The sequence below is a fragment of the Triplophysa rosa genome, linkage group LG21 (genome assembly GCF_024868665.1).
Source record: "Triplophysa rosa linkage group LG21, Trosa_1v2, whole genome shotgun sequence".
Lineage (NCBI taxonomy): Eukaryota > Metazoa > Chordata > Actinopteri > Cypriniformes > Nemacheilidae > Triplophysa > Triplophysa rosa.
In genome coordinates this window covers 3,105,751-3,167,976 of record NC_079910.1, presented here as the reverse complement: position 1 = coordinate 3,167,976, position 62,226 = coordinate 3,105,751, and the positions used below count along the sequence as shown (strand labels likewise).

The 62,226-nt window shown below is 38.1% G+C and overlaps 2 protein-coding genes across 2 annotated transcripts; both read right to left on the bottom strand.

The window, feature by feature from the left end:
- Positions 1-5,461: 5,461 nt before the first annotated feature.
- Positions 5,462-44,841, bottom strand: LOC130572010 (probable phospholipid-transporting ATPase IIA). Its single transcript, XM_057363408.1, has 28 exons — positions 44,718-44,841; positions 43,278-43,422; positions 42,319-42,432; positions 42,128-42,236; positions 39,197-39,255; positions 37,890-37,941; positions 36,512-36,606; positions 35,496-35,576; positions 35,315-35,390; positions 35,131-35,207; positions 34,875-35,035; positions 34,596-34,738; positions 32,025-32,137; positions 27,373-27,582; positions 25,194-25,355; positions 23,570-23,662; positions 23,388-23,471; positions 19,613-19,783; positions 18,856-18,954; positions 17,615-17,704; positions 17,067-17,211; positions 15,352-15,416; positions 14,541-14,696; positions 13,016-13,080; positions 11,629-11,737; positions 11,478-11,535; positions 7,793-7,996; positions 5,462-5,979 (listed from the first exon to the last, which is right to left on the bottom strand). The coding sequence occupies exons 1-28, from the start codon at positions 44,783-44,785 to the stop codon at positions 5,843-5,845; spliced, it is 3,141 nt and encodes a 1,046-aa protein (XP_057219391.1). The 5' UTR covers positions 44,786-44,841; the 3' UTR covers positions 5,462-5,842.
- A 1,662-nt stretch (positions 44,842-46,503) lies between these two features.
- Positions 46,504-53,911, bottom strand: sall4 (spalt-like transcription factor 4). The gene is made up of 4 exons (XM_057363407.1): positions 53,712-53,911; positions 49,062-51,503; positions 48,676-48,980; positions 46,504-48,595 (listed from the first exon to the last, which is right to left on the bottom strand). The coding sequence occupies exons 1-4, from the start codon at positions 53,776-53,778 to the stop codon at positions 48,173-48,175; spliced, it is 3,237 nt and encodes a 1,078-aa protein (XP_057219390.1). The 5' UTR covers positions 53,779-53,911; the 3' UTR covers positions 46,504-48,172.
- Between the last annotated feature and the right edge of the window lie 8,315 nt (positions 53,912-62,226).

Sequence of the window (62,226 nt, the reverse complement as noted above, 5' to 3'; positions counted from 1 at the left end):
GGTAGTGGAAGATTACTGCAGACAGACAGCGATCTGGAAGCCTTGTATGTTTTAGGGGACCAAGACAGCGTCGTCTAACAGATGTACATTCCTTCACTGTTACAGCACTCTTATGCAACTCAATCATGAATGAGTAAATGAATACGCCACGAGCTGGAGAAAAAGGAAACTCCTCGTTCCAGGCGACAGAATTTGCAGTTCCATTCGAGCAAAAGGAACGCGCTTTTTCCAATCTTCACGCAGCGCTTTCCATCTCCTGAGTTTGGCCGTCTGGGTTAGAGCATTAAAACATTTTAGTTTTCCAACTGCAACATTTGTGTTTGAGCTGGACCTTTGATATGGAAATGGAATCATGTATCATGTCCCGCGGAGAACGTTTGGGGAAAGGGAAAACCTTTGGGTTATGAGTTTGATCACATTCTCTGCTGGTTTAGTCATATTTCCCATCTTGCCCGGTCAACTCACGCATGACGGCTGATGCTGCACGTTCACGACTGTGATGTAACGTGTGTCTCCGACATCAGCTACAGCTTCTGTGTTAGATCTGAGCAAAAATGTGGAAAATGTGTACTTGAAAAATAACATGAAACCGTATTTGCAACATCTTTAACTTCTTTAACATGATGTATTTTTCATTTTTTCCTTTTGATTGAGAAAGATAGGCCAAGTGCTACATTTTAATAAAACAACTGCAAAGACAAACATTGGCACATTTTTTGGCACATACTAAAATCAGAAATGCATCACATAATAAATAGCGACAATTCGGGTTGTGTTACCGTAAAAAATGCAATCAAATCTGATGGTAAATGTTTTCACAGGACAAAATGCATTATGTAAAGAAAGTGACTATGGACGGCCTAATGGTTTGTTAAGAAGTTCATACGTCACTTGGAAAAAATGAGAAAGTGATTTTTAGACGCACTTAAAATAGCATCAAGCTCACACAAAAGGAATCCGTATAGAATTCCTAAAGTTTCCAGTTGGAGCAGCGAAACCTAAACCGGTCAACATCACCCGTTCTGGATTAACCCACAACAACTCAACTGTCAGATTTGGGATTTGTCTCCTTGGAAACCAAGAGGAGTGTTTTAATGAGATGTGAGTGATGACTTCTCCAAACAACATCCGACACAAAAAGAACCACCAGCACCGTGTCTGCTCTTATGTTACAGTATAATCCAAACTAATAATGGTTATAATAAAAACAGACATAATATCAACAGAAGATGTGTTGACCTAAATTGGGTTGAACTGTGTAAGATACCTACAATGTCCTTATGACAAATGCATGTCAAGTAATGCAGTAAGTATTTATTACACGGCTTCCTGGAATACTTCATTCTGATTGGTCAATCTGAGATAAACTATAGATTTGCCTGCAAACAATGTGGCACGTATCTGCCGGCCAAGGTTGCCGGCATGGCCCTTGCCCTCTGAAGACTTAGTTTAGGTGATGCTAAAAGAAGCAGCTGGCCCTTTCGCCCCACGGACCAGGAAAGACCACCGGGGTCCCGCCCCTTTCCTGGACCAATTATTCCAGTAAGGTTTAATGGTGCTATATTGGTTTCCATCTGCCAGATAACATACCACTAACAGAACCCAAAACGTTATCAGTAGAGACCCACAGAGACCATTCTTGTCACTTTAAACCCAATATAATTCCCATTATAACCATTGAATCTATAAAAAGTTCTGCCACATGCCACAATTTATATAGGCCTATATATAAACTACAGATGTTTACCTGTGCTCAAAATACATGAGTCATTCATGGTTGTACCCCGAGGTGTGACTCTTGATCACAATAAGAAGAGAAAATCTTTGTCAGCAGCAGAGGTGAAGCTTTAAAAGGCAAAGCAAAACATTCCAGACTGTTGTGTGTGTATATAAATAGCTTTCTGCTGGGGTGTGAGAGCAGCTCAACACCAGTGATTTATCATCATCGAAGTCACTGTTAATGTACACAATACAGACAAAGACAAGCCTGGATCTGCATCTACGGTTCGATGGTTTTACATGACATAGCGCACACTACCAAGGTTATTTTAGTTTACTAAAATTAAAACTTTGAAAACGTCTCTGTTCATTGAAATCAAATCAAATATTGACCTAAAAATTATGGGGAAAAACTTAACAAGGAAAAATTGAAATGTTGCCTCAAAAATAAATTGAAATAAATTTAAAGCACTAAAATTATAATATAAACAAAAACTGAAATAAAACTAAAATAGAAATTAATTAATATTATATAGCAACATAAAAATAAATTATAAAATGATAAAAGCATATACCAAAATTGCTAAAACTTTAACTAAAATTAACATAAAAACTAAAGATCTAAAAATGTATAAGTCAGAGGGGTCTATGTATCTATATCTGTGGTTATGGTTATGTGTATGGTGTAAAGACTTGTAAAAAAAAATCCGTAAAAAACCCCCCAAAATTTTCTGTCAGATGGAGCGACATAAATGTACGTAACATTTCTTCCCCTGTAAAATTACAGGATGAAAGGATATATAATAAATAGTTTTCCCCGTTTTTCTTGTAAATTTTTTGACCGTAATTCAAAATAAACAGTAAAAAATTAGATCTTGTAAAAAAACTCAATTTTTTCTTGTAAATTTGTTAATTTTAGTTTTTTTGACTGTATTTCATAAATACATAAAGATGTATGAAAACAGTAAAATTACATTTTTATACATTAAAAAATAACAGAAAATTCTGTAAAATTACAGGTTTTTTACAGTGTAGATTTATATGTATATATGTGTTGATTTAATAATGCCTGGCTATGTATATATCCACCGATACGGATTATTCAGAGTGATACCTGCCTATGCCGATTATAGGATTGGATTAATATTTCACAACTTTCTGAATGTTGTTGAGTCATACTAATATTGAACATCAAACTGGTGATGTTTCTTAACATTTCCTATATACAGAGCACCAATTCATTTCATTTTCCTGTCGTCTTTTGATTGACAGGATATATCGGCCCTGATCAGAGGCTATGTTTAAACTACCGGCGAATATCTGATGGTGTAAAAATTGCTTTTATCACCCGATACACTGATTATTGTCCGATATATCGGCACATCTCTATTAGATAAATATTATTATAAGTTATGAATGTGAAAACCTTTTTCCTCAATGACAGATCACATCGAATCTCCGTCCATTATTTAAAATTCTACTAAATAAACGTGACCTTGCTTATGTCTTCCTTTTATTCTTATAGCAGCTTTTCCTCTGGGATTGATCTGACCCGATACGCAGGACTCAATGCTGCACGAGTCGGATAAAAAAGAAAATCTGTCCTAATGTTACGTGCACATGGACACGCCAGCGAGTTCTGGAGTGCCACAGAATTCACCACATCAGAAGAAGAGGGCCGTACGTATTTATACGGGCTATATATATCCCCAAAGAGCTACATTATAGATGTAGGAGAACTTGGGCTGAAGCAGAAAAAGAAGCTGAAGCTGGGATACAAACACACACACGGGTAGAAAACAGAAGGAACTCGATTGTGAGTTTTTCCACTGTGCAATAGAAAGCAATGGTCTGATTTTGTGGTTCTGATTCAGATTAACATCTGAGCCAAAGGCACAAAGAAAGGAAAAAACTTTTGTTCGTGAATCATCTTCTGTCTGTGAATCTGTAATAAAAAGCCACATGGGGCATTTAAACACACATATGGATGTGATAGCTCATTTTCCAGTCTATAGTCACATCATTTATTTAAAGTGGAAACATCTATTGGAATGTCATCGGGCACTATGTGTATGTGCTTTAAAAAAAGTGTTGATTATCTTTCCATGATTCAAAAGTGCATTATATTTTGATACTCCCTACTGATGAAACATCATTACTTTGGATTACATTACCATACTATTATACTAGCATACTTTTCAAACCTAGTAGTATGCACGAATTCTGTATCCAGATGATCGACTACAATCGCCAAAACCAAGAGACAGCACAGGATACTGTATCCCATAATGCACGGAGCTTGACCTGACCCATGTCTATGTGATGAATGGACAAACCATAAAGAAAATCAAACATCATTTTTCTTCACTTCATATTAAACTGCATAAAACGTCTTCACACAATCCATTTTACAACGAACAGATTATTCGTTCATGAAAGAAGATTTTTATTTTAACACCTTTTGTCCCGAGACACACGTCCCTTGTTTGTTCTGTAGAGTGCAAACTTCAACACAAATAAGAAAAACATAATAAATAAAAGCCATTTTTGTTATTTACAATTCAGTAGGTTACAATACGAATTATTAAATGAATGAGTCCTGACATTTTAGATAACCATAAAAAACAGTCAAAGAAAAGTCCTTGAGTTTAAATCCACATCACAATCTGTACAAATTCTGTTCCATGCAAAGAGTTGAATACGACAGGATTCACAAGAAACAAAACCAGCCCGTCCAACAAAATCAAGAGAATATGGCACGATTATAACAAACACAGACACACAGTGAGTAATGCTGAGTGCAGGTCACTTTTTTAAATGTTAAGATGCACAGTGGCTTCACGTCACCTGAAGGAAACAAAACCAAGATGCATCATGGGATTTGGCCCTTTACACCACTGTGTCATTGAGAGTAGGTGTAATGGTCAGGGTTCGACGGGGGAGGTCGGGGTAAAAAGTGACCATGTCTAGCATCAGCGGTCACCACGAGAGTGGACAAACAATCCTGTACAAACATACAGACAGGGAAATGCAAAAATAACATTGTTTTTATGGCACTGTATCATTCATGCTCTTTAGACGACCTGCTGTGACTCAGACTTTTGAGGATAAAAACAACTTCCAGTTAACCTTGTTTCCAGGTTGAACATGCACAAACTAACACACAGGTACGATGAATGTTTCACACTATAATATTAGTGTTTTGAGGGTTGTACAACAGATTCGTTTCTGTTTTACCTGATCAAATCCTTTCAAGTCATTTAAATAATATGAACATTCGACTGTTTTGGAAAAGCAATATAAATATACTAAAAGATCTTTAAATAAGTAAAAGATTTAATTCCAGCGTTCATTTTTTTCTCTTTAAATGAAAGCTCTCTAAAAAATGCTTTTTTTTTGAGCATTTACTCATCCTCATGTCATTCTTAAGTGACTTTCTTTCGGTAGAACACAGAAAAAGATATTTTGAAGAATGTTGGTAACCAAACCACGTTGACCGCTTCTGACTTCACTGTATGAACACAAAACCGCTCAGACATTTCTCAAAATATCTTCTTTTGTGTTCCACAGAAGAAAGAGTCACATACAGGTTTTAAATAACACGATGGTGAATAAATTATGACTGAATTTCTATTTTGGCTGAACTATCCCTTTAATTGTGCAAATTTCTCCTTTTCGTGAGAATATAAATACAAAGCAATCCACCGAACTTGAAATCGAGATGCGTAACAATAATATATTGTTAATAATTAAAGAAAAACCTTCCAGGTGACCCGAGCACATTCGATGTCCCTTTGTGTCATAAATGAATCCCAAAGCAAACCAGTATGTTTAGTCTTCCAGGGAGAGTCATTCAAAGAGTCGAATCGGATGATTCAGACTAAATGGCTCTCAGACGTCTGGTGACTACGAGTGTCCACAGACATTCGGAAGACACCTGCTAATGCTATTAAACTGACACTTTAACCAAAGAAACAAAACCAGTCCAGTATGATCTAATAAAACTCACACTTTTAGTAGCAGAGAGTTTAGTTTAAATGGGTTAGAAGCTCTGAATCAAACCAGAAGTTCCAGTCTTGTGTTAGTTGTGAGGTTGGAGATGCGAGGGGGGCTCTGGTGGTCTTTAAGAGGTAAGTTTGGAGTAGCTCGGAGGGGAGAACCTTCGCCGCAGGTATTTGAGGATGTAGAGAGGCAGACAGCTGATCAAAGTGATGGCCGTCACCTTCCAGACGAATGACAGGGTAGTGATGAAATACACATCTGAGAGAGAGAGAGAGAGAGCGAGAGCGAGAGCGAGAGAGAGAGAGAGATGTAATTACTCAGATGTTGTTCTTTGTTCGAAGTTGTATTTCATTTTATAACCAACTTAGTTAATAATATTGACTTTTAAATGAACTTAAATAAACTTTAAACTTGACAAATCTGAGACATTGTTGAGATCTCTTCTGAAACATTTGTGAGATTTCTGACTCTCTTTCTCGGGAGAAATATTTGAGACGCAGATGTCACAGATGTAAGCAGACGTTTCCATTTGCTCTCCATTTAATCTCATTGATGTCTAGGAAAAGTACTGTATATGAGATAACAAATTCAATAAAACCAGCAAAACAATAAAAAACACCAATTTGTGAATATGTCACTCCAGTCTCTCCTTTCTCGTCCGTCTCAAGTCAGACGTCTAGACAATTACACAAGCTCATGCAAAAGTCTTCAAAACGCTTCCCATCAAACTCCCTTCTTCAGATTCCCGCTGAATAAGCCTTCGCATCTTTATTTAAACTTTGGTTCCCAGAAACGCAAAGAACAACACCAAAACCTAGTTTGAGAACCACGACCACAGTCAGCACGGGAGAAGCAAACGGAGATCAAACGCTGAAATATGAGCGGGCCACACGAAGTCGTGCCATGGCTGGAAAGCAGCGTCACGCAGCGAGAAACGGTCAGACTTTCTTTATTTAATGTGGTAATGTGCCACACACCAGCAGATCTGGCGCTGCATGTCCGAATGCCTCATCGGCACAACTGAAAGAACACTTGTTCATGTGCTGTGAACGTGAGCCCGGGACCGACACAAGCCATCGACACCATCATGGATCCATCATCTTCTCTGCCAGCGGTACCCATCAAGATTCAAGGGTGGGCAAAAAGAAATCGGTTCTGGCTTTCTACAAAATGTTTTAAAAGACATGCATAAACCCGTGTGAAATCTCTATGTCTCTTGCTATTTCTTCATTGGAATCCGAGAGGCAGTGTGATAAACACAGAGACCTTGGCTCGCTGACAGCATCGGTCCTGCAGGAAATGAGAACAGGCTTGTGGTATTTCCCTCTGTAGCGTTCTGAGGTGCTGCGGGCCGCTCGCTACATGAACACCTCTGTAATGCTGACTCAGGGAGGACGCTTGGTCAACTTGATCAGCTCAAATATAGCTCACCCTACGGACTACAGGAATGACTTGCGTGGAATTTGGCCGCATGCTTCACCTGGTCGCATCTGAAATTCTGACGTAAAACGAGTTACATGACAATAGGACGTAATGACGATAATAGGATATTAGACAGCGGTAAAACCTTGAACCCTTAGATAAAGAAGGTCATAGTGCTATAAATCCGAAAAAAAAAGATGACGGTCATTATGCACTCACAATACGATAGAAAAAGAAACATGCTTACTATAGAGAAACCATGCTAACCACAAATTAATCATTGTTTTAATACAGTAACCATCATTTCTTACCATGGTATTTGTAGTAAAAGTGTGGTTATATAAATAGTAATCAATCTGGCAATAAAAACACGGTGACTACACTTTTACTATAATAAAACCATAAAACCATGGTTCGTTCTCGTAAGGGATGGACCTTCAAAATGAGTGTCAGCAAAATCTAAAACTGTTAAATAATTATTGTACATAAATATTCATACCGTAATATAAACTACATGGAATAAATGTGCGATAGTAAAATCTACATTGTAATTTAAGGTGCTGTAACTTAATTTTTTACTCTTATATATTCACAAGAATCAAAGCACAAATCTAGATTTTTTGACATGTTTTTTTTGACATGTACTCACCGATGAACTCGTGTAAGAAGACCAGAGAAGCGATGTAGCAGGCCAGACTGAGGAGCTCGGCCACTATCATCAGCCAGTGCCAGGTCTGCACGGTCAACGCCACCATCAGGAGCTCGGTCAGGATCAGAGAGGTGAAGGAGATCGCCACGATGTGCACAAACTCTGACTCGAACAGCAGCAGAGCGCCGTACATGATGATGCTTCCTAAAAAACAACAACACTGCGATGATTCTATCAGCGCTGAGACCCGCTACACATTCTCTAAATAAAACCTGCGACTTTGGTGTTAAAGAGATTCGCTAACAAGTTTGCATAATGTAAAAAATATATATAAAATGGTGTCAGACAGATAGCATCAAATTTCAATGGGATTTTAAGTTGATGTGTCGCCATATTTTGATTTAGCTCTTATGGGTTTGTTTTGGTTTAAATTTGGCTAAATATACAAAAAAATTATAGTTTTCTTACAGAAACCAATCGTTTTGTTTTTTAACAAGACTTGTATTAACTTACTGGCCGTTTGTGCTTTTTGGAACATACTGTACAGTACATATAGCCCTAAAGTGATGGACATTTTTTTATTTGATAAAGAATTTGACTAATAAAATTAAAAATTTAGTGCTGTAAAATCCAAAAGAAATGTTTGTGTTTATACAATATACAGTATGTGTGTAGCGTGTATATTTATACATAAATATATACAGTGAGGGAAATAAGTATTTGATCCCCTGCTGATTTTGTAAGTTTGCCTACTTACAAACAAATGAAGGGTCTATAATTTTTATGGTGGGTTTATTTTAACTGATAGACACAGAATATAAAAAAATCAGGGGAAAAAAATGTTATATAAAGGTTATAAATTGATTTGCATTTCAGTCAGTGAAATAAGTATTTGATCCCCTACCAACTAGCAAGAATTCTGGCTCCACAGATTGGTTATGTGCCTATATGGACCACAGATTAGTCCTGTCACTTTAAGAAAGTACTCCTAAATCAGCTTGTTATGTATATAAAAGATGCCTGCCAACAGAATCTGTATCTTCCAGTTCAACCTCTCCAACACCATGGTCCAGACCAAATAGGTTTTAAAGGATGTCAGCGACAAGATTGGAGACCTGCACAAACCTTGAATAGGCTACAGACAGAAGCTTGGTGAGAAGGAGACAACTGTTGGTGTGATTATTTGGAAATAGAAGATATACAAAATAACTATCAAATGCCCTTGTTCTGGAGCTCCCTGCAATATTTCCCCAATGGGGTAAAGATGATCATGAGAAATGTTAAAGATCAGCCCAGAACTACACGGAAGAAGCCTGTTAATGATTTCAAGACAGTTGGGAACACAGTTAGCAAGCAAAACATTGGTAACACATTGGTAACACGCTATGCCACAGTAGACTGAAATCCTGAAGCACCCGCAAGGTCCTCCTGCCCAAGAAGGCCCGCCTGGCTCGTCTTAAGTTTGACAATGAACATAAAAATGATTCAGAAAAGGCTTTGGCGAAAGTGCTGGCACTGCTGTGAGACCAAAATGGACTCCTGTGTTTGGAGGGAGAGAAATGCTGACTATGAGCCCAAGAACATCATGTCTACAGAGAAGCACAGTGTTGGAAACATTCTGCTTTAGGGCTTTTTCTCTGCTACAGGTATACAGGATGACTTCACCGCATTGAGGGGCTGAGGGACGGGCCCATGTACCGTAAAATCTTGGACGAGAACCTCCTCCCCTTAACTAGGTCACTGAAGATGGGTCATGGATGAGCCTTTAACATGACAAAGACGCAAAACATATTGCCAAGACAACCAAATAGTGGCTTAAGGAGAAGCACATTAAATGTCCTAGCCAGTCTCTAGACCCTAGTCCTATAGAACCTCTGTGAAGGAGGCTAAAACTCCAATTTGCTGAGCGACAGCCAAGAAACCTTAAAGATTGACAGAGGAGTGGACTAAATGTATCCGGACACATGTGCAAACCTGGTGACCAACTATCAGAAATGTCTGACCTCTGTGCTTGCCAACAAGGGTTTCTCCACAAAGTACAAAGTTATGTTTTGCTTGGGGATCAAATACTTATTTCACTGACTGAAATGCAAATCAATTTATAACCTTTATATAACATTTTTTTCCCCTGATTTTTTTAAATATTCTGTGTCTATCAGTTAAAATAAACCCACCATAAAAATTATAGACCCTTCATTTGTTTGTAAGTAGGCAAACTTACAAAATCAGCAGGGGATCAAATACTTATTTCCCTCACTGTAAATGCGTAAACGTATACATGCAAATATATATACAGTGGGTAAAATAAGTAATGAACACATCAACATTTTTCTCAGTGAATGTATTTCTGAACGTTCTGTTGACATGACATTTTCAGCACATGTCAGTAACAACCCAAGCAATCCATACATATAAAAGAAAACAAAACAAATCACTTCAAAATTTTTTTGTGTGAAAAAATGTTTTGTGTAATAAAATGGAATGACAGTATTGAACACGCTTACTGATTTTTTTTAATACTTCATACAAAAGCCTTTATTGGTAATGACAGCTTCAAGACGCCCAATGACAAGGGGCGGGATTGCTTTCTAATTACTGATGGTGTCTTGGCTTTCCATGCCTTTTCGCACCCCCCTTTCTTCATGTGTTCAATACTTTATCCCCGTGTCATTCCATTTTATTACACATTACTTTTCTTTGTATGTATGCATCACATTACTTGGGTTGTTCCCGACACGTGGTGAAAATTTCATGTCAACAGAACGTTTAGAAATATATTTACGGAGAAAAATGGTGACGTGTTCAATCCTTATTTTACCCACTGTAAATATATTCAATTGATAATTAAAAATGTACATCAATCGTGATGAATCCATTTAAAAGCACTAGAAATGATATACATCTTAGGCATGAGGACGAACACATTTTGAATTGATATTTTTAGCTGAATTATCTCTTGAACAAGCAAATATGGGCAGTGACACAAGGTAGAAAAGCCTTTCCGTGGATTCATCTCGTTTTAAAAGCATCTTCCTGTCCTGAAGTGTTTGTTGACCTTCGCACTTCAACACAAACACTGCAACCTTTGAAAAACCTCATTAGTTCATAAACGACAGTTGAAATGATTTGACCTTGAAAAAAGACCGAATGAAAACACGCTTGAGACGGGAACCGCTCGCCAAACAAAAGGACATAACAGATCTGGAATAACCTGCGCTTAAGGTGAAAGCCGTTCGTGGACAGAGATTGATGTACGTGACGTTTCTTTCAAAAACAAGCCGAAGGCAGAAAACACCGCGGAAAGTCTAAAGCAAACAGAATCACCTTACAAACGAAAGGAATGCCCACGTGTGACGCTACAAGATTTACACACAAAGAGCTCGGGGTGGAGCGCTCCGGCTCCCCAGTTTCGTCTCAAGAAGTCGTGGAAAAAGCACCGTGGCTTATTCGACTTGCAGCCACAGACACAAATAAACCATTCAGTCCGGGCGAGGACAAGCGTGTGCGTGGGTTTTGTTTGGATCCTGTGAGATCGTCTCTTGATTTGGACCTTTCCTGTTTTCTAAACAGAGTTACGCTCGGGTCAGAAGAAGAAATAAATGATCTACCCCATTTACATCACAATTACCTCTCGAGCAAAGGTCAAAAACTGTCATACAGTGAAATCACCAGACTCTTTGCTTACCTTGGTAGATACTGATCAACACCCATATCAAAAAGGTTTTGAACGAAAGAGGCCGACCCTAAAAATAGAACAATTATTATTATTATTATGCACAAAGAAAAACGAGTAAACAAACAGTCTGTAAATATGAATCTGGCAGGTTGACGGCTACCTTCAGAAGATCCTTATACAGTTCAGGATATAACATGGCCACCTCAGACTTGACATCTTTATCCAAAACCAGAGAGAACACTGGAAACATCGTGTAGATAGTGGAGTACCTGCGGTCAAAGTCGGCCATTTTTATGTAAATAGCAAAGAAAAAATATAGAAAACTGTCCTGGAAATCTATATTTGGAACCACAAAAAAGTCGAAAGAAAAGCATAGAATATGAAGTAAAGAATATACATTACTATAGAAATAGAATGATAAAATAGTGTCTAATGTAAAGTATCTTTTGGTTTACTTAAAGTGTAACTTTGTTGAATTTTAACCAGATTTGTATCGTTACATAAATGAACAATGTTCTCTTTTTCTGTGTTATGTGGACCAAGAAATGCAAATTTATTTGACAGCAAGTTGTCGAAAGTCCAGATAACATGGAGAAAGAGAAAACACTGTTCATTTGTGTATATTATATAAGCAGGTTAAAATCAGCAAAGTTACATCTTATAGCACTTCAGATACTTATCTTAACATGAATTTAAAGGGACAGTTCACCCAAAAACATTTACTCAACCTCAGGTTGTTCCAAATCTGTATACATTGTTCGGTTGAACACAAAGGAAGATATTCGGAAGAATGTCCGAAACTAAACAGATCTCATCCTCCATTGACTCCCATGGTATTTATATTCCCTAATATAGAAGTAAATGGGGGATGAGATCTATTCGGTTACTGACATTCTTTCAAATATCTTCCTTTGTGTTTAGCAGAACAAAGACATTTATACAGGTTTGGAACAATCTGAGTAAGTGATGACAGAATTTTCATTTTTGGGTGAACTGTCCCTTTAAGACAAATGACGTCCAACTGGCATTACCCGTGAAATCCTACCCAACATCCCAAATTATACATCATTATTATAAGCACACTGTTGGGAAGAGAGACTGATTTATTTATGTTCTTGCCAAGTAACTGATTTTTTTTAACTTTTCACCAAAAAAGTTATGAATTACAACTTTGAGTATATAATTCAGCTGGTTTGCTAAAGTCAATCCTCCACAATCAACCACCACACACATTTTATTTCCCAAACAATGACTAGAAGGGAAAACTTTGAGTGAATTTCAGCCTTTCCTCTGACTGTCCTGAACCTTCTTGCAACGTCTTTCATCATTTTTGCTGAACTGAGACTCAAGTGAGTTCGGCTTAACCCTTTTCTCATTTCAGCCATCACAAAGAATCTTTTGATATAGGTCGGCTTCAGCGGTCCGATTCAAGCTCGGCCGCTGTGACTTTCGGATGGAGGAAATCTCTAAGCGAAAATGTCAGAACGGACTGAAACACATAGTTGAAATACCAACGAGATTTCACAGAGAGCAAATGAGTCACTCACCCGATAATGAGGAAACCTTGATAAAGTGGAACAGATGCAAAGTAGAAGACTGAGGAGAATACGGCCTGTGGGACGCAAAACGTGAGATCATCAACCCACAAACTCACACGTGTCATATTTACAGATTTAAAGTCATAATATTTTGCAAAGGTGTATAATACAAATATCTATATATCACTGCGGAAAAAATGAAGAGACCATTCCACGTTTTCATTTAATCAGCATTTCTAGATGTACCGTGCTCAGTCCAGTGTCTGTCGAATTTTAACCAAATCAAACCTCAGGAGTGACAAAGTCATCCAACAGCAATGTGAAAGACTGACACGTGACAAGACACATGAAAACTGTGATAAAAATCCAGGTTATTGCATGAACAAAATCATCTTTAATGATGTGGTTTTCCTGGCGTTAGGGGTCAGCCGCATGATGTCATCAAATGCACCTCTTTCTCTGCACAAGTTAGTTTTGCAACGGGTTTATCGCGAAAGTAGTAGCAAAAGTCAAGGCGGGAAGATTTGAAACTGCAGTGACAGATTTGAGAGGGTGTAGATGCCTATTTGTGGTTGCAATTCAAATCTGAATCTAGGAAAACGTGTAAATATGTGCTATGCATTTGTATCTGCCAATGTATTTTTGTATCAAAATGTATCAAAACATTGACAGCACTTCTTGTTAAACGGTTTACTTTTGTAAGAAAACGCGAAAATAAGTAGTACAGTATGTCTAGCAGTTGTGAAGATGTGTGACAGTTTTATCTTAATATTAATAAATATTAAAAGTTCTTTACCGTCTACTATGTTTTATTGTTCCAGTATAGCAATGATCATATTTACAATAATTATATATAAAATATTGAATTTAATAGGCGTGTCTCACATTGTCCCACAGCAACATTAAAATCGTGTAGATTAGTGTACAATGTTTTATTCAAATAATTTATTCTATTTAGTTTCCATTTCATTAATTTTAACATATTTAATACTGGGGCATCCAAATGATTTGACATATTACAATTTTTTTAAAAAGGTAACAACAGTTACATTCCCTAGTAATTAGTTACTTTTATAATGATGTAACTCAGTTACTCACTATTTGTGAGAAGTAACTAGTGACTATAACCAATTACTTTTTATTTTTCTGATGTTTAAACTCTATCAACAAGGGTTTAGGAAAATATAAACAAATGGTTCAGTATATTGGTATATATTTATGTCACATCCATAACGCTGGAATTGCCCTAATGTGGTCCAAGTTAAAAAAAAAGAAAGAAATGATGGCACATGCCCTAAAAAACCTTTTTTTGGTACTTTGTCAGTGTTCTAACACCACATCAACATGTGATATTATTCCAAAGCACTTTAAATTAACATATGATAGCGTTTATTATTACTCAAAGCATAATACAAACTTTAATGGGTGTTATGGGAATGTGATGGAGCTCAGCAAAGCACAAGCTGTTCTTTTTGAAAACGCTGAACCCTGCTCATTTGCTACTCGACCTATAAAAACTCACACACACACACACCTGCATGGTGCTGATGCAGAGACTGCGATGGATGACGAACTGGCTCAAGGCCGCCGAGCGCTTGTAGCTGTTACGTCCGTGAACCATGAGCAGTCGGCCCAAGTGCTTGAACTGAGTGATGGAGAAATCTGCAGCCAGAGACGCCTGCTTCCCTTCCTGAAAACACAGACACAAACAAACACATTCACATCTTACAGACCACGAAAAAAAGAACACCGTTTCTAAATGAAGACGGGCTCTCCATATCCACATTAGTCATGAGTGACTCAATATCCATTAACCATTTCATAACGTCTCATTTCATTGACCTAGAAAGAGCGCTTGGGACACCACAACTAGGTCAATCTTGCTTTTGTAGTATTAAAGACTCGACATTATAAAACTGCTAAACATTTGACATCCAAGCTAACTGGTAGGGAGATTTCCTGAATATAGATCCTGTAACGTCTCTGTTATATAGAAGTATGTGGCAGCAAGTCAAAACTGAAATGCGGTTTTATTTCTGCAATGTGGCGTATTTCCTGCAGAAACAGGAAATTCAATGAGAAAAATGCCGGGCTGGATTTTATGGATTGTGTAGGGATACTCCCATCCTGAAATATCTTTGGAATAACAACTGCACAACATGACTGCTATTACCTGACTGTACGTCAATGCCGTTTTAATAGAAATGTGAGAATCTTCAGAATGTATGTAAGTGAGACGGTTTGACGCAGCGAGCGCAGATGGACAGAACGCTCCGGAAGCAGGCGACAGAGTATATGATAGTGTATGTGACAGGACTGGTGCTCGGGGAGGTGGTAGCTCTTACTTTGCCCTCCACTCCCACGCCACAGTCCGCTTCCTGGATCATGCTGACATCATTTCCTCCATCCCCTGAGAGAGAGAAAACGGTGAGAGATAAGAACCTGACAGCTGGTGCCATGACCCGGATGCAGACCTCATGTCAGTGTCAATACAACAGATCGAGAAGTTTATTGTCAACTTCTCTTCATTAAAATCTTAAATCTTATATATTAGGGAAACAGAATTTTTGTCACACACATCGGCCATGATTAGCATCTTTTGCATTCAATTATCAGCAACAACCTGAGTTGGTTGAAAAGAATTGAATTAGATAAAATCAGGATTGTTTTACAGTTCAGAGTTAAAACTTAACATGTTTTTTTAAACAACAAATACACACTGATCTTTTATGAACATTATAATATTTATTCAGATTCCACTTAAAGAAGTAGTTCACTTCAAAATAACCCCCCCTTTGACTTTCCATAGTAATTTTGATTCCTACTATGGAAAGTCAATGGGGGCTTATTTTAAAGTGAACTACTCCTTTAAAATACCCAAAAGTGAATATATCCAAAGCAACTTTATATATATATATATATATATATATGCATGTAATATATACAATAACTGGTCAAAGGTTTTTGGACACTTACTGACTTGTGTTTTTCCATATTTTGGAATAATAATAAACTCATTAAAATTATGAAATAAAACAAAGGGAACTATGGGAATTATGTTAAAATAAATAATGCTAAAACAAAAATAAAACGTGTTATATTTTATAATCTTCAGTATCGTCACCTTTTGACTAGAATTTGCAGAAATGTTTTCTTGTCAATTTATCAAGTTGAGGTCTCACCCTGAGATGCTTTTTAAACCAAATTAAAGGAGTTCCCATCTATTCTGTGCTCTTATTGGCTGCTCTTTCTTCATTATTCAGTCAAAGTCATCCATTACAAAAACGTATTTTATTAAATAAAATGTTTGGTTTGCAAAATTATATTTTTGTCTACTAAAACTAATTTCAGACATTTAAGCATACACTTTCAGATCAAACGTTTGTTAAAATAATGAGAAACATTTTACTCAAGTGTCCAAACTTTTTTGACCGGTGGTGTACTTTAGGAATATATAACATGCAATGAGTAAATGTGTCTATAGTGTGACAGCAAAAATTTAGAAAAAAACTAGAGATCTATCTTCATTGTTTTTTATTATAAACAAATATTAATAATATAAAACAATATATTATTTATAGATTGTTTTCTATTAAAAAATAAAGTTAAATTAGTAATTGAAGTAGAAAAAAAATTAAATAAACATTATTATCCCTATTATCATATATAAAACAAACAAGATTATAGTTGATACACGATTTATACTGTAAGATATATATATACACGGTTTTTTAACTTCCGGTCTGTTTGGTTATAATATTTATTTTATATTATTACATCATATAAATTGTTATTATAACAATTTGTTTTTTATATTTAATCTATACAATAAAATATTAATATCAATAAATAATAGTATATTAATAGCATTAAAACTACTCAACAGTTATTGATTCTTTGCAGAGTTCTACCAGAAGTTAAGTTTGGTCCACATAACGTTCGTTTATGTTTTTGCCACTGAAACAGTCGACACAGATATAATAAAAATCTAAATAAATCAAGAATGACTTCTATGAATAAATGAGTTTTAAACCGGTGTAAGAGGATGTTGGACACTCACCCACGGCACAGGTGAGTTTGCCGGTGCGTTCTTGTAGCAGACGGACGATCTGAGCTTTCTGTGTGGGAGCGCAGCGACAACACACGACCGCCGGACACTGACACGCCAACTCCATAAACTCATACTCATAATACTTCAGACACACCTGTCGAACAACAACCCAGCAATACTTAAGTCCACAGTGATGTAAACAAAAAAACAACCTGAGAAATTCGACTGTATAGCTGGTCAATGAATGTGTTATGAACATTTTTATGAACTTTTAGGAGGGGGCGGAATTAATCAAATAACCTTAATGAGATTCAATTATACCTGATCTTCAATTTCATTTCATTCCAAGCATAAATGTATCAGTATGTGTGTTTCCCTTCGACTTGAACCCACAACCTTTATGCTGCTAACACAACCCTCTACCAATAGTAGTAAACGCAACGTGACATAACCAAGACCTCGAGGCAGTTTAATGTTCTTTTATTCGGAGAGTATTAGATTCAGGTTTTCATATTTGCTTCTGCTCGCTTGTGGGGTCTATCAGATCAGTGCGTTACCTCCAAAGAGTCTCCTGATATCACCAGCGCACAGTCGTGTTTCCTCCTGAAAGCGTTGAGCTCAAGGTGAGCTTCACTTCGGGTGGTTACCTGCAAGCCAGAGAAGACGTGACGGTCACGACAGTTTTCTCACACTGTATAGACACGAGATACTGATCTCAGATAGCACAGCTGGACCACAGGAGTGCACATCAACTTTAACCGTCAGTTGTGTTCTAGACCGCACAACATCCAGTTCACTATCTGCTCAACTGTCGAGAACGAGAGGCTGATAAAGAGTTTCACACAGGAAATTCACTATTAGCTTTTGTTGTTCGTCCTACAGACTGTTTCATAGGAAGTCATTTGCCTAAAATGAGAATTATGTCATAATCATTCATGTCACACGGATGTCACAATATCAGATTTTTAAGACACGGTTGACCTTAAGAATATTCGATAGCAACATTATTGCGAGAAATATTTCCATAAAAAATCAATAAAAAATGCTAGTTTGCGTTTGCAACCTTGTCACATCCGATCTTTTGCCAAATATTTACTCTTCAAGTACAGAGTGCAAGATATACAAATGACACACGATCAATAACTGTAACATAATTGTCATTTTTCGTCAAACTATTTTTCCAAACATAATCTGGCCGACTAACATCCATTCCAAACCCGCCGCCAGCAGAGGATGTTCTCTGATCGGCGGACATTTGCACCACAACAATTCATCTGTCAATTTTAAACACAACGGAGTCTCAATCTGGATGCCAGTCGCAGGAGGAAGTCAATGCAGATGCCGACTGAACCCACCGGGAATGAAGCCACTGGTTTCATGTTGTGCCAGCCATTGTCTTCTGTTTCCAGGAACTCCTGCTACAGAGAAGATTCAACCTTCCTCCGAGCGGCCTATCTTTCAGTGGCAGCGTGTCACAGGGGAACTCCACAAGAGTTTCTAGAGTCCCGTTTACAGATACGAAGGCTTTCGGAAGCCACTTTCCTCCGTTTGGTTCATGAAAAGGTACAACTAAACTCAATGAGCTTCAGCGAAACCATCAGTTTTAAGGGATTAGATTCACTGAGACTAAATATGGATTTAGGCAATAAGGTACCAGAGTCTGTGATGTGAACAAAATCGTGATTTAAGTAAATAGTTTTGCAATGAAAACTAGATTAGTCAATGGAGTTAATGTGGAATTCAGAAAAAAATGAAATAATACAAATATAAGGAAAGACCTCTTAAAATAAGTACTTACAGGTCTAAACAAGTGGACGTCCTGATTTCGGGTCACCAGGTGGGCATTCTTAGCTGTGCAGGTCGCGGTCTCCAGTTTATCCCCAGTCAGCATCCAAACCTGGATGAGGAACACATGCAATTAAATTACACTGGACATCATACATGAACAGCTAAAGTCACATTTATTAGCAAAAGTGGTGATAACCACTTGCTAAAAGTGAATTCTTATAACCCTGGGTTAAAGGTTTGAAACTTGGGTTAACCAAAGGTCAAAAGCACAGTCTGAAAAGAAAAGCGCAGTTTTAAAGAAGACAATGCGAGGGTTAACCCAGGGTTAAAACCACAGAAGTAAAAAATAACCAAGGGTTAAAACTGCAGAATTAGAAAAATAATCCAGGGTTAAACCCGCAGGATTAAAAAATAACCAAGGGTTGCAACTTTAGAATTAGAAAAATAACCCAGGGTTAAAACCGCAGAATTAAAAAATAACCCAGGGATAAAACAGCAGAATTAAACAAATGACCCAGGGATAAAAACCGCAGAATTTAAAAACAACCCAGGGTTAAAACCGCAAATTAAAAAAACAACCCAGGGTTAAACTGCAGATTGAAAAATTACCCAGGGTTACAATGAATGTCCCAGGATTAAAAGATAACCCAGGTTTAAAAAACAAGCCAGGATTTAAAAAAAGATGACCCTAGATTAAAAGCACATAAAATAACCCAGGGTTAGGAGCAGTATGAAAAGCTCTATGTGTATATTGTGTAGACTCTGACTTTGATCCCAGCATTTCTCAGTATCTCCAGTGTGGGTCTGACATCGGCCTGCAGTTGGTCCTCTACTCCAGTAAGACACAGCAGCTCCATCTCCATCTCTAAACTCTCAATCACCGTGGCAACCTTCAGTGAGCGATCGTGCACGCTCAGCTTTGCCTGCACGTAGCGAGCCTGTGACATACAGGAACAGTTTAAGAAACAAGACAAAAAATAAATCATGCAATAATAAAGCGGAGGTAACATGCTATTTCATGCACTCTGATTTCTTTACACTGTTAAACGTGCTGGCTTCTTAAACTTGACATGGTCAACTTGTTAAAAAACGAGTTGAACGTATGACGTAGTATTCATGTGCTCGATTCACTTCGTGCAGGTTTCGGAAAGGTTTTTTTTCGAACATGGATTCCCGTTTCGTAACTAGGGTTCTTAGTCCCTTATCGGATAATTGATCCGGAAACGCACGCCCACGCGTCATCCACCGAGCGAAAGAGCACGCCCACGCATCAACCAGCCAGCGCGAGAAAGAGCACATCCATCAATGCCGCTTGACTCGGCTGATGGAAGTTTAGCTGTGTTTGTTTGCTCACTGCATTTCGGTGATGAATGTTATATAAACGGTGGATTTAACGCTGGATTTGGAGATCGTTTGAAACTGATAGATGGCGTGGTCCCAGCGCTAAAAGATGCCGGACATGAACCGTACGCGGTAAGTCAAACTAAGTCATATGTCTGTGTTTTGTTGGCAATCGGCGTGTACGTGCATAATTTAAACAACACAAACTTATGCAGGGATAATGCGATGATGTGTTGTGTGCTCGTGCTATAGTACCGCCCACCCCCTGCACGCCTCCAGCAGCTCGTCTATTTCCGGAAATAATCGTACAGCTGTATCTGTCTTTTGTAAATTTGATCAAACTAAATACTCTTCGAAGATACAACGTATGCAATACTACTGTATAGGCACTCAAGATTAGTTTGTTTTGCATCAGATTTAGGCCACTTTAAAGTGTCAATTGTGAATGAGTACTCCACTCCTAAAATAATCACCCAATGTTTAGTTTTAGTTAATTATTTCCTCAACTAAAATTTAAATGAACTCAAATTAAAGGGATAAGTCACCCTAACAGAAAATTTTCATTATTTACTCACCCTCACGTCATTTCAGACCTTTCTTTATTTTGCAGAACACAAAGGAAGATGTTTTAAATAATGTTGATAACCAAACAACATTGACCTTCCAGACACATTTCTCGAAATATCTCCTTTCGAGTTCCACAGAAGAAAGAGTCATATACAGGTTTTGAACAGCACGAGAGCGAACAAATGATGACAGAATTTTTATTTTGTGTGAACTATCCCTTTAAGACATTAGGTCACTATAGGGTCAGAGAAGTCCATGAAGCCTTGCATTCTAAATAAACACAGCCAAAAATCTCTCGACCTGATCATCTGAAAATAAACAGTCGATAGTAAAGACTCGATTCACTGTGCAGGATCTATCAGATGCATCAAAACATGCATTACATGTGTCAACGTCTCTTATATCTGATGGAATCAAGATTACGGAGTTACACAGATGTCGAGGCCGCAACAGACACACCATTTGAGAAAGTTCAGACCTCTAAACACACCATCAGAATCTTAATCCTGTGTGCATTGTCAATATTGCAACTTCATAAATCACACACCCTTGACCCGTAAATCGACGTGCCGCTGCTGAAGGAAGCCAGTGTGCCGTTGTGAGGGCACGGCCCACGGTCCGAGCGAGATAAAGAGCAAACAATGTGTGCGTCTCACACAGGAACACACTCTCACTGAGTCGTGAGTCATTCTCTGAGTCACCTCGCCCACTCGCTCACACACAATTACACACTGACAGTCTATGAGAAGAAACAACTCTTTCTCTGAGTGTGAGAGTGTGTGTGTGGGTGTGGGTGGTGTAACTGATACACGCTTTCATTTTCGGGGTGCTCCCTGCGGAAAACGCGATGCAATTCTTTTTTACAATCACTGTTGACGATGGATGGATGGCTGCTTGGCAACCGCTTAATCTCTCTAAATATAGATCAGCACCTGGATATTGTAGCTATAAACATCCAAAGTATACAGTCTGTGCCATTGGTTCAGGGCCCGGACGTCAACCGGGGGAACCGACAACGTGTCGAAAAAGTTTTTTTTTTTTTTAGAAAATATATATTTACTCATATCATGTCATGTTGTTCAAACCTGTATATGACTTTTTTCTATGAAAGACAGAAGAAGATATTATGAGAAATGTCTTAGTGGTTTTGTGTGCATACAATTGAAGTCAATGGGGGCCAGTGTTGTTTGGTTCCCAACATTCTTTAAAATATCTTCTTTTGTGTTCTTCGTAGAAAAGGTTTGAGTAAATAACATCATTTTTTATTGAGGGTACTGTCCCTTTAAAATCAAACTGTGACCTATCAGCGTCCCACGTTTGAGTCTGGATTCCTGTTCCTCCCGTGTCCTATCCAATAAAAAGCTATAAAGGCTAAACAATCCAGGCCCAAATCGTAACAACGATAGATTTTTAAGATGCTTCTGCAATTACATAACGGCTTGACATCTTTCACTGTCTGATCACTCATAATTTAACATTTTTCTCATAGAAATATCATTCATGTCTGTAACACGAACAGTGCAAAATGAAAACATGCCAAATTGTAATACTTTAGTGTTGTACAAGCGTAACTAAAACAATCCTCTCGATGTCAGTCGAGTCATTTGGGAGTCAAATGGCTGCCAGCCAGCTTTGACTTCCTGATGTGTAAACCATCTGTGAAACGCTCAGAACATGTCACACAGCTCGACAAAGCTGTATTACATCTGTCACGCATATATACAGTATATTTATATTGCATCTGTATTTTATATATAATAGACACAGACAGAAAGGGATTGTGGAGGAAGAGGAGGGGGCTGCGTTGAAGGCCGGACTCTCTATCAAAAACACACTAAAACAACTGAAGATCAAGATATGTCTTAGTGTTTGATCATTTTTATGCCAAAGTATAAAAATAGTTCTAAATTATTTGATTAAATATAAAATTGTGGTAGAAATGGCAAGTGTCGTTTTCAAATCAAAAAGGTGAAGAACTTTTAGAAATAAAACAAAAAGGGCTACTTTTATTTGTTCGTTCCATGTTTTATTTAACAGATCCTTGAAGGGACAGTTCACCCAAAAATAAAAATTCTGTCATCATTGACTTGTTCCAAATCTGTATACATTTTCTGTTCTGATGAACACAGAGAAAGATATTTGGAAGAATGCTTGTAACCAAACAAATCTTGGTCACCATTGACTACCATAGCAGGAAAAATGACAATGGTAGTCAAAAGTGCCCCAGAACTGTCCTACATTCAAAATATCTTCTTTTGTGTTCAACAGAACAAAGAACTTTACAAAGTAATTGTCCCTACTATGGTAGTCAATAGTGACCAAGAACTGTTTGGTTACAAGCATTCTTCCAAATATCTTTCTCTGTGTTCATCAGAACAAAGACATTTATACAGATTTGGAACAACTCGAAGGTGAGTAACCGATGACAGACTTTTCAATTTTGGGTGAACTGTCCCTTTAAATTCTTAATGCGGTCACCAATAACTGTCTCAACGGACACATTTTTCTCAATGAACGCTGTGTAATCGATTACATGAAAGAAAGCTCTGTTTCAATAATACATTATTTTATTCTTTAAAATGGGAAAACGATGTAAAATAAATCCCATTCAAGTCCTGAGCGTTGACAACTCACCTCAAAATCTTGGTATTGTTCTTCTGTCAAGGATTTCTTGGCCACCACTAACACCCTCAGGCCTTCCCTGGCCATGTTCCCACACTGATAAAGATGACAGAAAACGCATTCTTACAGGTCAGACGTCAACATTACGTCAATCGAATTACATTTCGCATGTTTATAGGTTTCAGACATTGCACCTCTTCCTCCAGCCAGTCGTTGTACTGAACGATTCCGGCCATCATTACATCTGCTCCCTTCATGTAAAACGTGATCTCTCCTGTGGATTCATCCTGTCCAAAGCAAAAATAATATATCATTAGAACTTAAATTGTTTAGAGTTTTTTCTCAAAACACATTATTCCAGACATTGAAGGTTACTGGGCCTGCGCTACTCTTCAGTGTCTGGAATGATATGTTTTCAGCATCACAGCGGTAAACAGGAAAACGTGGCAGGTAAGCCTACGCTGTTGTTCCAGAGCGTTGAGCGAGACTTTGGGTTTCCTCGATGGTCCTTAAAGGTGTTTTAAAAGGATTCTAGAGAGGAAACTAGATTCAGTTACTGGTTTCCTGAGACACATGCACACAGGCTTCGGTCCAAGACAACAACAATAGCTCACAGCTCGAACGAGGAGAGAGTTAGTCATCCAGCCCAGGGCAGGGTCACAACTTTCTCAGATAACAGCAAGTCTAGTCATGTAATCTCAGTTTTGATGTACTGCATTTGAATGCTGTTGACTAACTGTGTTTTCTGAAGGAAATGGCGTTCCTGTAGCTCAATCGGTAGAGCTTTGAGATGTGGATTTAAATCACAGAAACTACACATGCAGATTAAAAAATATATACAAATCGCTTTGGATGAAAGCATCTGCCAAATGCATAAAAATGTAAAGTGATAAAGGTGAGTGATGCTTTCATGTGCCAAACTTAATGCCACTATGCTATGATGTAAATGGTTGCCAGGGTGTTGCTATGCCATTTTTTGTGTGGTTTCCAGAGCAGTGTTTCTCAAGCAGCGGGCCTCGGCAAACTTCCAAGGACATCTAAAGATGACTTAAAATGATTTAAAATAAGACAAAACAATCATGGAAGTAAGCTAAACCAAAAGTAAGCTGATCTTTTGTACAAAGGTAGTATATTGTGGTATAATATAAAATTGAGCTGTACAGAACTGTAATATAATATAAAATTGACTAAACTGTGGTAAATTTGAGCATATTGTAGTACGTAAACTACAGTACAATATAATTACTAAACCATACTATAATATATTGTAACTTGATAAATTGTAGTAAATACTGTAGCATATTTTAACATTTAGTATAGTAAGCTTCAAAAACACTATAGCATCCTGGAATTTCACTACAGTTTACTATAAAAGTATACTACAGAATTTTTATTGTAGGTTTTATATTAATTTAATGTCATTTAATGTCTTTGTTTATATTAAAATGGATGTTTAGACATCAAGCATTTGTAAGACTCTCAAACTTTATAAGATGCTTTATATAACTTTATATTCACTTTATATGATACTGCAAGTTATTTTACATTACGCATGTGGCACTTTAATACATAGAGATTTTAAATGTTCAAGTTCTATTTGAAAATGTAATTTTTTATGTGTAGTACTTTACAATAAGGCTGCATTTATTAACATTAGTAAATGCATTAGCTAACAAGAACTAAAAATTAGCAATATTGTATTTCAGTGTTACCTTCTCGTGGGCACAATCAAACCCTTGACCTCTGTGTTGCGAACACCATGTTCTAATGGTTAATCAATACATAAAGATTATGGACAATGTAGGGTGAGATACTCACACGCACTATGATGCCCATGCGTTTGCTCTCATAGGTGAAAGGAAAAATCTGCAGTATTGTGAAGTTCAGGATTTGTCCACTAGGGGTCCTCAGCTGCATTGAAGATTGATCTCTGCCAACCAGGGTCAGACCTACACTCTCTGTCCACTGAACCAGAGACACCTAGAGAGAGACACAGAAATCATAAACTCCACTTTTCTGCATTTACAAACTTTTATAAACAAATGCTTTCAAATAACAGCTATTTGTGTGGTCTCATTTGTCAACGGCGTAAAATAATTACTCAAGCATGTCATACGCTGGTTTCCCAAACGAAAAGCACAACAAACTAAAAAAATCAGACCATTTGTTTTACATCTCGACCCGTTTCCTGTGAAGTGTTTGGGATGTGCGGTGAGGAAAATGCAAGCATGCAACGGAGCAGCAATTATAATTGCGTCTCTTCTAGGAACACGTGAAGATAAAGGGAAACCACATGCCATCCATTAGTGCAATGCTGAAGGGGGGTATTTCTGGGAGGCAAAAGTTATTGCCCAATAACTTCCAGACCAAGGGTTACAGAGAGATCAAAAACCCTGATTTCTAATGCCCTCCCTGACATGGCTGCTAATAACATATCTCACAGTATCCAGATGGGCAGACCGCTGCCGGCCCTCGCTGTTAGAAAACAACAAATGAGCCTTATCCACACCACGTACACAAACCTTCGAACCATTTGACAAGAATGTTAAAAGCTTAAAAGTCGAAGAGTTAAAGGGACACTCCACCCAAAATGAAAATTCTGTCATGAATTACCCCCCCCCCACAAGTTGTTGGAGTATCCCTCTAGGAAAGTTTTTGTCAATGACCTGATGCTCTATGGTAATATTCATCTATCAACAAAAAAAAGTTACAAACATTACTACATAAAGTTTATAAGTAAACAATAAAAGATAGAGATAATATTATTTAAAAACATATTATATACAAATTTAATTTAAATATGGACTTTTTCACAAAACAGGTCTCTTTATATTTGAGTTATTTAATTCATATTTATTATTAATATTTATTATTATTTTTTATAGTTTTAATTTTAATGTAAATTTGAGCTTTTATTTCCATTTTGTTAATACTTAGATTTGGGTTTTATTTCAGTTATAGTTTTAATTTATTTTTTGTTAATAATTTTAGAGCATCAACTAAAACTTTTTCAGTTAACTGCTAACCTTTTCACGCATTTAACGGTTAACAGCAGCAGTTTTTTTAAATATTTTCATTAAAAAAAAATGTATGTACGTTTATAACACTATACTATACTATACACTAATTCTTATACAGTGTCTATGGAAGTCACGGTAAATTTGACATAATTCTCTCTTTTAACTGCCGTTATCGGACTCTCTTTATTTTATTAATTTTGTTGAAAGTAGTGAAAACACTATCGTTGAGTTTCTCTTTTGCTATTTGAGCAAATGAGAACGCAAAAAATATATTTGTGGTAGTCTCCCAATTCACCGTTATAGATGTTTACCCAGCCATGACGACTTCCGCTGCTGAGAAACCCTCAAACGCGAAAAAGGTCCATTGCCTTAGCAGTAAACTGAAAAAGTTCTAGTTGATGCTCTAAAATGATTAACTAAAAATAAATTAAAACTAGAACTGAAATAAAAAATAAACCTAAATAGAAGTATTAAAAAATAATAAAATGTAACTAAAATGTACATTCAAATAAAAATGTAAAAATAAAAAAGAATTCAAAATATTAATAAAACCCGAATTAAAAACCTAAAACAACTCAAATATAAACACACCTGTTTTTCAGAGCTACTTTACGCAATAAAAAATGTTTTTATGTCATGCCTAGTGACACAACAAACAACAGCAGATTCATTTGTCGTTCATGTCCAAAAAAGGTTTGGTGTTGTGTGTGCTTAGTCACAGTCGGTCTGGTGGCTTTCAGTGATTCAAACCGAACCGATTATAACGCAAACCATGATGCCTGTGTAACCACAACATGACTCACATCAAACCGCTCGCTCCCGGCACATGTGATTCTGGGTTTGGTGCTCAGACGTGATCAAATGTGAGAAAGATTTGCCACACATCTGTCACACTGATCGACTATGATCTGGCTTCTGTGATTCACATCCGCCAACATGAGCATGACATCATTCACGTTGTAATGTGTGTATGGTACCTCATCTGGACTCGATGCTTGATAAACCCTGCAGGTGTCTTCATAGTGCTGTTCGGCCTCCGCCTGGTCAGTAACACCGTTGGACTCGTACACCGGCGTCACGTTATGCACCAGAGCGATGGCCTTCACCGCCTCGTGCACTCGACTGCTGATGGTCTTCCTCACTTTGGTGGCACCTTGTGCACGAGAAGCCTGAAGGTCTTGGGGCGGCTGCGGAGATTAGATCTGATCTTTACTATTAAAAATACAATCATGATAAAAGGCAGATACATGACTGTTTGGTTAGGCATCATAGAAATGGCCTATTTGTAGTAAGTAGATTTGATTTTTAATCAGCATTATCGGTTGTTCTGACACATTGCAATGCATTCTGGGATTGGCAGAAAATATATTTTTTTGCATTAGGATAACGTCTAGGTGAGAAGCTCACTAGATTTTAAAACAGAGCTTTCATCCTATAAGCATAAAGTTTTGAAAAGCTAAACATTTTTTAGCAGAACACCAGATAACAATATCAATATGGAGTAAAAATATAATTGGGATCATTTTCAGGGCTATTTTTTTCCAGCTGATGAATGATAAACATCAATCAAAATCTATTCGAAATGAATTTGAATTCAGAGGGCTCATTTCAAATGTGAAAAATAAACATAACGTCATTTGGTGTGGACACTAATAAAGTTATCATTATGTGAATAGGCCTTAAAGTGATACTTTTCCCTACTATGGCAGTAAATGATGGATGAGATCTGACATTCTTCAAAATTTCTTCCTGTGTGTTCAGCAAAACAAAGAAATGTATACAGGTTTGGAACAACGTAAGGGTGACAGAATTTTCGTTTTCGGGTGAAGTAACCCTTTAAGTGTACATAATCTGTCTGAAATGCACCCAATTCAAGCGTAAAACCCGTAAAAAATAAAATAAAATAAAAACCTAGATGATCTCTCTGAAGCAAAACTGATGGTGAAATATCCACTTCTCTAACTACCAATAAACTGGGCCTTGTCAATATGTTGAAGGCCTCATAAACACTCCCAGATGTGATACATATATGAACAATTACCTTTAGCATTTTGCTTCTATTTATATAGCACATATTTCCGAGGGCTAATGACAGAGTTCATAAGTTCGTATATTAGCCATTAAGAGGCCGGAGTCCTCGTAACCTCTGTTTCCTGTCTGACCGACCTCTGGTGACAAACTAACAATACATGTCAGTCAGAGGTGAAGGGGAACAGTTTTAAAAGACGCACAGAGTGTTGAGCAATAAAATGCGCAAACTGCACCTTTTTGAGAGTTTTAAGAAGTGTAACAGTAATGGGTCACACCTCAACACTGTACATGCACGAATCTATAGGGTATAAAAAACATTGACAAAAAAATACATATTTGAATTTAGCTAGTTGGATGTGTTCGTTTCAGTTTCAATAAATGAGCTCAAAATCTGAATCTTTTCTCTCATAAATCATTTCACTTTAGAAGACATTTATTAAGACATTGGAGTCATTTGGATTACTTTTCGTCTCGGGGAGCTTCAACACTTTAAGTCCCATTTAAAAGGAACCTTGGGTATAGAGCGATGTGTGACTTAATATATGAACAGTGGCATTGACTTTATAATTGTGAAATAAAAAAACAGTGTAACTGTCACAGTATTCATAAACTTTGAAAAAATATTTTTACTAGGAGGCCGCCGTTTTTTTGCGTCAGAATCCGCGATGTCAAATGGTTACGACCTAAACCTGTTCTCTTTCGCAACAGCGAAGCACACACGTTTTCCACATATAACAGTAAAATATGACACGTAAAACATAAGATCAAATATACAAACACACAGGGACAGTAGGTGGCGGTATGTCCTCTTGACACAAGCCAGCCTGCCAGCCATAAAAGAACGCGTTCAGTATTAGACGTCTGTTCAAGGTGAGCGTGATTAAATCATAGCTTTAAACTACCGCCTTTGAGACATTTAAGACTATTTAAGACATCAGCATCCACCATAATCGTACTTTATACATTATGAGAATATACTGATAAACACAATAATAATGCTTGCGGTTTGGTTATTTATTCTGTATTAGAGCACACGTGAATATTAGCCCCCGTCAGCTAATGACCGAGAGAGAGAAGACAATAACATTAGGCTACTCAAAATCTGGATAAAATGCATTTTATAATGGCTAAAAACATCGTTTATATAATAAATTTGAAATGATTTTGGTTATTAAAGGGGGAATTCTTTTGCTGTTTTTGAGGCTTTGATTATGTTTTTTTGGGTGTTTAACAGAGGATGTTCATGTTTCTAATTTCAAAAAACGCTTTATATTTCACATATTTCAAGTCTATAGTTCACCGCTGTCCCTCTTCTCACAAAATGACTGGATTTCTTCCGGTCTATATAAAGTCCCTCCTTCCGAAATGCTCTGATTGGTAAAGCTGACCAGGTCTGTCGTGATTGGTTCCCCCTTAGAGTGTGTGTGTGAAGATGTCCCACCCATACCATATCAGCGAGCTTTCGCTTCTCAGGCTGTTTTGATTGGTCGGTGCCCCTCTCAGTGCACGTGTATTCATAAACTTTGTCTTAGCAATAAACAGTAACAATGGCGTCAACTTCACTTCATCAGTTAAAAACATGCGGATCGATCGAAGTGTAAGGGAGGTCTGCTAGTGCATGTGCAAACGTCAATCTTTGTTAGAGATCGCGATTTTGTTTTCCTACTACGAGGGAAATTACACCGGACCGAATGGCGTCAGACCGGTTATATTAACACTAATAACAGAAGTGTTAGTTTTGCCTTCTTATATTGCACCCGAGTTGGATAATAAAACAAGCAGATTGACTAGGAGACATTTGCAAGCAGGACTTCAAAGGACGTTACATAGAAGTGTTTTAGAGGTATGCGCACACACACACAATAGCAGTGTATTACACAGAACAGCTTTCACAGCCGATGTTAAAGTCATGGAAGCTGTTATTTGACCGTTGGTTATCTTAGAATGTGTGTAGCTGAATTCTTATTACCAGCTGTAAGACTGCGATGAAAGTGAAAGTAGTTTAGCGTAGCTCAGTCAAGTGTTTACAATCTCTGATAACCAAACACTACTCCACTACTCTTACTCTTCTCTAAGGAAGGCCTCGCCCCTTTTTTGGCGTATTCCTTTGGGCGGAGGTTAATAAAAGCACTCGGAATAGTGACATCATGTACCTGGGAAGTAGAGGGCTGTAGTCCGATCCAGCCGTTCTCTGTAGTCCTTGAAAAGCGAATTCTGTTAAAGACAATATCTCGCTTGGCACTGAACGTTGAGCTTTATCATTTTGCAGATATTGTTTATGCTCTAACAGCAACATTACACACTAACTAAAGGTTGAAAAATGGGATTGCGGGGAATGGGACCTTTAATATGTATGTTTATATTGTTTCTGACCAACAATATTAAAAAATGTATGAAAATACACCAAATAGTGTCTTTATTTTCTTTCTTTATTATTTTAGCATTATATATACTGTATATATATTATCTTACAGCACCTTATATTTACTGAAGAACTGTTGTGTGTCTGTGTTCAGCCTGTGCATGCAACCTTTTAATGTCATCGAAAAAGAACACGGTGGCCTCCTTAGGTTAAAATGAGTATTACATTTAGGTTTTTTTAAAGAATTGAAAATATTTGATGTGTTTCTAACGACAAAGCTAGTAGTGTAAGGCTATTACAACTATTAAGCCATACATCTCTCTATACATTGGGTTCCCTTTAAGAACATTCCAAGATGGCATTTTAATACAAAATGCTTTGTTTCTGTTCAACTGAAGAAAGGAAGTCATACACATCTGGGATGGCACGAGGGTGAATACGTTACGAGAGAATATTCATTTTTGGGTGAATTATCCCATCAACTGGTTTAGCTTGTTGCTATCCTTTACATTAAAACGTAAACACTATGTGGGTCACAGAGTTAAAAAAAACCTTAATACACTAATTTAATCAAGTAGCCTACACACTTCAGCTGCGTTCCCACCAAACGCGAATGATGCGTTAAGCACGAGTGATTTACATGTTAAGTTAATGCAAAGATGCGATAGGACATCCTCCGGCGCGAATTGAGCGTTTCGGCCGTTTGACGCGCGTAACGCGTGATTCGCGCGAGTTGAAAAATCGGAACTTTGGCGAAAATTCGCGCCGCGTTAACCAATCAGGAGCTTGCTCTAGTAGTGACGTGATTATGACGTAGCGAGCGGAGGCAGAAATCCGAAACAACAATGGCGGACAAAATCATCGTTGCTGTATGTGGATACCCGGAGCTGTACGATACATCTTTTATCGAAACAGGAATAAAAAGAATCTTGCTTGGAAGAAAGTGAGTGAGGAGGTCGGACAATCTGGCAAGTTGTAAAAAACGATCTTTACTCAATTTGAGTTTTATACGAGACTGGAGCCACCTGGCAGAAGCCCCTCCCATGACGCGAATTCACGTCTGTTCTGAAGCGAATTTCACGCGCGAATTAAGCGAGTAAACTCAAAATGTTCAATCGTCCAACTACGCGCGAATAGCGCGATTCATTCGAGCAAGTCGAGTTTGGTGGGAACGCTCAGTTAGTATGCAAAGAGATGCAGTCATAGTCAATGACCTGCAAAGACTTGTGGGAATACCTGAGTATAAGCGCTGAACACGTGACTCTGCACCTCATCCATAGAGTCCATCCCGTACGCCACCGTTCCAAGATGAAGACGTCTGAACACCATCTCATTCTGAGTCAGTGTACCTGAGCAAAAAATCATTAACTTTAATCCCATCCTGACAAAAACTGCTAATACATATTTTTTAAACATGCAGTCATTCATTTTTTAGAAGAAAGGATGTCAGACACATAAGAATTTTCATATTTGGGTGAAATATATTCCTTTAAGGTCGTGAATTTATTTTCAGAAGGCCCGATTTATCAAGCACCAAGCAATAAACTCAAAACAACCTGAACCAGGAAAGACCCACACCGCTTCACACAAATATTTTTGTGAAACAAAAACACATGTTTTAAGTTGAACAAAACCACATTCTGGTGAAGATAAGCACCTCTATTGCTCAACCTCAGAAATGGACCGTGCGAGGAAACCGGCTGTCAACCTCTAACAATATTTCCTGATGGACATTCACTTCCTTTCACAAAAACACCAACCAAACAATATTAACACTAATGGCTTGTTAATGACAAAGAGCTTCGGGTTCGTTTCCTTACACCTCATGTCCCGGCCGCTCTTAAACGGACCCTTCTGCTAGTATTTCACTCAGGCGTCGCTGGTCTAGCCCTTACATTACGATGATCTCTGACCCCTTTCATTCACCGGCTCAGTCAAGCCACATCAGCATCCGTGTGGGAACAGGGTCATAATTTTACAGACAGTCACATGCATAAATTTGAGGCGCTTACGGTCTTCTTTACTAATACGGTGTGCTTTAAGACGGGAACCTTCAGATCATCTTTGATTTAGGGTTTTAATAAGTGGCATGTCTGGACTCATGGCACACAGCTTTAAGCTCCGTAAAACCATCAACTATTTGTGTGTTACTGGAGCAAATCCTAAAACACACTTCATTTCTCAAATCACATCATCTTTATTTTTTCATTGGTCCCTTCAGAAAAGCACTAAATTAAAAGTAATATATAACAAATCCATAGATTGAATGCATTTGGGTAAAAGCATCTGACAACTGCAAAAATGTAAATATTCCTAATCTAATTTTTCATTAATATATAATAACTCATCTTCCTTTAAAATGACATTGTTGCTGAAATTACCAACGCCTTACGTGTGGGAAACAGGGTTATTTTTTTTAAATGAAAACAATTAAAATATGTCTGTTATTAAAACTTAAAATTTGGGCCTAAATATGATACAATTATATGAAAATTACTAAAAGAAAACTGACAATGAAACCTACTCATAACCAAACTAAAATGAACGTGAAAAGTTTAAATATACATATAAAAGTCAAAACATGAATAAAAACGAAGTTAAAGCAAAAAATAATAATAATAATAAAAAAGTGCAATAATTTAAAGCAAAACCTTCTGGGGGAAAGTGGAAAACTTTCACATTTAAAACAAACGAATAGGGTTGGGTATTGTTAAGAGTTTTTTCCGATACCGGTGCCAAATCGATACTTTTAAAACGGTACCGGTGCATCGATACTTTTAAAAAAGAGCCACAAAACACAAGTGGATGATGACATTAAAGAACAAAATGTTCAATTAAAAATATTTATTACGTAATAAAAATACACAACAAAATTCACAATTAAAGCGAATGTGAAATGAGCATGTACACTAACATTGCTAGAAAGATGTTATAGTGTTTACTGTTTACCTTGTTTACCCTCCAGCTACAACTAAATGCTCGCCATAGTTGTATTAAATATGGGCAGAAAATGCGTTGAATACATAATAAAAGTCCATTTACAGAGACCTCTTGGCTACATTATATGTGCATTATTTTAAAAACAGACAGTATGTATAATGAATAAGTATAATTATATGCCTATACATGCAGACATAGTAAAAAGCTTGCCAGAATGCATGTCTAGACATCAGACTGATAGATCCTATAAGGTTTTAGCACTTTCACTGCTGCGTCTCGATTGTCTTTCTTGTCAAATGCGTTACTGTGTTGAGAACGAGCTCCACGGCACGCAGCACGCGCTTCATTGATCTTAAACGCTTGCAACAGTTTTATTGTGACCGCTTGCATTACAGACGCGTCATATGCGTTTCGAATTAACGTTAGTTTCACTTTAAAACTTGCCTTATGCGGCGGTTGAAGTTAAAGGCCAGGTGATGAATGCTGAACTCGCCGAGATGGATGGAGGGAGATGAGAGCGCGCGTTAAAACTGTCTTTCACTATGATGAATCCACGGGTCATGCACGTTCCGATCCGTGCGGATCACAGATCATTTGCGATCCGTGTAACCATTGTATAAGATGTGTTGGATTTGTATTATCTGAGGTTTCCGTCTTTCGTTCACGTGAAATCTGCGTTTTGATTCGGTCCAGTTACGTACCGGATACATAGGTACCGATGCCATATTGGCACCGGGTTTCGGTACCCAACCCTACAAATGAATTGTCTGAAAATCTCTCGCGTCTAAAATGAAGACCTTACAATCGGATACAGTTTCGTGGTGGATGCCTTTACTCAATTCAAGGTAAGGAAAACAGTTATAATACCAGTTTTGTCTGTGAGGAGATAAGAGATGCGGCCCAGCTGTTCTGGTATCGTGCTCGCCCTCACGACCGTCCCCGGAATCTTTGAGTCTTTCTTGATCATCCAGCTGAACACCATTTTGCCCATGTCCAAATTCACACGCAAGCTGAAACAAAAACATGACTGGTACCCAACGATCATGCTTGCTTTTAAAAAGAAATGACGAAGAAACGAAAGAGCCAGACTGGAACTTCTGCCGCTTGCTCTGACTGATGCAATTTGTTCAAAGGATAAACTCTTACCTGATGGGCACGATGTTGGAGAACAGCAGAAGGAAACGGAAGATCTGGAGATACCAGCGACCGGCAAAATGCTGGAGGGCCACCATGACCAGCGACACCACGACCAGAGCACCAAACAGGATCTTCGTCAGACAGTTCACTTCCAGGTCAAACAGACCGATCTAGAAAGTATGCACAAGAAAGTAAAACAACCTGATGATTTTTAATGAGTGTGACGAAGTATTGAGAACGGGAAAGAGCAGTGGGCTGATGGTACCTTGTGTCTTGGGTTGGAGGTGTTCATCACACTCCGCAGCTCTTTACCGGTGTAAATGACCACCCCCACCACAGTGCCTTTTGGTAGAGAATAAATGTTTTGCAAATTGCACACTAAACCACTATAATTATTTTAAAATGATATCATGTATATTTTTAATATAATATGTGAGTGTTATTATTACCCGAGGCAATGACAGTACTGGCCCACAGTGTGTTTTCAATGCTGAGACTCTCATTGACCGGAGGGTCTCCATCTTCCTGTCAGGTCAAACACGCATTTTGAAAATTACTTTTGTTTTTTTGGAAACTTTGAAGACATTTGGATATGCGATTTTGTTCGTTTACTCAAGTAGTGAAACTTACTCTGGTGAAGGTGCCGATAAAGTTGTGGATGTCAATGTTCGGCTCTTCGGCATAAATGTACGATCTGATCTGCAGAAGATCCTGAGGGAACATAATATTGTGTCTCAAAGATATAATTCCATACTTCAATGTCAACAAGAAAAGCATTCACAACTTGTGACATAAATGATATTCTGTGGAAAATAGGGCGGGACTTGATTTTAATTCAATGCAAGTCGATTCAAATCTATTTCTATAGTGCTCTTCACAGCTGAGGTCATTTTTTGTGCTTTACTGTTTTCTAAATAAAACCATCCTACATAAATGTAAAGAACATTCAGCGAAAATAAAACCTTGATATACTGAACGTTAGAGATGCACCAATATATAGGCCAATAATTGGTATTGGACGATAAAATACATTTTTACGGCTACACCGATCAGGGCCGAAATATCCTATCAATCAAAAGAGGACAGAAAAATGCAATGAATTTGTGCTCTGAATATGGAAAATGTTAAGAAATATCACCAATGTGATGTTTAATATTAATAGTCATTATATGAATTAATAACATTCAGAAAGTTAATAAATATTAATTGAATCTTCAGAATCTGAATCAGTATCGGCAGACATCACTCTCAATAACGTTTGACTGGTTTTATCACGCAGCAAGGTGACAATTTTGCATTGTAATTTTTCATTGTTTTGTATTAGCTTTACAGTAAATATTAGTACAGATAATAAGAGACCGAAGTACAAAACAACCCTCTGGATTCTACTGGACAGTGAATGTTAAACTACAATATTACTGGTCATTAATTACCGATTCTTAATTATCAACAATAAAATTCATTTCAGAACTATTACATTTTTATGAATGCCTTTCACTTTTTATTCCCTTTTCTGAATAATGCTCACAATAAGAACAAAAGCGTTTATTGTAAAACAGTAAATCAGTAAGTAGTCCGAAATAAAAAGAAAATAAATGATATGAAATATGGTGTATGAAAGGAAAATAAATGGTGTTTGAACTCACAGCTGCTGTGGGTAATCTCTGCGTGCAGGCCACTGGGAGGCGCAGTTTCCAATCCGTCTCTCCATCCAACTGATCGGTCCTTAAAAAGCAGGAGCCTTCAGGACAAAAATATGAGAAAAGGCGTGAACATACTTTAATGACATAAACTCTTAAGCTTTACATGTTACATTCCAAGTCAGAAAAGTTGTTATGTGTCCCTCACTGAATGCTTTTGATTTGATTCATAGTAATTATTAAAAAAAGACAGAAGCATGCACATCAACCTCAAGCGGATGCTTGACCAAAAAACGAATAAAGAATTGTTTAAGTCTTTTAATTAATACATTTATGATATTTTTGGAGCTTTGGTGTACGATTCTTTAATAATTATAAAAACGAATATAATAAAGCTATATGTAAAATCAACGTGACCTCCCACACACAGTGTATGAATAGGTTTCGCACCCTTATTTAAATCTGCTCTGTGATCAAACACTGACAATAACAAGATTGCTAGCCTAGGAAACACCGTTTACCCCCGAAGCAGCTGTACGGCTATTAAAACATGTGGCCCACCCCCGCCCATTTAAAGATATATCCCTGTGCCTTTACCCATTCAGCCCTGGACTCTTAATAATTGCCTAATGGTGTCCATCTGCGGGGCAGATAACAATGCGTCCCTTCCCAGAAAACTAACACATCAACTACTGCCGGCTACTTCCAACCCCCCAAGAAAGAAAATCTCAGCCAGGCGGAATTCCAGCACAACCGGTGGTCAAAATAAAGTTGACATCTATCTGTGATCAGTGTTAAGTGATGTCTGACACGAGGATGACTAGTAGCTACTAAGAAAAAAAAACACGACCACAAAGTTTTATTATAAGGTTCAGAATATTAAGACCCTTGCAGATGTATAGCGATGTACTAAAAATGTGCGTTTTCATCGATAAAATCACAAATCTGCTCGGTTATAATGCCCGTTCCTAATTCCAAATGAATATTTCTGTTGTGTCGTAATATTTCTTCTATTTGGTTATCAAGTTCTGAAACACTGGTTGTTCATTACTGCTTGTACTTTGAATTTGTTTGCCGTGCGTCTTCCTCGATTTTCTGCGATGTTTTGCATGCCTTGTTGTTCCACTTGACTGCCTTGCCATTCCAAAGACAAAAAGAATGTCATTCAAGATAAGATTGGATTATTCCCCAGGATCTAAAGCACTCGTGTATTAAAGGGAAATTCCAAAACCACAATGCATGGCATCTTGCTGGACAATGTAAACGTAGCTCATTAAATGGCCGAGATTTAGACTAATCCCTCCATCTCTAAGCCCTCACGCTCGTATCATTTCCCTGGCGGTTTTGTTTAGGAAACGTAGATGAATGACCGACAGATGTTTACCATTTCTTTCAGAAGTCCTCAGAAAAATCATGTCGGCTGGAACAAGCTGGTTCTATAAAAGGAGACGGGGGGAGAGAGAGAGAGAGAGAGAGAGAGAGAAAAAACACGGTGAAGAGATAAAATGTAAAGTATGCCGTCAACAGCGATCACCTCCGTTTAGCTGTACGGCTTCTATTTGGCTTTAATCTAGTCAATTACCAGTATTTGGCCCCGTTTAAAGAGGACAGCCGGCAGCAAATCATTGGGTGGTGCCCCGTGGCAGCTTTGACCGGGACTTCCACTCGACCTGACCCTCCTTTCACTCCCGGCTCTGTTTGTAGTTATTAGAAGGTGAATTCGCTACGCTATTAAACTCGGCAGATGTTTCACAACATCGGATGTGACTCCGGTATCTCAAACGCAGGCCGTGCTTTGAATCATTTCGACTTTTACTATACATGTAACCCATAACCCTCACGTAACCTTTGAATATTAAAACCAATTGGATTTTCCGCAGACGACGGTTAAAAGGTCGCATGCATTACACTGAAGTTCTGACGTAATGCGACGCCTGTCAGAAATCAGCTTCGCTGCGATTTCTTGTCCGAGTCACATTTCGCCGAAAAATAATACCAAATAAGCTATTGAATTAAACACATTTTTAAGACCATTTTTGTCCTAAGGCCGTATGACAAATTCACAAACTTCACATCTAGATGTAAAAGAAAATGTATGTGTTTATTTTCTCAACAAAACCAGATTGAGCGCAACATGTGCGAGTCGTCTTTCTTTGCAAAAGCAACATATTTAAGAAAATTGGCCGGGTGGGTAATTGGAGACTACGGAGGTGTCTCACATTTCGTGTTCTCAGACTTTGTAGTGGAGAACGAGTTTAGCAATTCCCTTACAATAGGCTTCAGTCCGCACGGTAAAAAAAGGCAACTGTTCAACAAAAGGCAACACTAAATACCAGAATGGAATTAGGCAGGATTACTAATAACCAATAACAGGCCACGGGTCACATGCTTCAGTCATTCAACATGATTGACAGCTCTCATCGACATTAAATGCCTGATGATCTATTGGTTCCTTCAATAAATAAATTAGTACCTGGGTTTAATTTTTAGATTTACAACATTGCATTCATTTATATCACACATTACTATTTCAATATTCTACATATAAAGTTTATGCCTTGCAGGTCTGATCAGGGGTCACATTGTCTTAATCTCAAGGGAAGACAAACAGCTAAAGCATTGAAAGAGATGAGAAGCCATTGTCAGAAGATCTCAATTCCTAACAATGACTGAGCTTATTAGCAAACCAACCTTTTCAACAATGATAAGATCTCCAACCTGGATGCCGCTGCTTTTCACCTTCACAGTTCCTGGAGAGAGAAAATCAGACTGATGCATTACAAAAAACCACAAACCTTAACTTTGTTTTATACAATGGACATTTTAAGCATTTGAAACAACACCTGAACCCACTATTGTTGCATACAGGACAATCTCTATTGATCACTCCACTTTGTACATTAGCGATGTTTTAAAAAACGTATATAGGTCCAGTGGGGATCTTTTGACAGAAATGCAATATAATATACATAACTATGTATTCAGAGGTGTATAAAGACCTTACATAAAGAAGCCTTGTGTTTTTATTTCCTTAGAATGAGCTATTTCTATCGATATTCTATATTAATACCACCACACATTAAATGGTCACTTGTTTCACATGTTTTTATTTATGATCTTAAAAATCCTTTTAAATTGACAGTTATGTAGAGAATATAATTGTGCCAATGCATTAAATCCTTTTATCATAAAACAAAAAAAAAACGATTTAAAAAAAAGTGCGATGGAAACTGTTTGAAAAGCTGATTAAAGTCACTTTATTTATTGAGACCTCAATAAAAAAATAAAAACAAATTTGAGCAAATTTTAGGCAAAGGGTAACTTGAAGATGCTAAAATACAAAACATTTATTTTAGTCACAACATTATCCCCATGATTACACTTGTGTTATTCCTCCTCGGAGATTAATATTATTCTAATAAAAAGACATAAAAGTGTAAGTGACCTTTTAAACAGCAGTACGCCTAAAACAAATCAATGTAAAAGATCATCTGTTGTTCCCTGAAGGTCCTACATCTGCATATTTCATGACAAACCTCCAGTGAAGATTCAAATATTTAAGCCTTCTTTAAGTCCCTATTCAGATTTGTGAAAAGCACCGAGTGCATATGAGATTTCCATTTGTTTTTAGACAATACCCTCCCTCCTCTGCAGCTTTACAAGAGCGCAGGAGAACCATCTCTCATTCCATTGAGAATGACAGGCTAAAATTGTTTGGAAAAGGTCAGGGACCTTTCACCCCTGCAGAGACCTTTACCAATGCATATGTAAGACATTAGCACGTATGTATATGTGCATTCTTTTGGGGATAAATGACACTTTTGGGTACAATACAATATTGTTTCAGATCTATACCACACAAATAGTATGTAAAGAACCCGTTTGGTGGTCTTATCGCTATTGAAATGAGGTTCTGATGCAATCACTTTTGTAAAAACAATATTTACTTCTTAGTAAAAACGTATCCTAAAAAATAATAACCTCTGTAGCAGGTACAGGTTGGTCATTTGCCACATAAAGACCCCTTACGTGCTTAACTTCTACAAACAGGGAATCGCTAATATTCCTGTCCGGAAGGTGTGACCTGCAACCATAAATCCCACACCCAGCTTTAATGGCGTGAGTCCATAAAAAAGGAGCAGAGGAACGGTTTAAATATGATGATCTTTGATGTTTTTCATCCTTGTTGGTCTGGCCGTGGCAATCTGCGGCCCTCCCAGGCAGCTAACAAATGCCACAGCTCTTTTCCATCAGCCTTATATAGAGGCCGTTAGAGCCGAGCAAGCATACGCCGACTTTATGAGTGAAGAGAGACTGCCAGATCAAAGGAGAACCAGTATTTGGAAACGACAGGAGGTTCTCTTCCGGTTTTATTGTCACGTGCTTTTCTTCCCTCGCTATATGATACAATTAACATCTCTCTACTTCATATTAAAGACAAACAGAAGTCGCCTTTACGGTCGATGATTCTGCATGCTTTAACAGCCATTGTTTAAATAAAAAGCGACTACATCATAGGTTTCGCGAAAATCGCAACAGCTTTACGGAAGTTGGCATATGCTTTCTATGAAGTATCGTAATAAAAAAAATTTTTATTTTAGGACAAACTACAAAAAAATGACAATTTAAAAAAAATATATATATTCTTCAAGATAGAGAGGCAAAACGTTAACTGTTAAAGCAGCCCTAACACACGCGGTTTCTGCCAATCTCATATTAATCTTGAGTAGCTATAGTGTAGTATTGCATACTTCGTATCTTCGAAGAGTATTTAGTTGGATCACATTTATAAAAGATAGATACAGCTGTACGATTATTTCTGAAAGCATACGGTGCTTGCGGGGGTGGGGGGGGTGGCTTAACTAAAGCACGTGCGCACCCATTGCCAACAAAACATGGATCAGTTTCACTCACCGCATGCGGTTCATGTCCGGCATCTTTTTGCGCTGGGACGGCTCCATATATCAGTTTCAAACGATCTCCAAATCCAGCGTTATATCCACTGTTTATATAACATTCATCACCCAAATGCAGAGAACAAACAAACACCTGAACTTCGCTAACATATGCTCTCTCTCTCGGTCTCTCTCTCTCTCTCTCCTGCACATAAGTGAAAGTGACGTCTGCGCATGCTCCTTCTCCTGCTCTCCTTGCTGCCGTGTGGGCGTGCTTTTCCAGGAGAATTGTCCAATAAGGGACTAAGAAAAATTGTTACGAAACAGTTTTATATCTTCGAAAAAACCTTTCCGAAACCTGTACGATCGCTGGGGGAGTGTATCGAGCACATAAATACTACGTAATACGCCCAACTCGTTTTTTGACAAGTTGACCATGTTAAGCATGAGAAGACAGCACGTTTAACATGGTAAAGAAGTCAGAATGCGTGACACACCGTTGCACCACCACTTTAAAGTAAAAAAAACATTGCCATCTCTGTTTAAACATAAAATTGCAGGCCGATTCACATTCACATAATTCAAACCTGACAGCTGAAATTATAAATCATTGTATTTAGCTTATCGTTGTGAATCGGACTTACTCGATACTCTGCATTGCAACTTTCGGAAATCTTCGTTAAAAAGCTAATTTAGATCTTTAAAAAAGTTTGTGGAAATCACTCACCTCTTGTTGAGAGCTTGCTGTAGATCTGCGAATTGACCTCTTTGTCTCGCAGAAAACATCGCATCTCTTCCACGGCTTCCCTCACAATTGTAATAATCAATACAAACCCCTTCAGATCAAATGATACACAAAAAATGATTAGAAATTGAATATCAGCATTAGGCATCGCGACCAAATGTGCCGTGACTCACCAGAGGAACCCAGTATGTGTACAGCGCCCCCAGTCGGAGCTCATTCACAAACTGAGAGCATGCCAACAGCAGAAAGTAAAGGTTGAAGAAGTATTTGAACTGGTTAAATAATACCTACAAACACAAACACATGATAATGATTTAGGTTTTTGAGACAAACATCTTATTTGCAATAATACGATGGTGGTACCATGGTCCGGGTTTCTAAAGCTAATATTAACGAGACTTTGAAACAAAAGTACTTGTTAAAAATGATTTGAATTGAATGCCACTTGAATTTGTCGAGGCAAGAAGATGAAAAGATGGCCTTTAAGCTATAGTGTGATCAGAGTTCTGCCTACTGCTTTACAAAACACTGCTGATCATTTGTCCTTCAAATCGTTCAAAATATCCAGAAGCCATTTGCAATGCAAATCATTTTTTCCATACAGCAATCTGGTCAAGGTTGTTTGTGATGCTTGCATGAGGTACGGAAAATAGATTTTTACATTTTCTAAAGAAAACCTGATTTGTGCCTGTCCATGCAAAACTCTGCGAGTCTAGAATGCTGTGGCCGGTTTTCAAGATGTTGCTCACATTTACATTTATGCATTTCAGCAGATGCTTTTATCAAAAGTGACTTTCAGTGCATTCAAGATATACATTTGACTAGGATGTGTGTTCGCCGTTAAATCAAACCCACGACTGGCACAATAATAAAAAATATATAAAATACAGTGTTTGGCACAAAGGTTGCTAGGGTCGTACAAGGTGGTTTCCTTAAAGTTTAATACAGAGGGATTTGTGGTTTGTTGAAATCCTTCAGCGACATCAATGCTGATATAAACAACAGATAAGCTTGCTAAAATAAAATACAGAAAGTTTGATTTTGGTCTTCATCGTCTGAATGGGCACGAAAAGACTTGTGAACAGTAAAATAGTTCAAGGACATATTGAACAACAGCATATGAGTCACTTACCCCAGGCAGAAATGTGAAGAAATTGTATTTCTGGTTGTTTATGACATTTCTCGGGTACCTCTGCTCTCTTTTTTCCGGATGGCCCAACCACACGGTCCGCGGCCGGAAATCTCCTCCACCACAGCATCTCGACCACGGGCAGCACCTTAAAATATAACAACATCAGATTTGAACTTTGACCGTATCAATGTTTTCAATTCAGACAGGGAAAAGAAAAAAAAACATTGTCAGTAAATATTAGCTTTTAACATCTACCTTCTACCAACACCTTAACCAAACAACCTCCTATCAAAAGCTAAATATTCCCCTTACGTGTGTACCTACTCGGGACAGCAATAAAAGCATATAGTAAAGACACAGTATTTGAAGAGTTTTTACACATCATGTATAATGTGCACCTGTCCTAAAATAAGGTTCTCAAATCGAAATAAAGATCATTGCATTTGCAAAGCAAGTCAATACGCAAGTGACCCGTGGTGTGCTGGAGAAAATGATTTATAACGGAGAAAAAAAACCTACTGTTAAACAATAACTCAATAACATCTGAAAACAGGCGTGTTTCATGGGTTGTGATGTGAACATAATGTCATAATGTTATATTAATATGGGCTAGCATTCAAACGGTCTAAAAGCATCGCTGTTTCATTTCTTTTATTTACAGAAGTGGATTATATCACATTTGGTCCTAAGTGAATTTTATAGAGAAATAAAAAAAACAGGGACAAACATTCTATTGGACTTAACGGTTATAACAGTGAGAATAGTACTGGTTTTAATGGAAACTACAGTGGTCCGTGTGTGGGTCTCTACTGGTAATGTTTTAGGTTCTATTGGTGGGGTGTTATCGGGCAGATGGGAACCAGTAGAACACCATGAAATCCTACAAGAATAAGGCCCAAAACACTACATAAAGAAATCCCGTAATGGTTTTAATAGTAAACTGATGATTCAATGTGGTATTTGTAATGGAAATCATTTGAATTGGTATTGTTTGCAATGCATTTATAATTTGTGCCTGTTTTACATGGCAAGTATCACAGCAGGCCCTTGAACACATTACAAAACGAATCCGTGTAGAACAAGCAACGTATGAATGGGATAATCTCTTATTTCTTCCCCTTTGCCTTTATTTGCAGGCATGTCTCTCGTGCACGTCAAAGAAACATTGTAGCCTATGCGATCCCGGAACAAGGATGTAACATCATCAAAGCATCGCGTTCATTCCCTCGACATCCTCACAGCCAACGCATACGAGTCGATTAAATAAAAAGCAGATCGGATTGAAGACGCAATATAATATCGTTATAAATAAAAATGTGGATATTGTTCGTCAAGCTGTTAGCTTCCGTGCTATCCCCGTGTGTGTGTCATCCGTAAACAAACGCGCATTTTCCAGCCCACGCGTATTTGCATGAATTTAACGCCGTGTCGTGGTCTTACCCGTCTCTCCGTTTGCCGTCGTGTCGTTTTTTGTGTCGTACGGGCTGTAGCGGGATGTTGTCCGTCATTGTTGTCCGGTGTGGAGCGACAGTCGCCCGTGTGCTGGGCGGAGGCTGATGGTGTGATGATGGGGTTGGGCTGCTCTGAAGCTCGGCATGCTGGGCAATGTATTTTATTTATTTACACTATAGAATTCATCCCTTTTTCTTATAATTGACTTTCCTATGAATGGCTTTATGGCATATTGCAATATTTTGAGGTTTCATTGAACACAAACCGAGTTTGACAATTTGACAGATTTTGAGACAACAAAACCATATTAGTTGAGTTACTATAGGCTACCATAGTGAATTGTAGCTACATTTTCTAGATGCTATAGTGCTTTCAACCTTAGTAAATTATAAAGTATACTATTACTATAGGCTAGATAATTAATCATTTCACTATAGTTAAAGTGATAGTTCGCCCAAAAATGAAACTTCTGTCAATCATCTACTCACCCTCTTGTCCAGTTGGACTTTCTTTCTTCTGCAGAACACAAAAAGATAGTTTGAAGAATGCTGGAAACCGAACAATGGACAATATTGTATGGACACAAAACCAATGTAAGTCAATGGGTAACGCTGTGGTTCGGTTACCAACATTCTTCAAAATATCTTTTGTGTTTTGCAGAAGAAAGTCTTGACAATTGGGTGAGTAAATGTTGAGAAATTTTAAAGGGTGAACTATCCCTTTAATACTAAATAATACTATGCCTAATAACATTATACATCAATACATGCATACTACAGTATACTACAATTTATTGTTAATGCTAAAGTATACTTAAGATAATAAAAATACTACATAAGGGAAACACCAACAAAAAGAAGACCATGTTAATGCCACAGTACATGTGCTAATCATTTAATATCATTATATCAATACCAACACTTACCATAGCTAAACCATATTATTAGTGGTAAAATATCATTAAAAAAAATGTGGTTACACTATACTAGACTTGCTATTATTGATTTTCTTATGGGAGGATATTGCAATAGACTTTTGGACAAGTTCCTCATAGTTTTATTTCATTGTTGTATAATAAAGCAATAAGCCCTGCGAAGCAGTGGGTTACAGTGCATTTTATAACAGCTAAGGGCGTTGTGGCACGACACGAAGCGGAGTGCCTAAAACCCGTAGCTGTTATAAAATGCACTGTAACCCACTGCTTCGCAGGGCTTATTGCTTTTATAAAACGGTTATTCCATATGCTTAGCAAGGTTTCATAAAATAAAGTAAATAAAATTATATTTAGGCTATGTGGTGCGGTCAGCCGTTATATATTGAGGTATTTTATAACAGCTTAGAACTCCGCTCAGCCAATCAGAATCAAGGTCCAGAACTGACCGTTTTATAATGTACCATGGTTTTACCAATTGCATTCTTTAAAATTATATTGTAAATACCATTGCATGTGAACACCATAGGTTTGCTATACTGGTATAATCACTGTTCTTGTACTTACTGTGCTCAAGTTGACCCCTTTAAGATGATTTAAATGACCATTCCAATTCTTTATTTTTAATCTGTATGTTGTGTGGCACTCATCAATACACATTTTTGTTTTGATCTTAAATGATTCAGTGAAATTTTATGGAAAGTCATTTCATGTTGCTGGTTCTTAGATGGAGCAGTTCGATCATTAACCAGGAATGTATAGTGAAGCATCACAAACCGTTTTGTCTGCAACAAACGACTGAATTACTGAGACAAAGTCTTTGAAAAGTCAACGTTGGTTTTATTTTCAAAATATCAGAACAAAAGAGGGGATTGGAAAAAATAAAGCAAACATTTACAAAAAAAAGTCTACACTGTAAACAAGCCTAAAACCGCCGCAACATTTGAACAAACATACAGACGCGACCCCATTTAACCAAGATCTGATCTCTCTATACATCTAGAAAAAGGCACAACTTGGTAAATGCATATTAGAAAGAACCTACAGGAGGAGTCTGCCTTTTCTGATCAAATGTTGTGCAAAGTGTCTGGTGATACATTCAATATATTACAGAAATCAGCAGGTTACGGGGCAGGATGCAACCATAACGCCAAACACGATGCGAAAAAAAAAAAAGGTAGAGGCATCTAAATGAGGTAGAAATTTGACCAGCTTAAAGCTCACGGTTCAGATCCCCCGTGTGCACAAAGACTTTTTCTTTTACACAAGGGTGCATGACTACGATCTCAAAAACATCCCTGCAAAAAACCAGTTGATGCATTCTGGGGACACGGGTGATGCAAGATATCCAAGCCTGCTTAGCTCACAAGTATAAAATGCATGGTAAACGGACAATTTACAGAATTCTAAAAGTCGGGTGTCGTAAAACGGCAAGCGAGCTAATGCTGGCTGAATGATGCATCCAAAAACAACGGATCACAGGATAACGCTCAATCAGTTTAAATCTTAGCAGAAGGACAAATAAAGTGCAAGGACTGATCAGGTGTTTCAGTATTTATACCGGCTATCTCAAGTCCTATCAAAGGTCTTAAACGAAGCCGCTTCAATCTAACTGGCATTTAAGGACCACTGAAATCCCCACGCGAGCGGACACTGGAAAAGAAAAACACAAAAACATCACATCTCGGTCTAAATAAAAGATGACATCCAAAAGGCCTTGCTTACAAACCTATGGTGTCTTTTAGGGAGGGACAACGATAAGAAAGAAAATGCACTCCAAGACAGGCACTTAGCAAAATTATTTTTTGGTATTAAGCGCATATAGAAACTATATCGAGTCAAAAAAATTCATAATAACTTAGTGAAATCCAGTTTCAGAACAAATGTCTACACTATAACTACTCAGTTTGTCTATTCGTGAAACTGTAAACTTCAGTAGATCGTGGATGGAAACGGACAAGTTCTCCAGGCACATATTCCACCTCTATGACAGAGATGTTGTTAACAATTACTTACAAACAACATCAAAACACAACAGGATTGTGAGCGCTCGAGCAGAGACGCCCCGCAACAAGATGTTACCGGTTAAAACACAGGATCACCGTCCTGTGGCCCAATGGAAATCAGACAAAGTGTGTCCATGGAATAAAGTTATTTCAAGTAAGACTTACATTCAACTTCTAGAAACATAACTTGACAAAATACCCGCATATATTAGAGAGAAAGTAAAATAAGAACTACAGTAGTTACATGAAATCCATCTAGAAGCATCACTAGTAGGTTAAGGGTCCAAAACGGAAGGCATGGCCCGTTTTAGGCGATGGGCTGATTTTACAAGGCTATGTACATTCACAACTTCTCCAAAGGAACGTTACACATACGATTTGATTGTACCAAATGAGGACTGCCTTAATAAATAGCCTAATCCATCATATTTCATCACAGCTCATCACAAGCCGACCAGCACAAAACAGAGTTGATTGAGAAAATTCTTGTAGAGTCTTAGCAAGTCCTAATTCACTTTACCCTCCTCCATAAAATGTGGAAACTTGACTACGCTTTCAGATCCATTCTTTTCCATTTCAGCGACTGTGCCTGGCATGGCAGATTGGGAAGATTCCATCTTTGTTATTTCCCCCATAGAGCCCACTAAAGGACCTCCGGCGAGACTTCCGGGGAGAGGAATGCCGCCATTTTGGATGACGGAAATCTCGTTGGTCTTCATAGTCAGGCCGTTCGTGAAGGCGGCGGCGTACTGGTTCCACACGGAAGGGTCAAAACTGATCGGTGGTGGAATCAAATCCTTGGGGGGTTGCATCATGTCTGTCATCATCTTGGACTCGGTGCCCATGGCCATCAAAGCCATCGGGTTATCCAGTGACAGACGCTGACCTCGTCGTGCTGAATTATTCCACATGTGAGTACCAACATGTACCTGCGAAATAGAGTCGGTGAGTCATGTTGCCAGTTTAACAATCTTGTCATATTGATCACAAAACTAAAAAGCATTCGTACCTTAAGGTTGCCCTTTGTCGTGAAAGCCCTGCCACAAATCGTGCACACAAATGGCTTTTCTCCCGTGTGAGTGCGTTCGTGGATTTGCAGAGCACTGGCAGATGAAAAGTTCTTGCCACAGGCGTTGCAGAGATGTTGCTTGGCAGAACGACGAGGAGCGCTGGCAGAAGTTGGAGGCGTGGCTGCTCCTTGAGGAAGTTGGGAGCTGTACAGGCCGTGGGCGCTCATGGGACTCTCAGGAGGGATCTGCATCTCCAGTTTGACCAGACTTGGAGGAACCCTCATGAATGGCAATTGACTAGAGCCTATAAAAGAGAAAACCCATTTTAATATCTAAATGGACAGCAGGTGCTTTATTGAAGATGTGTATACAAGAAAAAAATTACCATATTCCACATTTAAGAAAGGCAGACCTGGCTCTTCTTTAATGGACTTTGGAGTGAAACTAGATGTCAAGTCCAACGCTCCACTGTTTTCACTAAAATCTTGAGCTAAACCATCAGGGTCCATCCTAGCTGCATTCATGGATTCTGGCGATTTGGACTGAGCATTACTCAGAGGACCATCTATAGGAGACGAGGAGTGAAAGGAGACAGAATCTGACACCGCTGGACTACGGCCGTTCTTGTAATCCATCTCTCCAGACCCTGAAGGAGAATCTTTCAGGCCGCTGTCGCTCTCAGAAGCAGTGCTGCTTTGCCGTTGTAGATTCAGTGCAGAGGTGAGACTCTTCATGTGGTTCTCCAGGGCAGCGATGCCTGTAAACGCAGACGGACCTTGAAAAAACTGATCTTCTTTGGAGACCAAATGAGGCTCTGTTGAGTTGTTCATCTTGTCCAAATCCATATCTTGTTCCTCCATGCTCTCCTCTTGCTCATTGGAGTCCATATTCTTGTCCTCGGTCAAGCTAACATCTAAAGCCTCAGGACTTTCAAATTGATTCTCAGGAAGGGGAGTGTTGGGAATCTGGCCACCCATGTGCATACGAATATGCTGCTGGAGAACGATTGCATTGGTGAATTTCTTATGACAGATCGGGCAAGAGTGTTGCATCTTGAGGGGAGTGTTGGCCCTGTGAACGCCGTAATGCGCTTTAAGGTTGCCTTTGGTGGAGAACGCCCTGCCACAGATTTTGCATTTGTACGGTCGCTCACCGGTGTGGGTGCGGTAATGCATTTTGAGTGAACTTTGGCAGCTGAGCACTCTGTGGCATATCATGCATTCGTTGGGGTCACTGGTCCTCTTCTCCAAGCCATCCACCATCTGCTGAAGTTTAGCTGTGCCGGAGCCATTTTCACCAGAGAGATCGCTGCCATTTATGTGGTGCAACCCAGCCAGAGCATCAGAGGAATCCTTGCTCTGATCCAGTCCTGACATTTCCTGACCAAACATGCCAGAAGAAATGGATGTGCCATCGCTGCCAGACGAAGAGGGTCTCTGAGAGTAGAGGTCCCCGCTCACTGGAACATCAAAGTTGGACTTGAATCCCTGGAGCGCTGATGGATGGAGACCTGAGGAGGGAAGCCCAAGCACAGGTTTATTGTCAGCAAAACCATTTTCCTCCATAGGCAAGGACATGCCGTAAGGGATGCCGCTGTTTGTAGGGATGTTGTCCAGGTGTTCTGGTACAGGATGTGGATTCATCCTAATGTGTGGATATTTGTCTTTGTGCCTCTGGAAATGTACTTTGAGGTTTCCTTTGGTTGTGAAACGGTTTCCGCAGATGTTACATTTAAAGGGCCTTTCGCCAGTGTGCGAGCGCAAGTGGATTTGGAGAGCGCTGTCATTTCCGAACGACTTCCCGCAGAACTTGCATTTGTGCTTGAACATGTGTTCACCTGTGCCGTTCTTCACCTCAGCCATCACTGGGATCTTATTTTTTGCCATTTTGGAGGGATCCATGCCTGCCGCCAGACCGCTGAAGGGACTCTGTAAATTGATTGTGGAAGATTGTGGAAGCAGCGCTGGAAGCCGGCTTGCCAGATCGGGGAGCCCTTTCAAGTCTGCCTTCAAGGGCAAAGAGCTCAAACCTCCAGCGAGGGACGTGGGGATGGCATTGGATTGAGGTAGTTTGGCTTTTTTCAGGGCCTCCAAAGACAAGTTCTGAGAGCCGGTCCGCTTTCCAATGAGGGCGGCTGCAGCTGAGAGCTGTTGTGACAGATGCGCGCCCAGCGCTTTCAGCGGATCCACGGCAGCGCCCACAGCAGAATGGAGACTCTGGGGTGCCATCATTGCCACTTGGATGCGAATCTGCTCGGTTAGCTGAATCTGCTGCAGTTGTTGCTGCTGGAGGCTGACTAATTGTTCCAGAATCATTGGGATTGTAAGAAGAGCGTCTGGCTGCTGTTGCGGAGACTTCTGACTGGACGAACTGGATGAATGTTGCGTTACGGCGACTTTGGTAGCAGCCATGGACTCGAGAGTCACGTTAGAGTCTTGCATTTTGGAAGATAACATGTAGCTCATGTCTGGACTGCCTGATATCTCTTGTTCTTTATTCGAGGGGTCATCCTGGTTCAGTTTGAGCTCTGCTTCAATTTCATCAAACTCTCCGTTGTGCTTCAAACTACCGGCCGATTGAGCGTCACCGTTAAGATCGCTTACAAAGTTATCTGAAGACTGCTGGGTGTATTCAGGAGGCACTTCACTTCCATCACCATCTTTCATGATCACGACCTGCTGACTCTTAGTGCAATTTTTCTCATGTTCGAGAAACTCGGCCTCATCGAAGAACTCTGCACAACATTTGTCACAAACCCTCGTCTCCTCCGATCGCCGCCTCTTGGCTTCAATACAGACATCCTCGCTTGGACCATCATGCAAGATCCCTGCAGAAACACAAAAAGCCAAAGAAATGAATTACATTCATTGGTTAAAAATGCATTATGCCATTAAAGGTATAGTTCACCCAAAAATGAAAATTCTGTCACGAATTACCCAACCTCAAGTTGCTCCAAATCTGTATAATTTTTCTCTACTATGGTAGTCAATAGTGCCCAGAAATATCAGTTGCAAACATTCTTCCAAATATCTATCTTTGTTTTAAACTTAAAAGCAATTTTAACAGATTCGGAACAACTTGAGAGGGACTAATTCATGAGAGAATTTTCATTTTGGGGTGTTCTATCCCTTTAACTTTTCATATCATAACGATGACATAAATTACTAAATACCAAATTTAATTTACTTAAAACAACGTATTGCATGTGCACATTGCATTAAGAAACTTTTCTCTAAGCTTAAGTATGACCACCCCCAAACACACCTGGAATAATGTTTTTCTAAATACCGACCAGGTGAGGGCAGTACATGCAACGTTAATTAAAATATATGAATGAAAATAATTCACCAATAACAAGATATTTAATTTCACAACATTTCATAAAACCACCCATAAAATTTTAGATGAGTCCAAAAACAAAAGATGTACAAACATTTACGGTTTGTAAAAAAATAGAACTTTAAACCAGTTGTATTCATTGTTCCTAGTCAGGCACCAAAAAGTCCAGAAACCCGTTCTGATAATAATGCAAAGCAGCCTTTCTAATTGCAGAACACGCGAGACAAATCAGATTAGGCAGCAGAGCTATTGGGGAGGTCTTTTTAACAGGGCCATTGTTAAATGCAAATGTCGCCATCTCCTATGAATTGTAAAGACCACCTGTTAGCATTCTGACAGTGCAACTGGACGTGTTAATTGTTCGCCGGACAGCTTGAATAGCAAATAAAAAGTTGCAAATGTGCGCGCATTGTTCTCGAAACCGCTCATAACGGCGCATCAGTTTCAGACAAGCAAATCAGCAGGAATCGAAATAAACCACTGTTAGAAAGCACGCAATGACTACTTTCATCTCCAAGCACGTTAAACTTGTTAAAAGGTGGTCAAACTGCAATAGAAGCTCAAAAGATTTTAGTTTTTAGATTAGAAGTGTAACAGAGTTGCCATGTGTTACAACACTGGATACAGTGTAACACTGCGCGTCATTCAGATCGCCACAAGAGGGCGTCTGATCAATGCACAGCGCAAGCGGATACAATGTATCTTTTCTAATAGCACTGATTGTAACTCAACATGAGGTAAAACATTCACATGCCATGTCCTATCAGCAACCAATTGCAATAAATAGTGGTTTAAATCTAACCTGGCACACCCACGCATCACTTCGCGTGTATCTAATAAATACACAATCTCTCGGATTAAAAACTGGAGCATATTTCAACATGTCAGGTAATTTTCATACAGTTTACATTTACTCGACCCCCATCTACAACTTCAATTCCATCCCCCAATCCACGTCTCCATACGCGACCAAAAGAAACTGTGGGGGATTTATTGCTTTGTGGTCAAGCTTGTTCCCGACTCGCATTTCATTCCGACCTGTTGAGCACCTTTGTTTAACGGTGGTCAGCGATACCAGCATCAAATATTAATACACTGGAATATATGCATGCGTTTATCAGCCAGCGATGCCACCTAACCCCGTACAAACGAACAAAGTCATTTATCGATATATAAAATCAGAATAAGTTCAAACTGGCTTTCTCAACATAAACACAAAATTAGTCCAACTATTGCCTAATAGTGATGCCCATTGAAAGGACTACTTAAAACAAGTTACAAGCAAAATTTTCGATAAAACCAAGCAGCCCACATCAAGAAGTTAACTCGAAATTAAAAAAAAAAACGCAAGAGAAACTGAATTCTAACGAATAGTAAAGAAACACAAGTAAACAAACTTACACGCCAGCTAACAAGAAAAATAAGCATCCAAACTATCGCGGTTTCACGCTCCACATTCAACCTCGTTGCCTCGAGGTGTTCGCGTTTTGGTCAAATGTCCGAATTTATGACAATTTCGATGCGTAAAACAACTTTTGAGAATGATTTGGTGATTTACAAAAAGGCATGGTCGCGATCCCCATTCAAGTCCGATACATAATTCAGATACGACGGAAAACGTACGAACTTCAAAAACGAGCCATATGTCCTAAAACAGAGATGTGCAAAAGTTGTTTGTTTGTCGTTCCAAACTTACCATTTTGTGTCGAAGCGGGCTCGTCTGAATTGATATGCTGTGGTTTAGTTTGCTTGCGTCGGGACATGGTAACCTGCGACCATCAGCTCTCCTTGAGAAATTCTCCAGGTCGGGCGAAATTTGCCCCTCGAGTAGAAATGCGCATGTCAAAGTAATTATTATTATCAATAATGCATTGCGATTTATCACGCTCTTCTGACAGCTGATTGGCTCCGGTCCAAAGTGCTGGAGAATTATTCAAATGAGGCTTCATTGATGAGAAACGCAGAGTCGAGAGAAAGGGGGAGGGAGATGTGAGAGAGAGAGCCAAAGAGAGAGAGGGAGAGATAGAGAGGGAGGGCAGAGTGATGCTATAGGGAGAAGGGAGGCGGAGAGAGAAAAAATGTAATCATTTTTTGGAGCACTGTCACAGTGTCATAAATCACAAACTGTTTTTTTTGTCAATTTTATTCTCTGTTTTTAACAGACGTTTGACATCAGATGTGAAAAGTTGATCATGTTATGGGAGTAATATTCGATTGTAAATGATTCAACTTTTACATTAAATGATTGTGTACGTAAGGTCAGATCTGTGCGTGCCACTACGCGCTGTCATTTAAATATGGAAATCACAACTGACAATAACCAACATCGCATTTTTGTCTGTGTGTCACATTGCGTTGATGTGTGCAGTGTTGAATTCAAGAACAGACTAGTAAAAACAGACAAATATTTGATTTGAAAAAAAATATTTTCATAAAATGCATCATGAAAAACAATAGATTTTACTCACCTTACAAAATGTTGACGTGCACATATGAATATGATTAGTACTGGTATTGTTGTTATATAACACAATACAGGAAATATTTCATTTTTATCATTTCTCATTTCAAGTATGTGGGTTTAATAAAAAATATTATTTTTCTCTCTCAGATATGCAATGCCTTTATACCTAATTGTAGTTTTTTTATATAATTAACGATGCTAGGACTAAACAACATCCTTTTACCATTTGATAGTTTTTTATCAAATAATGCACTGCGAAGTCACTATAGTGTTCCAATATTTTTTCGGTGATATCATTCACCGGATATAAAAATAGCTGTTGGTCTTTGGTTTGGTCTGGATTTGTCATAGATGCCAGAGATGTTTATTGGATGAGATGGCGTGTGAGTCATCAGCGGGGTTCGCAGGACATTGAAGGTTTAAACGCCACGATAAATTTGCTTATAAATTCTTTGCTTGGCTTTTAATGCAAATGTACCGGCCTCGGATTTAGGAAACACGGTCAACCAGCCCTTTGAGAAAACAACTTCCACGAACCATTTGTTTTTTGTTGTTTAATCGTGATACATCGCCAGATGTGCCAGTAAATGCTGTTTGAGCATGCACCAATTGGCACGTCCTGGACAGCTATGGTTCTGTAAACTTCACAGCTCAGAATGGACAGAGAATTTTAACCCCCGGCCTCCTTTTTCATAAGGCAATGTGAGAACGGCAAGCGCTTTGAGGGTGCGAAAGAATTTATAGCTTTTCTCAAAAGAAGATAGGCTTGCATACAGCCATCACCCCCCACCGTCCTGTCTCTCTGTCAACCCGTGTATGCCCTACCTCAGAGGAGATTAATGCCCCTAAAACTTAATGGAGGGCCTCAGGACTAAGAACAGGAAGAACGGATATTTTCAATCCATTTTCCCAATCCCGACACATAAGTGTTGGATCCATTAAAAGCAAAGCAGGGCCGGGGTTAAAGTAAGCATTGTGACTCATAGACATTACAGGAATTCATCCTCAAGGTGTTTGGGAAAATACTTATGCTTGGAACTTCGAAAGATAGTTTCTGAAGGCTTGAGAAAAGCTCAGAACAAACCGTATAACAAGGATTTCCTCATACGTTAGCATCCTTTAGGTTTTCCACGTTTCATTTTGGTCCTTTCGCAACTGGCAACATTTTTATAGTGAAGAACCTTCTGTGTCCATCGTGACACAAAGAGCACCTTATATTTTGTAAAAACAAACGTCTATCACACACGGACTGAAGGTGCAGAAAGGAGGGGTGTGCAGTCTAGACGCTTTATGACGGCAATAAGAAACTTCGCTTGGCTTCAGTGTTCCTGTTGCGTTCAAACTAAACAGTTCTCACGTTGTAAGAGTTCAGTCATAAATCCAGCATGGTGGGAATGTGAGAGTCTCATCTTGTATTTCTCTCTCTCTCTCTCTTTAAAGATTGACAGATGGGCTTTTTGTTTTAATTCGAGGTAATTTAAAGGGGAGGTCAATTGGAAAGATGAAAGTTGCGGTTTCATAGTATATTCATATAATTTCAGAAGTTCTGACACTTTGAATTTGTGTTTCAAGGGCAAGAGATATTTTGTCAAGAACACAAATATTTTCCAATGCATAGCGTGAAGTCCTTTTCTATTGTTGCACATTATTGTACAATAGAAAAGGTTTTGACCCTGAGCTCTTCTGTCCTGTGAGAGGATGATTTATTTGATTGTGGATATGCAGCGATGTTTACTTTGACAGAATTCACCTCTGACAGCAAACATTTGAGAAACAGCTGCAGTTGAAAAGCTTATTAAACGCAAAAGAAAAATCACAGATGAGATCCCTTTGATATCTCAGTTATTCCTCTGAGACATCGGTAAATTTAAATGAAGAGCAAATGGACTTTTGCTCAAGTCTTTTGCATCATCAAGGCAGAAATCTTAATATCTCTGTCATTAAGGTTTCAGAAGAGATCTCAACAATGTGTCAAACCGAGCTCAGATTTGTCAAGTCTGCAATCAAAAGTCAATATTATTGAAGATCTCGATATGAACTCAATCATTTCTCATCAAATTGACCCAAATCCAGATTATTACCTCCACGATCTACCTTCATTTTACACCTCCATACTATATACTCGAAAAGCTGTGTCATTCATTCTGCGTTTATTTCTCATAAGCATCAAATCTCCTGAGAAAGAGCAACCTCTGACAAAATAGTGTGTGTAGCTGAGCCGTGCGCATCAGCGGTCAAAATGTCAATTTCACTCGTGTTGTCCGAAGATTCACACGGATGAACTGAATTGATTAATGATACATGGATTGATGGTTATGATTCTGAGATAAAGCTTCCTAAGAAACAGAATGTCAATATCGTGTCAAGATAAATGATGGGAGGGGGAGCTTCCTTCTGATGTGAAGAGAGGTTTGTGGACATGAAGCACAACAAGTTCTTATTTATCTCATAAAATCTCATATGTTTATTCCATGTAAATATGTTTATATATGGAAATAAAAGTTTGCATTTTGCCTTCCACATAATGAGCAAAGTTTTGTACTCCATTGTCCATTTTCAGATGTCTGGTAGAAAAGGTCTTGTGATGGTTTAGGGATTGAAAGCTTATATGGTGACAGCGTGACGCTTGGACCTGCTGAACACATGAAAGACAAAACCCATCGAACGCTGCTGCAATTTTTCACATCAATGTGCAACATCGGATTTTCACGTGTTTGTCATCAGGGCGCACTGAAATGTGAAGAAAACCAAAGAGTCAATGAGAACAGTCAACATTGATCTATTTAAATGGTGTTGTTATTAAAGAGATGCATGTTTTGCATGCCGTATGCCCATGTGTTTGATTTGGCATCCGTGAAGCACACACAAATTGGTGTGTCAGCTCAAAATCAAACCATCCGGAAGCTCTCATCAGTCAAATGCTCCAGCGTTTGCCTCACGAGCTCAAAATGAATCATAAGGCACAAAATCACCAAACCAAACAAACGCTTTGAGCAACTCTTCATTTGCAAAGCACTCATGTATCCAGCATACTCAAGAATAATTTGTTTAGCTCTCTGACTGTTCTCCTCAAAGGATTAAAACACACAAATAAAGAATTGGAAAAAATTGATTAATTTAAATAAATGGCTGGCACGAGCACGCCTTTGTTCCTGTAAACAATTTCATCAAGGAGTGAACGTTGTTCCTCTATGTTTGGACTTCAGACGTAATTCGGTATTTATCTTCATCCGTTTCGTAACCAAACTCTCTTTGTGGGAGATATTATGAAAGGAAATACTCAAACCTCATATGTATATGTTTATACAATTGCCGGCATAACATTTCACGCGATAGATGAGAATAAATGATGTGGCGAGAGCGCATGAATACGTGTACAAAACAGCTTTGAGGTGCCTGATGGATGCCATCCGTCCCTTCACTTCCATTATATCTGCTTGCTCGAGTCACAGGATAGAATTTGAAATAAAATGAAGAATTCTTGATTTTTTTCTTTATAATTTTACCCATACGTCTTTCTCACATGATAAGTGATTAACGTAATTCAGTTCAAACATGACATGTTTAAAAACAACATTTCATTATTTTAAAATGTCTAAAAAGCTATTTGTCTTGTTTAAAGGCTTCTTGACAAGTGAATTCCCCCTACGGTAATAAAGTATTCAGTATATGACTGGCAATAACACAAGACAATACTGTAATATTCACACAGGAAGCCCTCAGAGAGATGTGACCCCTTTAAAGATAACAAGTAATCTGTTTATTTGTCTGAAACCATCACGGGGGAGGTGGGGTGGAGCCGGGGGGAAATTATGTTACAAACAACTTTTGCTTCTTTGTGAGGTTGCACATGCGTGCGTGTGAAGTTAACAGATAGAATGTGAATTGGTTAAAGCAAATGTATTTTATTTATTTAATTAGATTGAAAGACTGAGATTGCTTCATCTCAGTTGTTTCTCGGAGACAACAATGGGATTAATTGAAGAGATAATAGAGATTTTCGCTTAAATCTTTAGTTTGAGAAAACGACTCCATTAATCTTATGTGTCAATAAATGTTTCAAACTGTGCTCAGATTTAACAAAGTCTGGTGTATCAATATGAGCTAAAACATTCTCATTATCCTTCACAAACCAAATTACATTTATTTTATATTTTGTCTTGTATTGAATTTAATCTCAAATATAGGTTAATATTTCGCTGCTGTCCAGTTCTGAAACCTCGTATCTCCATATTTCGTGATTTTTGTGCCATAAATCATTATTATTAGTCACCCTTTATGTTTTGCAAATGTCTAACCAATAAAAAGTTATAAAAAGGGCCTGTCAACTTTGGCAAAACAGTATTTAATCATTTAAAGACAGCGAAATTGGACATACAAGGTTTCAGAAGGGCAGCCACGATTTACACGAAACAGTTCACAAGATACCGGCATCGTCAATAAACAAGATTCAAGATTTTTTGTCACATGTACAGACTTGGCTATAAACTGTAGCCTGCTAACAGAAACCGTGATATTAAAAACCACATAGTTGTCGATACTGTGTTAATTCTACACAATATTATAATAATTGAGTACAAAGATTCCCTATACTTAGAATTTCAAGTGCAAAAAAACACACAAAATAAACAAAATTAAAGATTAATTTGTTCATAAAAAATAGATATTGTGATAATGTATGATGTTATTGTGAAGTATACTACGATAACCCGTTACAGCCCAAGTTCCAAGCTATAAATAAAACAGTGAAACAAGTTATGTGTCAGATTAACCCAAAAGCTAAATTCTCACAAACACCACCTGCAACTATTTAAAGAAAGATAAAAGCTAGTGATAAAATCTAGTGAAAAGCAGCTATTTAATCTCACTGCAGCTTTTAAAAATGCATGCGAGAGAGATGGGGGGGGGTTAAAATGCATCTGGATTCCACACATGGCTGTAATTTAATGGAGAATTGCCCATTGGTTCCTGTGCAGAGGTAAACAGAATGATGGGCCTGCTTTTGTTATTGCCAGAGTATGACAACTGCTTCCATCAACAAACAATAAAAGTGTGAGGCGGAGAATGGGCCACACAGCCAGCGGAGACCCCTGCCGAGGGCACTTCTCACCATAAACCCCCCCCACATCAGCTGTATGCTGTGTCTGTCACATCATTCTCATGAAGATAAACAAGATAACACACTTTCAACAAAAACACAACTTTAATAGCAATAAACTGTAGCCTGCTGACAGAGAGGAGACAAAATAAAATCTCTTTAAAGAGATAAGACCACCAAAAATAAAAGTGATGTCATCATTTATTCACCCTCATGTGGTTAAGAACTTGAATTGGAATCTTCCGTGGAGCACAAATGAAGATATTTTGAGAAATGTCTCAGTGGTTTTGTGCTCATACAATGGAAGTCAATGAGGGTCCGTGTTGTTATCGACATTCTTCACAATGTCTTCTTTTGTGTTCTGCAGAAGAAATAAAAGTTTGGAAGAACGTGAATTATCCCTTTAATATCTCAATCATTTCTCCCACGCAGCAAATATTCATATATAAATTAAAACTTTTTTAATACATTGAATAAAATATTTCGGTATCCTGGCAAAACAGTTTGAGATCTCTTCTAAAGCTCCAAATAAGATACAAGAAGATTAGAATATTATTAGTTGTTGTTTTCTTTTTCTTTTTTGAAGAAAACAAGAGATCTTCAAGATCACTCTCTGGGTAATTTATTGAGATGTAAAGAATGCATTCATTCAGATTTCTATTTTCAATGAGTTAAAAAAAAAACCTCATCATAAATCAGAACAAAAAAGTTTAAAACGGCAGCACCTTGGAGATGTCTTGAGTTATGAGATGGATATCTGAGCGGGATTGAATGAAAAGCGATTGAGATACACGAGGGCCCTGCCGTCAGCGCCATGCTGTGAAACAACAGGAGGGCAATTCTTCAAATCTGAAGAGCAGGCCTATAAACATTCAACGGGCGGGAGGGAGTCTATCTCTGAAGTTATATGCTAATGGACAAACACACACCTACACTGAAAAAACCCTGCATATAGAGCTATAGATAAAGCATTTTGTTATACTATGGGCCATTGTAACCCAGGATATGCAAAATGCAAACATCACACATTCTCATTGAAAATATATACACAAAAGGCTGGAAACATTCAGGAAAGCGACACACATTATAAGAGCCGAGAGGATGTGCGTGTTTGAACAGGAGGATCTGTCTAAATTGTTATTAATTTGCGTTCTTGGAAATATGTAAATATCTTAATGCCCTTCAGAAACTGCAAGATATTTACATATTTCCCAGAAGAACTTAAATGTGCAACTATAACAAACCACGCAAACAGACAAAGATTGTGGAGGACGCAGCACACAATTTTTAAAAGAAAATGAAAACTTTCAAACCGGTTAATTGGTTTAAGTAAAATTAAAATGATTATTTTGTCTTACGGAATATATAGACACATTCTTATCTGAAAATATAGATTTATATTATATTAGACTATTTATTTATATTAGTATATATTACACTTTACATTTAATCATTTAGCAGACACATTTATCCAAAGCGACTTACAAATGAGGTGGATTTAAAAAAAAATAATAATAATATTTTTTTGTTGTTGAGAAAAAACACAGTAAAACATCATATTTCTTCACTAAATTTATAAATTATTTTCTAGCAAATAATGTAGCATAGATCCTGTAAATTATAGGAGTCCCAGAGCACACAAATGGCTGACGTCCTGAGCATGACTTTTCTAGATCATTTTGCCAAAGTGACTTGCAAGAAATGACATTGTTTCGTGGCAATTACTTAAGCAGATTGTACAAACACATGTCCAATGATAAGGCCTGCCCTCAGAAGTCAATACAGAGATCAATACAATCACAAACCCAAACTAATACAATTGCAGTGTTATATACAAGACAACCCGTCATTAGAAACAATAATGATGAAAGCCTATAAAATGTCGTTTATTGGCGCAATGGTTAGTAGAACGAGATGTTCTTCTAGCTAACATACATGAATTCAGTTGCTGAACAATGACAATTGAAGATATATTTATTTTTTAAATGTGATGTACTGAGATGGTGATTTCATATTAATATGTACAATGTGAATGTGAAACAAAAACGTGAGATTATTAGAAAAAAGCGAGAATGAAACTTCAATAAATTAACAAATATAATTATATGAATTCATACAAATCAGTCATCTCGTAAAATAATTACGAATTGCCGTTGGCTATATACAAAAAACAGCCAGATGGTCAGATTATTAGAAACAGCAACCAGATGTAACACACATGTTTGTACACAAGCACAAGCACACATACACAAAAACTCTTACTTACAAATGCAAACAAACACATTTATGTGTGGTTTTAACATGCTTGCGTTAAATTGATCAGACAGTGCAATCCATGGCACCTTGGTGTGACACAATACAGTTCGTAACGGATTGTGTAGTTAAACTCAAATATACAAAACTAAAGTTGTTGGAATTCTCAAAATCTAATTCTACTGATTAGTTTTGCCTTATCAAACCAGCCTCTTTGATGGTTCTGTAAACAAAAGTCATGAAAATAAATACACCTAATCATTATAAAAGTATTATTTTACTATCAGCTGTGTGCTCACATAGTGGCATTGTTTGAAGTGGTTATATACTGTAAAATCAATTACAAACAGGATTGATTGCTAACAAGAGTGCAGGATTTTGATCAAAACTTTTTTG

Coding starts and splice junctions, on each gene's coding strand:
- LOC130572010 (XM_057363408.1), bottom strand. CDS start 44,785: ATGACGGACAACATCCCGCTACAGCCCGTACGACACAAAAAACGACAC. Junction 34,739..34,874: donor TCCAACATCGTGCCCATCAG/GTAAGAGTTTAT, acceptor TTTTTGTTTCAG/CTTGCGTGTGAATTTGGACA. Junction 17,705..18,855: donor ACGTCCACTTGTTTAGACCT/GTAAGTACTTAT, acceptor TCTGGCTTGCAG/GTAACCACCCGAAGTGAAGC.
- sall4 (XM_057363407.1), bottom strand. CDS start 53,778: ATGTCCCGACGCAAGCAAACTAAACCACAGCATATCAATTCAGACGAG. Junction 51,504..53,711: donor GCCCGCTTCGACACAAAATG/GTAAGTTTGGAA, acceptor GTGTTTCTGCAG/GGATCTTGCATGATGGTCCA. Junction 48,981..49,061: donor TTTCTTAAATGTGGAATATG/GTAATTTTTTTC, acceptor TCTCTTTTATAG/GCTCTAGTCAATTGCCATTC.